Consider the following 57,900-nt stretch of genomic DNA (forward strand, 5'->3'; position numbering starts at 1 on the left):
CATGTATATACGGAGGGAAAGAAATAAGGGATTACAGCAACATTAACAGGAAAGAAAAGTTTAAAGTTTGTTTTGTTTAATGACACCACTAGAGCACACTGATTTATTAATCGTCGGCTATTGGATGTCAAACATTTGGCAATTTTGACATAATCTTAAGAGATGTAACCCGCTACATTTAAAGCAAGAGATCTTTTATATGCACCATCCCACAGCTTTTGACCAGTTGTGGTACATTGGTTGGAACAAGATAAAAAAAACCAATCAGTTGAATGGATCCACCGACGTGGTTCAATCCTGCGATGCAAGCACTTCAAGCGAGCACTCAACCGACAGAGCTAAATCCCGCCCTAACAGGAAAGAGTGATTGCAACTAAAACCTTCATCTGATTAAAATTACCTCTACTGGGTCTATGAGTAGATCTAACAGCATTGCGTGAACTCCCATGTACAGGTGAAATTTCAGCTATAAATAACAATTTTAATATCGACCAATTACACTTCGCTTTCTATAGCATTATTCGGGAGCATACAAATTCTAAAAATATTGGGCGACACTATTTATGCAATAGGCGAACTTGTTGGTCTATTTCAACATAAACTCTGGATTGTATACTAGTATAAACAAATTTTATGGCTATACCATCACGGGTTATATAAAATTTTATATTGCAATTAGTTTCCGGCATACTTTGTAATTCACCCAAATCATTTGGTATACACTCGGTTATAATCCCGAATGTTTTCAAATTCTTTTCAAATCACTGGCACGATTTTGCAAGTATGGTTTTGTTTGGTCGAATGAAGGTCAACTGGACATGAGCTCCAACGGGCTGCTGTTAGATCCACATGTAATAGTGGAGCTAATTCTAATTAGATTGCTAAAACCTTTATCCATAGTGTCAGAAGTTAACTATACCACATTATTGATACTCAATTCCACATTACATCTTTGTATCTTACCAACTAATTAGTGACTGAGATATTATGGTCTACATGTTATTTTTTACTCTCAATATATCTACATAACACTTGAAAAAAAGTTTAAAATGTCATGATCATATAACTGGAGGAAAAAAAAGTCAAACTGGTGGCAATAAAATTATAACGAGCTATCAGATAATTATTTATATTTCATCTACATTAATAACATTTTATTCAGGGATGAGATAGCAGTTGAAAATAAAAGATGAAATGATCTCTGAAATGCTATGCCATTTTTAAATAAAGGTTATTTTCCAGCATTTTAAATCAAATCCAGTCGAAACAAACACACCCAAAAAACCCTGATATCAAATAAAAAGCTGAAAAAATCACAGCACTGTTTATTATTACACATTAGTAAAACTGAAGAAAACTGAATGTTTTCTGTTTTATGAATACTTGACCTGACCTCTAACTAAAGGCATTTCCTCTTATTCTAATAGACTGGTCTGAATATCCTAACTGCCAATGGCTAAAATCTTAGAATATGTCTTGGGCTACCTGTTTCTTGTCACATAATTTCCTCTTTCTTCTTCAAAACTAATCTGTATGTCTTTTCTTTTTTTTTTTTTTTTACACATACTATCTACGTTTTGGTTTCTTTTATGTTATTAGAATAGGAGAAAATGCTATTAATTATAGGTCAAGTTATGTTGAAAAGAAATGAATAATACAAATAACTAAAGAAATTACAGATATGATAAACTTAGATTTTTGAAATAACACAGATAAAAGTTTAGTACATACATGTATATCTTTGTTCAATACAACACAATATATATATTTGCATAGATTTATAAAAATATAATCACAAACTTCCTATTATCATACAATACACTTGATTTTATATCATTAAAAAAACTGAATGTTATCCTTTGGAAAAAATAAATAAAATTATGTCAATATGGAAAATTATTACAGAAAATGGATCACAAATAAGTCTGAAAGAAATGGATTTGTCTGTATTTAGAATATTTCTTAGTTGTATTATTTGTAATTATAAAAATTGATGAAAACAAATTCTGGAAGTTATTGATATATTAGTTACAAATTTAATATAAAATTGATTCAACATGCTCAATAGAGGATAATAAACAAGTTACCAGTTGGAGGGTCCACGGGAATAACCTATGATGTCCAAACAGATGGTCAGTATTATGACGGTCGTGTATATCAAGGTCACAATGACACACTAAATTAAAAACCTATAATTATGGTAGGCCATTAAAAGTAGTTAATAAATTATGCTTTCTTAGATAAAAATATTCCACGAGTGCAGAGTTGTAATTGTTAAAATTCTAAAATACCACCTTACTTAAATGTGATATTACGGGTTATTCCTGTGGACCCTACAGTTATTATCAAATTTAGGTCTCAAGCTTCAGCAGAATATTTCTCACTGCACCATCTTAAACAATAGTATCTATCAAATAGCTGACTAGATTTTTAAAATACATGTTAATGGCACTGAACACATAAAAAGAAACATCATTGTTTGGCGCTTAGCACGTGTAAGTCTTTTACTGTCCCAAGGAATCTAAACCACATGTTGTGTATCACAAACATACAAAGTTATTATTTAAACTTGATAATTCTACTGCTCACCAGTTCAATCAGACAAACTAGTTTAACTTTAATGACCAAGTTGACATAATGTCGAGTAAACTTCTCCAAACTCTTAAACCTGCAAAAGTATCTGGTAATCCAGGTGAATATTCAATGTGCACCATTATACATGTATAACTGTTTTATAAGCCAATGACAATGCTATTCATCATTACTAAACTACACTGGAGAACCCTAGGCAATTGCCTACTCTGCCTGAGATATCACCTTCCATGTTGAACTTTCTGAAAATTAAAGCTGCAATCTCAGTAATGTTTAACTATTTAAACATGGAATAGATCTTCCCATGACAGGGCATTCTTATTTAAATTGGTGAAAAGTGTGTTTCGTTTAATGACACCAATAGGGCACACTGATTAATTAATCATCAGCAATTGCATGTCAAGTAGGGTCTCCATGAGTACTTGAGTACTCGGACACGGGTTGAGTCTAGCAAGACTAAGTCTGTTCACAGGACTAGAGTACCCGTACCAGGTGGAATACAATTTATCAACTATAATACACTGGACAATGTAGGACAATAATTTCAGCAAATGATAATCAACGATATAAGTTACACAATAATTATTTGATGATCGTGCTCTAGTTTCTCTTTTCAAACTGGCCGTCCATTCATCACAACACTGAACATTTTCTAAAAGGTTTCTAACTGCAATACAATGGCATGATTTGGCATCCTGTTCAGCGGTAGAATTAAGATGCATAATGCTATTTTACTTTATTCCTTAATCTCATCATCATCTAGAGTAACTGTCGGGTACTCGGGTCTGGGTCGAGTTTGACCCTCGATTACTCGAGTCCCATACTTAGGACTCGTGGAGGCCCTAATGTCAAATATTATAATGATTCTGACACACAGTCTTCCAGGAAACCCCTACATTTTTCATCAGCAGCGAAGAATTGCTTTTATACACTTTCTCCCAGACATGACAGCACATACCACAGTCTTTGATATACTAGTTGTGGGGCATTGATTGACAGGGTCAAAAAAAACCCAATGGATCTGCTGAAATTTTCCATTATTAAAAACCTGCGAGTGTGCTGCTTCCGAGCTCTTTAAATGTAATATATTATGTACTACAAATGGAAATAATACTTGTGGCCAAATGTTGCAGAGGTAGATGATAAATCCATTTGAAGCCAGAATAAATGGCTTTATTAAAACTGTAATAACATTAGTGTTTTGCATTATAAAATAATGTTCCAGCATGGGACAAGAAGATAGCAGAGCTCTTTCAGGGACCGTCTCAAAATTTCATCACTTTTGCCTAAACGAATAACCCACGGAAGTGGGGGAGGGGGTAAAAAAACCCATGAGGTTAAAAGTTGAAAATGGAAGTGTCGTAAATTTTGAAACCACAGTTAACAAAGAATTTCATTAACTACACATGAACAGTATAATTATTATTCGTGGCAATTATGGTTTGACAAGTCAGAAATTTCCTGTTTCCGAGCACATCCGAACACAGCATAAGACAAAAAAAAATTCACAAACAACTTATACGATCATCTGTATGAACAGTTACTCATAAACTGCTTGTATGAACAAGAGAATAGCCATTAACACACCAGTGGAGCTAGCAAGGTATACATAGTAATGCCTCAACAACCATCATAATTCATCGGAATGTTTGATTTTCATTTCAGCCTTTCGTTTGCGTGCGATGATTTTCTTTGCCTGCAGGTGAGCCAGTTCCTTGTACTGAGGATTGTGGGTAAACCAGAGAGCGAGAGCACACCGATGACCTCTCCGAAGTGCCTTCACGCCGTGAAACTCACCAGCATTGAATCCGACCACTCTTCCACATTTCGGTTTTATTGACATCTGCAATACAGAGTTAAAGTTTAAAAAAAAAAAAAAAAAAATGTTTTGTTTAATGACATGACACCACTAAATCACATTGATTTATTAATTATCTGCTATTGGATGTCAAACATATGTCATTTTGACACAGTCATAAAGAGTAAAAAACGCTACATTTTTTCATTAGTAGCAAGAGATCTTTTTTATGCACCATCCCACAGACAGGATAGCACATACCATGGCCTTTTATATACCAGTCGTGGTGAGAGTTAAAGTTAAAGTTTGTTTAATGACACCACTGTTGTGCAGTGGGAATCAATCTCTGCTACTGACATTTTAATCTAGAAGCAAATGTTAGAAAGTGAGAAGCTGTTCTCGACCACTTGTATTGTTGTAAACTTTACTCTCATTTTATGTAAATTTAAACCATTCAGTTATTCTTTTCTTTTTATCTAATTTAATATATACATTCCTACAGACACAGACACACACACACACACACACACACACGCATATATATAGGTGTATATATAATGTCAGCTTTGTTAGAACAAAATTAATAATTTGAATAATTGTACAATGCTTTAAGATGGAAAGCAACAGCTGCTTGTAATAATTCATTATCAGAAAACATATTGTGTATGTTGAGTATGCCTCTTGCTTCCTGTCAACTTTAAGGCATGCACTGACTCTATTGTGCACCCACATTTACATATTAAAAAGGAAATGTGTATAGATTGAAACAGTGTTCTCGTTGCTCCATTTAAACGGGGCGGCCCACCCTACTATTGCATTCTGCTGCCATCCTTTCACGTTCTCCGCCCTTCTTTATTTTTCTGCACCCCTCTTTATTTTCCAGCACCTATCGCCACTATTTCCAAATGCACACTTTTTTTCCACACATAAAAAACCACAACGATCAGTCTGCATACTGGACATCAAAGGAAACAAGCCGTGTTGTGTACAAAATAGCAATTGAAGAAACATTAAATTTTAAGAGTTTACCGTAACGTAATTTAACAGTATTTTTAACAGCCTCTATTTTGTCCAATACCTGTATCCATTTGTATGTTTAATACACACAATAAAAGTTATACTTTTTTTGAACAATGAAAACATTTTTATTTTTTACGGATTCGATTCATTCGATGAAGATGGAAATAACAAAAAATGTATCCGACATTAGGGGATCACTTTACAAACATCTTTATTGTTTTTCGTATATCTTGAAATCTTTATTAAAATAATATTAAAACTTTGATCGGTTCAGCAAAACCGGAACTGCCCGTGAATGTCAGACCGATAACATGTTCGGTTCAATCAAAAGACGAGTCTGCTTGTATTTCGTATAAACTTTTGTGCACTTTTTTGTAGGCAAAATAAGGAGTATGTCGTTCCACAAAGTCTACCAACACACAACAATATGGTAACCAACCCCACCCCCCTTTTTTTTCTTTTTCTTTTTTTTTTTTTTTTAAGGGTGTGGTGCCGCACGACCGCCCTCCTTTAAATTTCACCCAGCGAGAACACTGGATTGAAAGGTATTTATTTTGTCTAGTTTTGTTTTAAAATACTTTTGATGCAATATGACCAAAAAACACATTTTGAAAATTACACAGACTTACCTGTTCTGTTTTGTTAGAAAAGGCAAAGAAAAACTCCCCTCCATCAATATCACCATTCAAATAAAGAAGTGCACTGAAAAATAGAAAAGAGAAGAGTTTTCTGGGAACTTACTGCATTATTAAAATTATTACATTCTATATGTATAAAGCAACAGAAGCACAAGTACCATCACTCTAGTCTATTTATAATTTGAGCATCAAATAAAAAGAAAGAAAGAAAGAAATGTTTTATTTAACAACGCACTCAACACATTTTATGTACAGTTATATGGCATGAGGCATATGGTTAAGGACCACACAGATATTGAGAGAGGAAACCCGCTGTCGCCACTTCATGAGTTACTCTTTTCAATTAGCAGCAAGGGATCTTTTATATGCACCATCCCACAGACAGGGTAGTACATACCAGCGGGGATCGATCCCAGACCGACCGCACATCGAGCGAGCGCTTTAACACTGGGCTACGTCCCGCCCCCGAGTATCAAATACGGTTTCAACACTACTGGTGGAAAGTTAAGTTGACTGTGCTATGTATTTGTAACAGTGCTATTCTTCAAAACAAGGTGAATGGCTTAGCATGATGCATGGTAGTCGGAAACATATCCTGGACACAACATTTTCGCTGTTCGCTTGCTGGTCATGCAACTTTAAAATCATGAGAACTGACAATCAGTTATGTGGCGATTGTTATGTTCTAAGCTTAAAAGTAGCAAACAATTCTAGGAAGTTGGACATTAAAATATGCAGTATCGTACCGTCACACGTTTTCGATCGACACTCGTTTCTGATCGCTCATTTGTAATTGCAATAGTGCGAGAATGCGCGAGCATTGACGTCACCACAAGAACGAAAACGAACACGGAAGTCACTGCTTTTGTTCCGAGAGAAAAATGCTGCGTGTCAAGTTTCCAATGGTAAGTTTTAACTCAAATATCTACAACCATAGTATATTTTATCAGTTTTCACTAATGTACATATTTGGTATGAAGAAAATGCTTTACGGAGCAATAGCTAGTTGTCAAAAAATGTTGTAAACTTGTCAGCTGCTACACTGACGTCACATCTGTCAAAAGTCACGTGATACACCACGTGATACTCATGCAACCATAAAAATATATGGAAGACAATTTGGGGGAAATCTTATGTTGTTTTTGACGTTACCTTGTTTTGGACATATTTTAATTAAGGGTTTTTCTCATAAGCTAAAATTTGCCACAGTTATGGGCAAATTTAGAATTGATATTCAATAAATTATGATGTATTTTATATAATTATAAATAAATTTTATATTTAATTTTAAAAAAAAGAGAAGATATTTTTTTTTTTTTTTTTTAAAGGCCGTGATCAACCGACCAGATGTAAATTACAGACAATACAATTACCAGTCTTTAGAAAATGCATATGAGGCTAGGATTTGTTCAGTGCCATACTCCACCTTGCACGACCGTCTAAGTGGAAAAACGGACATCGATTGTGTTAAGTCAGGACCAGACCCATTGTTGTCTCAAGAAGAGGAGCAAACTTTAGTGACACATGTTGAGTTTATGTCATCTGTGGGCTTTGGGTATACCCGCACTGAAGTCCTTAATATTGCCACAGACCTTGCTGTTCATCTTGGCAAAAGAGAAAAGGGTGAAAAACCATTTTCCCTGCAATGGTTTTATGGGTTTATGAAGCGATGGCCCGAGCTTAGAGTTCAAAAACCACGATCACTTGAAATCATGCGTGCCAAAGCAACATCAAAAGATACCATCAACAAATACTTTGATAGCCTGGAAAAGATTTTAGACAAGTATGATTTACGAAACAGTCCAGAGTCCATCTACAACATTGATGAAAAAGGCATCGTAGAAAATCACAAACCCCCATCTATTGTTGCATCACGTTCCAATGTCCCAGTTGCTGTAACAACGAGCAGGTCCAACACTACTACGGTTATTGGGTGTGGAAATGCCCTTGGTGTTGCCATACCACCGTATTTTGTTTTCAAGGGAAAGCGCATGCGGGAGGAATTATTAGCAGGTTGTACGGCAGGCACAGCAGGAACCGTTAGTGAAACGGGTTGGTCGAATTCTGATATTTTTCAAAAGTATCTTAAAGAACATTTTTCAAAGTATGTTCCAGCAGCATCTTCTGACAAGCCTGTCTTAATTCTTTATGATGGTCACACGTCACACATAAATGTTTCCCTGATCCAGTGGGCACGAGAGAGGCACATAATATTATTTGTATTACCTGCTCACACATCGCATGTTCTTCAGCCAATGGATGTGGGATGTTTCGGCCCGTTCGAACGCATTTACAATGGCATGAGACATACCTACATACGTGAACATGCAACATCGGGCATTGACAGACATTCCCTTTGTGAGACTGTCTGCAAAGCTTACTGTGCAGCACTCACACCCGCCAACCTGCAGTCATCGTTCAGAAAGACAGGGATTTATCCATTTGATAGAGATGTCATACAGCCTTCAACATTCCTGCCTTCAGCTGTTTTAAGCAACAACATGGAGTCAGAAAATGAATCAGAAACCAGGGCAACTGTCAACTGTGAAGACAATTAATCAAAATGCAAGACGTTTTTCACAACTGCAGAAGAAGTGATCACAAGAAAACCAAAACCTACTAAGAAGAGGAAAGTACTCAGTGCTGTGGTCAGTGGTAAAGCCATCATGGAAGATTTGGTTTTGGAAGATATCGGGGAACATCAAAAGAACAAACAAAACAAGGAAGGATTGCAGAAAAGAAAATGTACAAAATCAAAGAAAACTGAAGATTCAAAACCAAGTACGTCAGGAATTTTTCTCCCACCCAGTGCTAACACAAAACAGCAGCTTGAAGATGAAGACGATACATCGGAGGAATCTGACGACCCTAGCGATCTTTGCTGCAAGTGCAAGAAGAGCCAACCAGACGAATACAAACACTGTATTTCACTTTGCTTCGTTTCGTGGGCACAATGCACCTATCCGGCATGTCAGCATTGGGTACATTTAAAATTTTGCACTCCAGTTAAGGTGGTACGGAGACATTCTGAATTTTGGTGTCCTTGCCATAATGAAATGGAAGAGTAATAATCACTGGAGTAAAAAAACCCTGAAAAAAATTATGTAAAATATGTTAAACGTTTAGCCTAAATTTTTCTTTATTCTGAAAGTTAAGTAACATTGATTGAAAGTTACACACATTTTTAAATCAGTTATATAACGTGGAATTAAGTGTAAAATATGACATCAATAGTGCTCCATACAACGCAACAGCGACCGAGAAAATAGCCGACCAACGAAACGATCGAAAACATGCGACGTTACTAAAATACAGAGGAAATTCCTTTACGACAAAGCAAGACGTTTTCTCCAAGGATATTATGGAATTCATTGCGGATTACTGGTGTTTTATGTGGTAAACTATTGTGGCAACAGGTAGGTAAATTATTAAATACTTACAATTTTTTATTTATATTTTATTCATATATTTCGCTTAAACGATCGAAAACGCGTGACGCCAGGATACATCAGTAGTTAAATAGAAACTACTATCTCATTGAAAAATTAGTGAATTTAAAATACATCTGGAATGATACTGTAATACAGAATAGTTATACAACTTGTTAATTTAAAATACATCTGGAATGATACTGTAATACAGAATAGTTATACAACTTGTTTGTTAGACTTAGGCAATTTACTGGGTAGACACAATAATTCAACTAAATGAACACCCATTATCTAGGTAACAAGATAAAATATGCAATACCTGTATTTCATCTTTTTACTTCACATAAAGGCAATACAAAAATCAAACTTCCTGTTATTTAAAATATATCAGATTTGTATTTTTCCAAATGTTTTTATTATTATATTGCAAAAAAAAATGGAGGATGAAAACAAAAGAATTATGGCTGAAAAAAGTAAATTGAGGCGATTTTGATGGTCTACATTGACACATTTGGTCAATTGTCTGGGTCTGGTAAATTCAAAGAGTAAATACCTGTAGTCTCTGTGGATATAGGCTGGGTATGCTTTAGAACAAGTTCCATTTGGCAGTAGATTACAGTTATCAGAATGTACAGGATGGCTCAGATCCGTTCTCTCTGCCGTTTCTACAAGTAAAAAACATTGATACAAATACTGAACATCTGGTCACAAAAGTAAATCATACTTTATTGGGGGTTTTGTGTAATTTTAAACAATATTAACTAATCTAAATGTAAAAATTCGAAAAATCAATGAAACTAACATTTATTCTTTTAGATATGAAGATTATTTCATGTATTTTATAAACATTTTAAGTGAAAATATGTGAGAAAATATTATAAACATGTCAATTAACCACTTGTCTAAAGGAAAAATTAATATTTATTGTTATCTATTATTAATTCTATTTATCTCACCATCTAAGGCTGTTCTGCATACGAGGTGAGTGTAGTCAAAGTAGAGAGGTCGGGACAGATTGAAGTATTTTTCCACATACAGTCGAACCTTTTCACTGAGATCCAGAAACAACTGAACTGATGTAGCAGGTACAAGCTCAGAAAAGGCAAGCTGTAACATAAAGGTGTCAAAAATTCAGTATTGCATTTCTTATTATTAAAACATTAAATTTGCATACATTATTGATTAGAAATAAAAGTTATCCAAGTTTGTCTTAAAAAATTAAATTTTATTTAAATAATAGCAGCAATGATGCTGGTAATTGCAAGTAACAGCAATTTTGTATGTGGAATATTCAAATACATGTACCCTGACAGTTATTTGGAGTTACATATTTTTATTTGTAATAAATTTATGAATTTTACACAAAGACACATACATGTATTCACTAGATGATAAACTATGGTCATATTGTGAGATTTGAAATTATTTCTGTTATGATTAGCTGATTAATTCAGCAAAAATTACATGGTACTCAAGTACAAAAATGTTCTTAATCCTCATCACATAAAAGTCTGCCAAACATAATTAATATTTCTAAATAAATGACTCTGTACCAATTATTGGTCCATTTTACATTTTAACACAAAACACAAGACAGAAATTTCAATACTGGTCTCTTTTTTTAATGCAACCTCTAGACAAAGTAAATAAAAAGACTGTTTTTATTGTATGTTTATTCTGTTTTCAAGTTTTTGTGAAAATGTGTCCACACTGCCATCACGTAGTATTAGTTAAGATTAATATTAAATTAAATATATGAATAAATATATAAACTCCAGTCAGTTTCTAACTACAAATACATTAGACAGATTACTGTAAATCATGAAATTAATGCGAGCAAGTAATTAATGCGAAAAATGTGGCGAACACATCGACGCAATAATAACTTGACGTATTTTGTTTAGTCTCATTCCCAATACAAAAAAATTTGCAGGATTTTACTATAATACTTCTAAATAAAATAAAACTTTTATAATATAAAGATGAAACAAAATACAAATTTTTTTTTTTTGTTAAATGTCGTTTTGTGAATACATCAAGAATCTTTCTTTCGTTTCGATGTTGCCATTCTATTTTCACTTTCCTGGAATAACATAGCGGTTATATAATACAGTGATGTTCCAAATGTTTTGTTTTTAAAAAGTTCATTTTGCGATGTGAGTATTTTTCAAATGTTCTTACACTTCTGGATTACTGTATACATTTAAACTGTTTTGAACATTTGTGAAATTATCATCAGCAAATTTTATTACTAAATATATTCCTTCAAAAATGAAACAGTAGAAAATTATATAACCGCAACCAACAATCCGTGCATATTTCTTCAAACCATTTGGCTCGACTCTATACATGGCATTTTAAGTTAGACTGGTCGCAAGTTGTCACTGTTGCAATATATCGCATTTGTTAACGTCTATTCCTGTGCTGCGCATCAAGTGTATAAAATCAGTCTAAAACATTTGTTAGAATAATACGTCTGTGTTCGCGTCAAAATATTGTGCCCTGCAATAGCGACCCGTTTACCTTTTATTCCTACTGGTGGATTAATTAGAAGCAATCACCACACAAAAGTGTGAGGCATAACCTTAACAATAAGGTGTAGTTATACTAATTACACTACTTTAAGTAATTAGGGCTTCCTGGTCGACCCACCATGCGATTAGCTTCAGATTATGTAGTAGCTGTCAAAACAACTACTGACTTCTTTTAACATGAAAGATGAAGCCCAAACAATATAATAAGAACACAACTGTGGTTTTTATGTGCTGTGGACTTTTGCCCGACACATTAATAAAAATACGCATTTTTGTTCACTCATGTACGGACGCAATAATATCATGACGCATTAATTTCATGATTTACAGTATATTATAACTGGAAAGAAAATTAGTAAAAATGATGTCAGATATATTTTGATTTAGATACAAGTTATAGAAGTATAATTAGGCTTAGAATTCAAAGTTTAGTAATAATCTTAGTCCAATCTTAGCAATGATCTGGTAACATGCTGCACACACAATGGCTGCATGATAAAACATAACTGTCCTTTCACAGGTACTGGTATTTAAAAATAAGTATAAATATGTAATGACTCAATAACCAAAACAAATCAAATACAGTTATATAAAATAAATATTCCTCTAAGGAAGTAGCCTAGGTATATATACACAAAAAATAAGCACTCTTAATTTAAAAATTTCAGTCACATGGCCTTTCTCAATAAATGGTGTTAGCAAATCTCACTGATGTTACATAAAGGCAATCGTTGACATATTTCATTCATATGATGCAACATAGTGATTACAGTAACATAATAACAATCTTATTTGTATTTCCTTAAAAGTTTTCAATGTTCATGAATCAGCTATGGATATCTTACATGTAGCTTGGGTAGCTAATGCCATTTTTTATTCATGAAAGGCTATGTGATGGAAAATTAAAAATATCTTAATTTATTTATATATATATATATAAAAATACAGTTAGACTGAAATAAAATCCCACAAGACCCTATCCTGAAGTTTATTAACTGTAATTGATTTCTTCTTAACTCTGGTACTGATCACACGATGTACAAACCTTGGCTGCCCGGTATATTGTCAGTCCTTGAAACATTTCGAAAGCTGATATGGGAGTCATAAGTGAGGGTTTGCCTTTGAGAGTATCATAACCATCACCAACCAAAGCGCCACTCTACAAGCAACAAAAAGCAGGCCACTGTACCACATGTGTACAGAAACACACAGCAATGGATCCTTCAAACAACACAACAGTTTTATTATGAACAATGACCAATGAAAAGGTTATTTCAAACCTGTCTGAAAAAGGCAGCCCTAGGAAAGTAAAACTTGTGGCTGTGATAGTCTGTAAATAAATAGATCATTACAGGGCTAGATTGGGAAATCACTAAATTTAGCAACTGCAAATTTTAAAAACAATTGGCAAATTTTGTTTTAATTTAGCAACATAATTTGATATAATAATTGATATTTTGTTAAAAAATAACTAGGTTTAAAAAAAAAAAAAATTATGCTCACCCAAAGGCAACTTTCCAACAACAACGTAATCTGTGACCTGACCTGACCAACTTAAATACATTTACCAAGTCATAATTTCTTGTTGGGGGTGGGTGGTGATTTTTTCCATTTTATATAAAAACTTTACCAACCAGCCCATTTTTAAATGATCTGCCAGGTGTTACAGGAAACTTATCTGTTATCATGATGGTCAGTATCATGATGGTCAGTATCATGATGATCAGTATTATTTGTAAAGGGGAAGCCAGGTTTGAATATAAATATATATATGATGGTTGCACAAATTAAAAGAATGTTTTTTTCCACTAAAAAGTTGTGCAAGTGTTTTGAGCTTAATTTAAAAAAAATATTTTAAAATGCACCATTATTGAAGTATTACATATGATTAAATCACATTTACTTAGTCTGGAAAGCAACATTTATATATAACGAGTGGTGAAGTATAACAATTGCATATCCCAGTTATGAACTGGGAATTTAACAACTCTTTACATACTAAATAGACATTTCATGTGTATAAACATATAGGGACTAAATTTACGAAGCCTGTTTTTCTTAGACACAAGTATTAAGCATAGTACATGTATGTAGTTATATGTGTGTAAGTCTAAAACAGACTTTATAAATTCATCCCATAATATTTTGCAACCTTTTCAATTTGTGCAGGACTGAAATGCAATATAAGAACAAAAGTTTATGCACTAACAACACTATGCCTAAATTGCTTGAAATGCAGAGACCCAACACCAAGCAGATATAATTCAGGTTATCATATTGGGATACCTTCTGGGCATTTTCTATTGTCAGCCCATGGAAGCCCTCGTGAGCTGAAAGGGGCCTTAATTCCCCTTTATACCCACTTCCTGCTTCACCAAATTCCTGCAAAAAAGTCTTCTCCTCTTTAGAGAAATTAACTCATCTACAAAATGGTATACAGTTTTCAGCGAACTGCAAACAATAATAGGAAAATGTAGTAAATAAGTACGGGCTGTTGCAGATATTACAGAATGGAAGGAATGTGATTTATGAACCCTCCCATTTATATAATTAGGTTAAATACTTAGTATTTGTCATTATCTGCACTGATACCATTTCTCAGTGAGCCCAACACCTATAAAACAAAATATGCAACAAAACAGTTTAGCAATTTAGGAAATGTGCTTTAAAAAACATAGGGCTCACACTGGAAAGATCATAAGCCTATGAGACGGAAGGGGGGGGGGGGAGAGAGAGACTGCCCTAGCTCATGTGCTGGAGCAAAATCTCATTCGGGCAAAATGATAGAGAAATTCAAGCAAAATGTGCTAACCCGAGACCTTTTTAACCATGCATTTCCATCATTCTACCCTCAAAATTAGTTGTAATCCATGTAAAAATGCGCAGATTCATTTGCAACCCTATATAGCTGTTTGGTAGTAATGCTAATATGAATAAATGTTGCTATGCAGATTCGGGCATTTTTGTTTAATTCAGGGCAAAAGCCCAACAAAATTGAGAGCCCGTATGCTTATGGCAAAGATTTTTGTTTTAGCCAATTTTCAGACCTATGTAAAGTATTTCATTGAAACTTATTGGAAAGTGGCTAAATTTAATAATATTGTATTAGCCAATTGTTAAATGTTTGGGCCACTTAGTATAAAAATCAGCATTTGGCTAATTTAGCCATAGGCAGGGAGAGTCCTGCAAAGAAAAGTCATGACTTTCAAAGTAAAATCAGATACGGGATTGAATTGAAGCATCATTTGTCAGTCTAAAGTTTTTTTGCTTTGTTTTTTAATGACACCACTGGAGCACATTGATTTATTAATCATCAGCTATTGAATGTCAAACATTTGGTAATTTTGACAAATTGTTTTAGAAAGGAAACCCACTACTTTTTTCCATTAGTAACAAGGGATCTTTTATATGTACCATTCCACAGACAGAATAGCACATACCACGGCCTTTGATATACCAGTCATGGTGCACTGGCTGTGACGAAAAACAGGGCTCAATGGGCTCGCCGACGGGGGTCGACCCAGATCGACCACACATCAGGCATGCACTTTACCACTGGGCTATGTCCCACCCTTTGTCAGTGTAAGTAACAGGAAATGTTCAATACAAAATGAAATTTATCACTGAATGTAGATTGTGGGTTAAAGTACAATGCAGTAATACCAAATTGCTAAACTTTTTTTTGTTTTAGTATACTATATGCATTGTCAGTATTAGAAAGTAGGAATGCAGAGTAATGGAGAAAACTAATGGTATGTCACAAAGCAACTTCTCACCAGGACTAAATTTTCCAGTGTATCACATTCCTCCTGGGTAGCCAGATTGTCGACGACGAACCTCTCCCCATTCAGTTCCGAACTGTTTTTAATGACCTTCACACCTGTCAAACATTAATGTAAAACAGAAGCATTACACCATTACTAAAGTTTGCTTTGTTTAACGACACCATTAGAGCACATTGATTTATTAATCATCAGCTAGTGGATGTCAAACATTTGGTAATTCTGACATTTTTCCATTAACAGCAAGGTATCTTTTATATGCACCATCCCACAGACAGAATAGCACATACCATACAGTCGTGGTGTACTGGCTGGAACGAGAAATAGCCCAATAACCTAGGGATTGACCCTAGAGTAACCGCGCATCAGACCTCCCACCCCCTGCACCATTACTATTAAAATTGGATACATTTATTGTTCCGATTTTTCATCTGAATATACCAGAACAAAAAGCAAACTGAAAAAGTAAACGTCTGACATAAATTTTGGGAAAGACGTTTTGATTAGTAAATATTTGTTGATAAATTCATACTTATTGAAGTATTACATATGATAAAATCACATTTACTTAATCCGGAAAGCAACATTTTATCGAAGAAAACTATATATCAAGTGGTGAAGTATAACAATTGCATATCCCAGTTATGAAAACAACTCTTAATTTCTTTTCTCAATTGTTCTAGAATTTTCAAGAGACAAACATAATAATAAAACTGCCTATAATTTGTATACTGTAGGTGGTTAATAAAAACCAACCTCTCTTTTAGAATGTTTTTATCATCAATTATTTGGTCAATTGTTTTCTGCTAGTCTCAATTGTTCTAGAATTTCCAAGAGACAAACATAATAAAACTGCCAATAATTTGTATATTCTAGTTGAGTAATAAAAACCAACCTCTCTTCTCAAACTCTTCTAGAATGTTTTTATTATCGTCAAATATTTGTTAAATTTTATTCTACTTTTCTTAAATGTTCTACAAGTTTTAGCAGACAAACTGTCATTAATTTGTAATACTTAAAACTGCCAATAATTTGTATATTCTAGTTGAGTAATAAAAACCAACCTCTCTTCTAGAACGTTTTTATTATCATCAAATATTTGGTCAATTTTATCCCACTCTTTCTCAATTGTTCTAGAATTTCCAGCAGACAACCATAATAAAACTGCCAATAATTTGTATATTCTAGGTGGGTAATAAAGACCAACCTCTCTTCTAAAATATTTTTATTATCATCAATTATTCGATCAATTTTATTCTGCTTTTTTTCAAAAGACCTATTTCACATTCCTATTTGCACATGTGCGTGTTAATAGCAACTCATAGTCAGTTTCACATATCCAATGAAGCTACTCACAATGCCCATGTTAACGGACGGACGGACAACTCATTTTACGTGCCCCTATCCACAAGGGTTCAGGCACGCCCACCACGGATTTAGCCTCTGACTTCGCCAGTAAGTTTGAGGTGGGCGGAATTTGGAAAAAAGCCATTTAGTAAGGTCAACGCGAGCGCGGACCAAATAGCAGACACTTCGCAAACTTGAAGTAGACCGAGTGGGAGCCGTGCTCTGATTGGCTGAATTTCGATTCCTCGGTGAAGCCTGTATAAGTATAAGTATAAGTCTACAAAGAGTAACTGCATCCAAATACATGTCTGGACTCTAAAATTTAACCCAAAATAGTTAAGACTGCTCAGCCAAAAGGTTTTTAAGGTGATTTTGAGCAATTGAACGGGTGCCAAAGTAAAATGCGTTAGACTACTTATAAAAAAAATAAACATAAGAATTTTGAACTGCTTCCAAAACGTTTAAAGTCTAACTAGCCCAAAAAAAAGAGGTTGATACCTGTCCTAGGAAAGGTTGGCGCAGCAGGACTCATGGCGAGTTGATGGTCGGTTCAGGTTTGAAATGGGGAAGGTTGGTGTGTAACAACTCGAGATTTCTTTTGAGGGCTCCCTTGTAAATTCCTCGGAGTACGATCTTAAGGATGCGATGAATCGTAGAGTTGGGCATCTCTCGGGTCAGGTAGCCTTGCCTGTAGAGACCGTCCTGTTGCGCAATCACAATTAGGTCTTTGCTGTATTCGTTCATGCCATATTGCAGTTGGTATTTGCCTTGTCCCGTGGGTAGATGACGCCAGTGATCATCTGACCAACATTGCGACATCAGGAGTGAGGTGTCAGAGAAATCTCCGATGACCGCCCCCCGGTACTTGGCTGGTAGCTGGTTGCAGACGAGCGACCACTTAGAGGAGTCTGACGGTTCCGGAACCGGTTCGGGCGCCGACGAAACCTTTCTCCTCTTAAGTTCAGGTCGCCTGGTCGCTGTAGCAACAACAACGGTCGGAGGTGCTGGTGGACTGGCAGGGGGCTCAGTGATAATCACGTGTCCTGTGTCCATATCCACCGATGGGTTGACAGGAGGAATCGCCACTGTCAGTTGAGCTGACAGCTTTGACTCCCCCTGGTCCGCTCCTGGCGAGTGTTTGGGCTGTTGTACAGAATGATCCACCCCCGGTGGTTTAGCCACCGGGTTTGGGTCACCCTGAGTCGCTCCTGCTGGTCTCGTCCGCTGTTTCGAAACAGGAGGGACTGCCCCTGGCGGTTGAGCCACCAAGTTAGGTCCCCCCTGAGACGTCTTCGGTCGCCGCCTCCTTGGTCTTCCATACGCTGTGGGTGAAGTAGCTCCGTAACATAGTGTTACCGTAGCGTTGTCCCCATTGTGTTCGATGCGGTATTTGGCTAGTGAGCCAAATTCACGCAGTACAGCTCCCAGGGGGTGGGGGGGAGAGAAAAATCACCACCTTCTCGCAGAACAACTTCATTGTTCGAAAGTCAGCTTGGGTATATGCAAGAATCAAATGCCCATGTTAACTGTCGTTCATGTTGCTCAAGCTGTTAAATAGACTGGATACAGTCTAATTTGGCAAGGGACATTACTCTTAGTGTGCATGCACAATAGGAATGTGAATAAGGTCTATTGTTCTAGAATTTCCAGCAGACAAACATAATACTAAAACTGCACAATAATTTGTATATTCTAGATGAATAATAAAAACCAACCTCTCTTCTCGAACTCTTCTAGAATGTTTTTATTATCATCAAATATCTGGTCAATTTTATCCTGCTCCAGCTGGTGTAGAAACTTCAGAGTTTCCACGTAGGCCACCTCGTCTTTCGAAGGATCGGTGGTGAAGACGATTACGAGACCACACCTCTTCTCATTGTTGGGAACCTCAATGTAGTGCCGGTCACCATTCTGAAATCCTGCAAGGCGGCCACATTGAACATCTAATGAGCTCTACATTAGAAAAAGAACATAGAAAAACAAATAAAATAAAAATAACAAGTACCAGTAACGTAATAAAACTTTTAGTTGAAAATGCTTTATAAAACCCGTAGATTATGAAGAAAGGGTCTAAAAGAATAAGAATTATGGTGAAAAAACTAAAACAAATTGGAATTATTTTGGTAGAAAAATTATTAGCTTACTTTCTGATTATTTGTTTTTGATGATGTGGATTGGAAATTTGTTTAAAAGCATAAAAGAATTATTGCTTGCCTGTAATGTTTTTTGTGGATCCAGGAAATTGAGTTCACCACCTTCTTCTACATCAGACAGGTACAAGGTAACCCTGAAAAAAAAAAATGATGTTCTTTAAAGGTTGTTCAACAATAAACAGAATTTCCATTGAAAACTTTCCTATCCATACACAATTGACCTCGTATCTGTTTATCATCAAAAGTATTAAATATGCTTGCAAGTATAATACAGTCAACAGACAGGTAATATTTCAGATGTGATAAAACTAATAACAATTGCACACCTTGCTGTGAAAAGAATTGTGGGCAGAGATTAATAATTCCTCTTAATTTAGATTATGGGAATCCATTTAAAATATTATTAACCTCAGCACTAATATTTATGCCTTTTGTAGTAGTTTTACTGGGTCTCCTTGAATTAGTCTCAGGGGATTGATAGGGAGAGTAATAGCTCCCTTTAAATAGGCAGTAATATCTCCCTTTAAATAGGGAGAGTAATATCTCCCTTTAAATAGGGAGAGTAATATCTCCCTTTAAATAGGGAGAGTAATAGCTCCATTTAAATAGGGAGCAATAGCTCCCTTTAAATAGGGGAGCAACAGCTCCCTTTAAATAGGGAGTAATATATCCTTTTAAATAGGGAGAGTAATTGCTCCCTTTAAATAGGGGAGTAATAGCTCCCTTTAAATAGGGAGAGTAATGGCTCCCTTTAAATAGGGAGAGTAATAGCTCCCTTTAAATAGGGAGAGTAATAGCTCCCTTTAAATAGGGAGTAATATCTCCCTTTAAATAGGGAGAGTAATAGCTCCCTTTAAATAGGGAGTGATAACTCCCTTTAAATAGGGAGTAATATATCCTTTTAAATAGGGAGTAATTGCTCCCTTTAAATAGGGAGTGATAGCTCCCTTTAAATAGGGGAGTAATAGCTCCCTTTAAATAGGGAGTAATATATCCTTTTAAATAGGGAGTAATAGCTCTATTTGAATAGGGAGAGTAATTGCTCCCTTTAAATAGGGAGAGTAATAGTTCCCTTTAAATAGGGAGAGTAATAGCTCCATTTAAAAAGTGAAGTCTGCAACAGCTAGTGTAATATTTCAGATGAGATAAAGCTAACATTTCTTCTCACATATATTCCTCCTCGCCAATGACGGACTGAAACTCCTGGACACAAGACCCATCTTCTTGGCGAAAACAATTATGGTCAGTTTTATCTAAAACAAAAGTAAAAAAGAGTTATTAAAATCCATATACATGTAATATGATGACTGTTAAAGGCAAACTTATAAACTGTTACTAGCAGAATATGACTTGCCTGAGTATTTTGGACTAGATTTTCAATTTAGTTTTTAATGTTGTTTGTCTTACAAATGTTCATGTCTTACAAGAAATGACATACTGAATCTTCTTTGATGTCAAACTGCAAAACGTTTACTTCAGTAGACTGATTATACAACATATGTGTATGAAGAATTAGGAACTAATATGACTACTGGGTTTTTTTTTCTGACAGTCTGTAAGATAAAAAAAAAAAAAGGCAAATAATGTACGTTATTAGTTTTATCTGTTTAGGATGAATGGGAATTTTGCTCGGAAAGCCTCAGACTTCCTTGTTATTACCATCACAAGATAAAATTAATAACCGTAACCTTGTTACACACACACACTCTCTCTCTGGGTCTGTGTGTGTGTGTGTGTGTGTGTGTGTGTGTGTGTGTGTGTGTCTGTCAGTCTGTCTCTGTCTGTCTGTCTCTGTCTCTCTGTCTGTCTGTCTGTCTGTGTGTGTGTCTCTCTCTCTCTCTCTCTCTCTCTCTCTCTCTCTCTCTCTCTCTCTCTCTCTCTCTCTCTCTCTCTCTCTCTCTCTATATATATATATATATATATATATAAATTACTGCCAGCCTTTGAACAATAACTGAACATAACTGGGAACTTATTCAAAACTGCATCAAAGACAATGGAACCAGAAGGGAAGTAACTCCATTTTATGATTAGCATTACACAATCATGAAATCTTGTACTTATTAAACAGATGAACTTGATTAATTGTAACATCACAAGGAGAAACCAGTTTCACGTTTTATCCGAGAGGGAGATAATAAATAAATATCTACCTTCTGTGTGCGTCCAGCACACGATGGCCGATTGTTTAAAGAACAGTCTCGTCAGATTGTAATAACGCATGGAGTAGTGACGCATCGTCTCAGAGATACGTAGAAATAGGCGCACCGCAATCTCATGTTCATCACCAAAGTTCTCCATTTTCTACAAAAATGCAAAACCATATACAGTTTTTAGTTAGCCTTATTAAACATGACTAACATGATATGGCGAAGTAAAATGGTGGTTTTTGGAACAGTTAAGGATGAATTCACGATGTTCTATTGGAGTAGGGTGGGGGCACAACATATATATAGTTTTAAAAATATAACAGTATCCAAAACAAATGACCACAAAATCAGGGTTCACAGAAGCATTTTCCATGACTTTTTAAAGAATTTTCAACGTGGCATAAAAATAGGCTAAAAACATCACATATCTTTATTAATGATCAACCAATTCTCATTTTTCATAACTTTCCATCACTAAAAATTTCACGACTTTTCTCAGATTTCAAAGACCTGCATGGACGGTGAAAAATCTGAAGACAGGTGTGTCTTCTTAACTCACCTCTCTCGCATCCTTTACTCCTACTATTACTGCACCCTTGTCGTCAGGCGATATATCCTAGAAACGAAGGAAGGAAATATTTTATTTAACGACAAACTCAACACATTTTATTTTCGGTTATATGGCATCAGACATATGGTTAAGAACCACACAGATATTGAGAGAGGAAACACGCTGTCGCCACTTCATGGACTACTCTTTTCGATTAGCAGCAAGGAATCTATATATATATATATGCACCATCCCACAGACAGGGTAGTACATACCACGGCCTAGAAAACAGATAATAACATTAACAGACAACCGTCTAACATTTAACTTGAGTCCAGGGCATGGTTACTTTATAACAGTTGCTTTGAACAACCATAATAAAATATCCTGTTCTGTCAAGTAAAAAAGGAAATATTTTATTTAACAATGCACTCAACACATTTGATTTACGGTTATATGGCATAGGACATATGGTTATGGACCACACAGATATTGAGAGGAAACCCACTGTTGCCACTTCATGGGCTACTCTTTTCGATTAGCAGCAAGGAATCTATATATATATATGCACCATCCCACAGACAGGGTAGTACATACCATGGCCTAGAAAACAAACAGATAATAACATTAACAGACAACCGTCTAACATTTAACTTGAGTCCAGGGCATGGTTACTTTATAACAGTTGCTTTGAACAACCATAATAAAATATCCTGTTCTGTCAAGTAAAAAAGGAAATATTTTATTTAACAATGCACTCAACACATTTTATTTACGGTTATATGGCATAGGACATATGGTTATGGACCACACAGATATTGAGAGGAAACCCACTGTTGCCACTTCATGGGCTACTCGTTCCGATTAGCAGCAAGGGATATTATATATGCACCATCCCACATAGGATAGCACATACCACGGCCTTTGATATACCAGTCGTAGTGCACTGACTGGAGTGAGAAATAGCCCGATGGGGATCAATCCTAGACCGACCACGCATCAAGCGAACGCTTTACCACTGGGCTACATCTTGCCCCCGTTTTGTCAAGTAGGTCTTTACAACCACTTTTGCTTATTTTAAAAACAAATGGCACACAGAGAACTTTCCATTTCAAACTTGCTTAGGCAGACAGGCATATTCTATTTATAATGAAGAGTAATAGATAGAACAACTCAAACTGACAAAATTAATATTTTTGAAAGGAAACAAGAAATGTGTTTATGGGACTAACTGTTGCTAAGTACTTTGTGCAATGGAGTGATAAGCTTCTGATGGAGATGAATTTAAGAATAAAGGGACATAACTCAAATAGCATATCACAACATTTATGTGGTAAAATGAGAAGTATACCTTAAAGGGAACCTTAAAACATGGTATCTGATGTGTTTTATCATTTTAACAGTTATAGGTATCCTAAACAGACTATATAATGGTACACACTATTTTATAACTATTGGGACTCATCAAATGCAATCATATCATCACTGAGTTATCAAGGAAACACCAAAAAATTACAGATATACATATACAAAAAATTACAGATATAAATCTCATGTAATCAACATAAACAGTCACAGTATATCCTTATTATTTGATTTAAATAGCTGAAATTGTATGATGTTATAAGTTATGTACCATTAAAGTGCTGTGCCAGATGTATGATGTATTGAGCTATATCAATCAAGATATTATTTAATATGATTAGAAAATTAAAAAAAAAAATGTCAAAAAATTATATACCGGTATATTTTCCATTTAAAAATATTCCCCTGAAAAACAGAACCAGCTGAATTCATTTCGGGAATTTCTGTAAGATTTGATCCGTGATGTCACGAAGGGAACAGCACCATTGTTCATTGCTTCTTTTGTGTTTATTATGGTTAAACGGCGTGTTGTTGGCGGCTGTAGCAATACAAAAGCCGATAAATTTAGTCTTCACGTATTTCCTAGTAATGTTGCTGTGAGAAAGCTGTGTGTGAATTTGATTAAAACAACGTGGAAATACTAGACAGGAAGAAAATGCCGGAGACCGTTGCGACAGCAGACACTTTAGTTTTGATTCGTCCGAACTGGCTTGTTGGCTTAAGCAAGATATGGGAATACCATGTGTTATGGCTTTTAAAAAAAGATGCCGTACCAACAATTTTTCTGCGACACAAAACAAATGACAAGCCGACGCCATCCACATCGAAACGACCTTGGGGTGTATATCGTCAATGTCCCAAATCGCGTTATGCTTTCAACTCCGGTCAGTTTGTTTTCTCATGTACGGTTCGTGCAATCATCGAGATCCGATTTGTTGTCGTTTGCATCTCGTTCATTTGTGAGATTTTTCTTTACAGTTCGAGAACATTAAAACAATAAAGTACAGACAAGTAAGTATCTATAGCCTAGTCTGTCCCATCCTACAAAAATGTAGGTTTTTTTTGTAAAAAAAAGAAGAAAAAAAAGAAGCTAATTTTGTATGCATCTTAGAAAACAATCGGCTCAGAAATAAATGATTTGTAAATTCCATAGTATGAAAAAAGGCGTTCCCTGTAAAACAGACTATAAATACATTAAATTAATTTTACTATACCTCCCACAGAGAAAACCTTTTTTCATACTATGGAATGTGCTATAAGTTATTTATTTCTGAGCAGACTGTTTTCACAACTGCACACAAAAAAATAGTATTGTTTTGTTATTTCCAAAACACTTTTACTTTTTTTTTTTACGTCAAACTAAACTGAAATTATTCACACAAAAAAAAACATCTTCATAGATAGATGGGATGGACTAAAAGTCGTTTTTGTTTATTTTTTAAAATTAAAATAAGTTATTTATTTCTGAGCAGACTGTTTTCACAACTGCACACAAAAAAATATTATAGTCTTGTTATTTCCAAAACACTTTTACTTTTTTCTTAAAATTACCGATATCGGGTCCACTTGACTCGTAGAATTCAAGAGTTATTTATCGTCTTTTCTACTACATCATAAGTATTAGAACATACAGTGTAGCAAAATAATTCGCACGAAAAGCTAAAGAACAAAACAAGAATAAAAGTTGTAAATTAGTGGTAAGCTGTCTCCACGACCATTATCATCGTCATCTGTCAGGCTGGTGGTTCGTCGGAAGATGTTCCAGGTTCAACCTGATAAGGCATTATTTGTTGTGTTGCACAGATATTAGTCCAGTCGTCATTACTACACTATTCATCATCGAAAGAAGAATCGCATGATCAAGTTTGGCAGTCGCTGTCGGTCCCACTTTCGCTTGTGCTGGAAGTCATCTTGTGGTAGGTTTCTGTGAAGCGCGCTCCCTTCGTGACGTCACAGCTATTTACAGGCATATGTTTTTACTGAGAATTTTACTCGGTCGTTTCCGGCAGTGTTCTACGGGAGTGATGTTTTAATACTTTTATGAGGCATTTTCGTAATTATTGATTTACATATCGGTGTAAAATATTATTGCAATGAATTAAGAAAGCATTTAATTGTGGAATTTGAAATTTTAGTGTTGGTCTGGTACAGCACTTTAAATGTTATTGTGAAGCTTAATTGAAAAACATTTGCATAACAAGAGTTATTGCCCTTGCTAAAGTTCAATTTTATGATTTTAAGCGTTCAAATCCATACTGGCTGTGGCATGGACCTACTCAAAATCTAATGCTCATATTGAGTTTTAAATCGACAAGAAACATTGTTCTTAATAGAAATGTTAATAAAATACATTAAATATGAAGTTTTGAAGTAAAAACAAAGTTTGGTTGATTACATGAGATTTCATTTCCCCAAAATTCCAGGAGGGGGTACCACAAATAAAGGTCAATATCTCAGTCCGCACTAAATTGCTGCAATGTCATCAATGGTTTTCATAATCTACAGACTCAGATGAACATTTTGATATATAATAACAAATGTTGTAACGCTGGTTGCACCCCTTTCAAAAATATCGGTTTCAGCTGCTCTACTATACATGTATATTCAGTCATGCACCATTTGGTGGTCATACCATAAAATAGCTTCCAACTGAGCCATTTTTGGGGGGGGGTTCATGATTTTGAAATTTGAATTGATGTGGTATAATACCCTAGTGTCAGTTGGGTAATGACAATTAAAATTTTAAAACCATTTTAACTACCAACTCACATCAGTCAGACTTATAAGTTCTGAACACTGTTCCTCTTTGATGAATCCGTCTGTAGCAAATCTGAGTGGCCCTTTCAGTTTCTCTGCCATGGCAACAATTTTGAGTCCTATTCTCTCGTAAGGCTTCATATAGTGTTCGTAGGTATTCTCCTCCTCATCATGGACCTAATTACAAACAATATGATCCAGAACATCAAGTCAACAAGAAACAAACTAAATAAATTTTTGTTTGTCCTATTATATAACATTATAGACTCCTATCAAAACGTTCCCGTGCACCAAATAAATTGGTCCTAAACCTAACAGCAAAGTTTGCAAATAGATGAAATGATGGTGATGATGAGATCAGGGTGAGCAAAATGTTTGGCTAAATTGTCTATTAAACTTAAAAAATTGCAGAAATAGCCAGTTACTTTGTAAAAAAAAATTCAATTTTTACATGAAATTATTTTGCCAAATTAAAATAAAATCCGCCAACTACTTTCAAAATTCGCAATTGGCGAATTTGGCGAGTGCCAGAGCCCTGTGAGATGATGGCATTAACATAATTGTGCGACTTGTCTCATATTTATGAATGACCAATAAATAATATCTTGAAAATTATTTGATTTTCCATTCATGACCATTAAATAAATACCGTGTGCAATACATACACAGGAAGGAAGGAAATATTTTATTTAATGACACACTTAACACATTTTATTTACGGTTATATGGCGTCACTTTATGAGCTACTCTTTTCGATTAGCAGCAAGGGATCTTTTATATGCACCATCCCACAGCCAGGATGCTACATACCACAGCCTTTGCTATACCAGTTGTGAAGCACTGGCTGGAATAAGAAATAGCCCAAAGGGCCCACCAAAGGGAATCGATCCTAGATCGATCGCACATCAGGTGAGCACTTTACCACTGAGCTATATACACAGGAAATTTTTTTCCCATGAGTGAATAAACTAAAATAATATGCTTGTGACCCCCTTCCCTACAATGAAGTGCCTGCACACCCCCACCATTTCACCTATCATTTCTACAGGTCTGGGGTCTAATTCACAAAGCTGATCCGTAAATAAAAACTACCAGTTTTATAGAAGAAAGAAATGAAGAAGAAATTAGAGATGAAAAAGTTGTCAAAACTTACCGCAGTAATGAACTTGAGCTTTACATTAACAGAAAGAGTATATTAGCTGTATATATCACTACAGAAAGTGAAACACCTACATCCTTCTCTCGTTCGTCCCTCATGTAGTTCTCCTTGACAAAATTCAACAATCTCTCAATCTGTTCTCGACGTTCAATGTATTCAACAATATTCTGTGAAAAGAAAATGAGAATTTAATTATTAAGTAAAATCAGTAGTTAATACTTTCATCTTTTCTTCATTTTTCTAAATTAAGAACTTATATTGGAAAAAAAAATGTTTCAGACAATTTTCAGGAAAACTATTTTTAAATCTGTCATTGTTTCACTAAATATCTTCACAAAGATTCGTTTTTCCCACACCAAAATACTATTTTGTAACTCATTGTTCATACAATCTTTTATTCTAAATATGCATATTTTATAAATGTTGACACATTCTTTAAAATTAGCAGAAACATTTAGATTGGACCCCATTATTGTAATCATGGGTGTTGGGCACAAAAACCAGTTATCCTTCTTGAATCGACATGGTCATAAATGTGTAATTTGTTTTTAACTTTAACTTTGAATAATTTCTTAATAATACATTAATAAATTTGACCTTCTGAACAGTGTGTTAAAATAACAAACTGTCTTCACCATTTGTTATTTTAGAAACGCATTCTCTTTCAAAGTTAGTTTGTTTGTTTTGTTTGCCGACACCATTAGAGCACACTGATTTATTAATTATCGGCTATCAAAACAATTGACAATTTTCACTAGTAGTCTAAATTTTTCCATTAGAAGCAAGGGATCTTTTATATGCATCATCCCACAGACAGGATAGCACATAGCACAATCTTTAATATACCAGTCGTGGTGCACTGGTTGGAACGAGAAATAGCGCACTGATGGGGATGGATCCTAAACCGACAGTGTATCACACATACACACATTTACATCATATATTTTAATACAAAAAATTATTTGTAATTTCAGGTGGTACGCAGCTGTGTACCTGCATATATGGAAGCTAGGCCCTTGTACTTGGTTCACATCCCGGTACCAGCTCTCACCCAGAGCAAGAATCAACAGCTTATTGTAAATGTTTAACGCCACAACACCATTAATCACTCTCCAACTAATAACCACTAGCCCCTGTCCTGGACAGGCAGCTCAGATAGTATGCTTTAATCTTAATTACATATAAGGCCTCCCAACCTGAAAAAAAAGAGTGAAGTCTCTGGTCAGACCAAAGTTCCAGAATTGATGTGGGGATGGGTTTTTTATTCTTTTCTTTCCATGGATTGTACAAAAAAAGTGGGTATACAGTGGACTCTGTCTAAACCGGACTCTGTCTAAACCGGATTCTGTGTAATCCGGATCTCTGCGTAAACCAGTCCATTTCTACAGCCCCGTCCAGCTACCGTTTATGTCTTAGGTATAAATCTCTGTCTACTCCGGACTCCGGATCAAAAATCAAGAACCGTTCATGCATTAATTACCTCTGTCTACACCGGATTGGAATTTGACTGACCGACGGGCTGCTTAATTAGTTGAACAATGATCGTCACTTTCCGAGTAATTAGGACGCCGTCGCAAGATCAAATACAAAATGTAATCGCACTTGTGTGAAGTTTACTCTTATTGCGGTAGGCCGTTATATCTGGAGTTTGTATTCAAATAATTTCGTCCTTTCGAATAAATAATGTTTTAGGAAATAAAACAAAATTTAACCTAGTACAAATATTAGAACGACCAGAAAGACGTTTAATGTGCAGCCACTAATATTTTATACAGAAAAATATATTTGATATGTAATTACAATCATTCAAAAGTCTCTGTTAGTGGATAACATCTTAGAAATTGCAGCACACTCAGGAAAGTCCCTTTAGGTATATTTTTTATGTCTGTGAAATAATCGATTGCAAGTATGGCTTGTATGACTGTGTTTCCCAACCATCCATGGGTTCAAATGTCAAATGTCATTGTTGATCGCGAGTTGTCGATAATTCAAGAACCATAACTCTGGATGAACTCTGTCTAAACCGGTCCTCTATGTAAACCGGACTATTTTGACGGTACGAAGTGAGTCCGGTTTAGACAGAGTCCACTGTATATATATATATATATATATATATATATATATTTTTTTTTTTTTTTTTTTTTACATCCTCCTCACCTGCTTTTGTCCATCTTCAATGGCCTTGGTACCTTAAATATTTTCTGCTACATTTTCTATATAGCCAAGGCAATTTTCATTACTTCGACTTTGGCCGCAAATATTTTTAAAACAAGCCATGCTACTCTTCAGAACAACAGGACCTGTTTTAGAGAGATATTAAAGAAAGCTAATGGCCCAAGCCAGCATATAGACCATTTTAGCTCCAAATGTGGTTATATGTCGACATCAAACTGCGGGAAATAAAAAATAAAAATGTTGGCCTAAGTAAGAAAATAAAATGAAATGCAATGAACTGTGGTTTACCGGTCGTGGTTTGAACATTGTCTTATCAAAGCCCCTGTTGATGTAGTACGCCTTATTGTTAAGCATCATGTCATCTTGTGGGTTCAACCGGATAAACGTATCCACAGCTTCCGCTACTTTTGCTTTGTTATTCACTGAAACAGAAGGTAATGTAGGATATTCTAAATTTAATACATACAGTAAACTTCATTATTTCATAGAAAAGTACTTTAACAGAAAACATTGATTTAAAACATTAATCAAGCTAAAAAAAACAACCATTCTATAAAAATATATCAGTTTATTTATCTTTAAAACCCCCACTGATTTAAAACATTAATCAAGCTGAAAAAAACATTCTTAAAATAAATATTAGTTTGTCTATCTTTTTTTCAAAATTGATGTACCGTTTCTCTCAATTTATTTTAAACTAAACAACAACAAAACATCAGGACATATATGTATAAATTATTTGTGTCTGGCACATCACAATACTATAAAACTGTTCATTTTATTAGGTTAAATATTAAAGGGACATACCCTAGTTTTTAAACACTAAGTTTATAATACCACATAATGCATTTTTCATATTTTTAAAAACGCACCTGCGTCTGAGAAGTAATGATTATTGAATCGCGTTTTAGTCTATTTTTAAATGTAAATTACCCAAACTTAGTGTCCATTGTTATGGGTTGAAACTAGGGTTTAGGTGAAAAATATGACTTAGTGTTTAAAAACTAGGGTCTGTCCCTTTAACAAAAACAAAAAGATTTGAATATTTTAAAATTGACTAGAAACACAAATGCAAGGGTAATTAATATTAGCCGATTAACAGTTTAAACTTTAATCAAGTAAAATAGTGGATCAATGAAACTTTTAAATAAATAAAAACATAGCAATATTTTTTTCAATGACACTCAACAACATTTTCAACTACATCTATTTGGTGCCTAACACACAGTTACTTTGACACTTTGTCTAATCATTAAATAATGAAGGAATCAAGTGTGTGGATGTCTTACATTTGAAGTATGTAAACTGAAGATAGTGGAAGAGATCTGCAACGAAGAAGTCAATCTTATCTGTGAAGACGACACTCAGCTGATCTTCACACTTAAACTGACATTTCAGCACTGATATGTAGTGATCTGAAACATGGGAAAAAATTATCAGTTATCTGTGAAGACGACACTCAGCTGATCTTCACACTTAAACCGAAACTCCGGCACTGATATGTAGTAATTAGCAGTTAAAATACAACCATTTTAATAGTAATATACTAATAAATAAAAATGTATTGACAGATTTTTACAGTTGCCATATAAATACATCAAATTACATATGTATAATGTAGCCTTCTGTTTCCTGTGTTACAAATTGTAATATTTTAGATATCATTTTATATATGATATATAATGAGTACTGGTAAGAAAGTAAAAATTTAATATAAGAGAAAAAACTTGATACTTAAAAGCTTTTCAATAGCCCATTTATTACCAAAAATGTGACTCAGTGAAATTACTATATGTATAATGAATGGAAATTTACAACATGCATGTTCAAATCTAAGGATATTTACCGTACTGTATGATGTTATGACCTACTCTGATGATACATCAATCTAATTAAAATTACCTCCACTATTACATGTGGATCTAAAGACAGCCAGTTGGAGCTCATGTCCACCAATCAAAACCTTACTTGCAGAATCCTGCCAGTGATTTAAAAATAATTTGAAAACATTCCAAATTATCCTGAGGGTATACGACATGTTTCGTGTGAATTACGAATGCCTTAAAACATGTTTTATTTTATAAAATAAATAATTTGTAATGTAAAACTGAAGACTGATTTAGTTTTTTTTAATTTTATAAATAAATAAATAATTTTTAATGTAAAATTGAAGACTGATAACCCACCCCGTACGTATTGGTATGGTTCGCTGTACTGTGGCCACTAAAATAGACTCGCCTGATATTTTTAGAATTTGTATGCTCCCAAATAATGTTATAAAAGATGAAGTGTGATTGGTCAATATTTAAATTATTATTTACAGACGAAATGTTACCTGGACATTGGGGACTACGCAGTGTTGTTAGTTTTAAATCAGTGGCAGGATTCTGCAAGTAAGATTTTGATTGGTGGACATGAGCTCCAACTGGCTGTCTTTAGATCCACATGTAATAGTGGAGCTAATTTTAATTAGATTGATGATACATATACCTCATTGGTGTTAAAGAAAAAGTTTGTTTTGTTTAATGACAACACCAGAGCACATTGATTTTGTATTACTCAATGGCTATGTAACAGATAAAAATCAACCTCCACTGAGGGGATTAGAACCACAGACTCTCTGTACAAGAGTCCAGTGCTCTACCAACTGAGCTAATAGGGAAATTTCCACTAGCTATTGCCAGTAGGAGCACTTTATACCTACACTACTACATACTCCCCCCTCAAGTGAAGCTACGTCCTGGAGCTGTGGGCCACGGGCAGTTGACCTGTTACGGGTCCTGACTGGGTTATAATTGTATTCTTGTGTTAAGAACACAACCAGTCCCTACATCGGCTCCAAATGTAACAGATAAAAATCAACCTCCACTGAGGGGATTCGAACCACAGATTCTCTGTATAAGAGTCCAGTGCTCTACCAACTGAGCTAATAGGGAAATTCCCACTAGATACTGTCAGTAGGAGCACTTTATACCAACACTACTACAGCTATTGGATGTTAAACATTTGGTAATTTTTTACACAAACTCTGAGAAAACCCACTACATTTTTCCATTACCAGCAAGAGATCTTTTATATATGCATTTTTCTACATATAGAACTACAGCATTTGATATACCAGTCATGGGGCACTAGTTGGGATGGGGAAAAAACAATCAGAGGTGCTTAAATCACGTGACGCAAACACCTCACGCAATCGCTCTACAGACTCCACTAGATCCCACCCATAACTCTTTAGTGGAACATATTGTTTTAAAATATAAACCAACATATGAAATGTATCGGTAATGACATACATGTACATTATGTATAGTAGATCAATGTATTCTGCAAATGATTATAACATACACATGTCAGTGGTGGTAAAAAACATGATAAACTTCCAAACATTTAAAACTATTAAAGAAAATACCGAAATGTTTATTCAAAAATACACACCACCCTCCCTGAATCTATCTACACCAGAATGAATTTTTACACCAGTAAATAAAAACCTGTCCAACCTGCAACAGCGTTGACAAACTCCTGTGGCCCAACGTGGTCATAAGTAGACTCGCAGTCGGCCCGACATCTCTCCTCATCCTCCAAATACTGGCTGACAGCCTTCTCCATGAGGTCTCGCACTCTCTCCCACGACTCTTGGTTGTACTCCATTATTCCACGTATATACGACTCCTGAAACACACAACCACACAAAGAAGAAGGAAATGTTTTATTTAACGACTCACTCAACACATTTTATTTACAGTTATATGGCATCAGGCATATGGTTAAGGATCACACAGATATTGAGAGAGGAAACCCGCTGTCGCTACTTCATGGGCTACTCTTTTCAATTAGCAGCAATGGATCTTTTATATGCACCATCCCACAGATAGGATAGTACATACCACAGCCTTTGTTACACTAGTTGTGGAGCACTGGCTGGAAAGAGAAATAGCCCAATGGGTCCACCAACGGGGATTGATCCAAGACCGACTGCGCATCAAGCGAATGCTTTACCACTGGGCACCACACAAAGAACACTAAGTAACTATATGTTAAAATATATACACTGACTGAAATAAATAGCCGCATAATTATAGGATATTAAACAAGCTTCCATTTCATATCATGTTTTTGTCCTGAATGAAATAATTTTCCATTGTCAATTCAATTTTCAATCTGCCAACAGTAATTTTAAATTAGTAACTTTAGCAACAAATAAACACAAAATTAAAAAAAAATTAAAATAATTTCTTCAACTGATGACAATAATATTTATTCAGTGGCAGAAACCCTGCCATCAGTAAAGCCCCTGACCTATGGCAGTTTACATCACATCTACGGCAATTGCCATCAGTGTCATTGTTAAGTTCCAGTCCTGACATTTGATCTACAGTATCATGTCTTTCCATATTTCTTTCCATCAGTATATACATAAATAGAGCTACAATTGTAGATAACAGGGCACAAAGCATACTGAAAAACTAATCCATCCATGGACATTCAGGAGCCTAAGAGACCTTTGTGAATGCTAGACAACAAAGCATCCTCTTTGCAAGTCTTTTTGCATTGCATTGTGATATCGCAAAGTTGCAAGAGTTTAATGAATTAGGTCCCTGGTTTATATTTAGTAAAGTAACTAATAATATAATGTTTTGTACAAAACACGTTTCTCAAATGAACACGTAGCCAGGCTTTAAATAAACGAGTGGGATATAGTCCAGTCAATAAACAGGCCTTTTTAAATAATTAATTCCAAAATTGCCTTTATAAAACACTCAGAAAATTTACTTTTAATTAATAAAATATACCTGTATATGTATTTTGCCATTCATTTATCAAAGCAAGTACATGAATTACATTTATTTTTATTTCAATTAAAAAAAATTCTTTAATAAAAAAAAAAAATGCCCTGAAAATTGTCCAAAATGCCCTCAAAGTGTTTAGTCTACCTTACTTTGCCAAATTTCTCTTGGGAAAACATTATACAGTATGCTTCTATGAATGACTGCCAGGTGCTTTATCTACAGGGCAGCCATTACTTACTTTAGGAAGACTGCCACTTCCAAAATAGCTTCAAACGACCAAGTGTTGAAATGAGTTACCATATTACAGACAAAATGAGTTACCATATGACAGACATCAAATACATGGATCTGTAGTTTAAGACGTGTTGTGGTGTCAGTAAACACACATTTTATTCTTTCTCTTACGTAAAAGATCACGGAACAAAGAATGGGTCAAGAACAATACTATTAAAGGCTCGGTATCAAAGAAAACATTTCTCTCATGTAAGCATACATTAACTGCATGTATTAAGTCCATTGTTTAGCCAACAGCATGCATACAAACACAGTGACCAGTGTTGAGATAAAACACCAGCTGCATCATGGTAAAAGGTTATGGAACAATTACTGCCTCAAAGTACTGGCAGATGTAGGATTCTGTGCAAACACAGCCCTTTATGTTGCGACCAATTTGGTCAATTGGTTGCATACACATGTATGTTTGCGTCCTTTTTTGTTTTCATTTGGCGACTAAAACATTTTATACTATCTATATATTAAAAAAATAGAAGTAAACACCACCTGGCTCCAAGACAGAAAAGTAGCAGGGCTTCAAGAATTTCTATAAAATCCACTACCCATGGGATCAATGGTTTTTAAAATTTACTAGCCATGATTAAAAATTCACTAGACCTACTTCTCTTTAAGTTAATAAATTTTGACTATTAATAGTAATAACCAAGTATGTCACTTAAACAGGAAGATAGAGCTTAAAAACACTAACACTGGGGGGGGGTTGGGGGGGGGGGGGCAGAATATTCATATTTACAAAATAGACTTAAATGCAACATTTGACCCAACATATTCACTAGCCATCGGGCATGGCAACAGTAGTTATTTACTAGCCCAACATTGAATATCACTAGCCATGGGAGTGGGGCTACCATAATCTAGAAGCTCTGAAAGTAGATGGCTATAAACAGTCTGGCACCATCTTACAATATTTATTATTGTATGTTGCTAAAACATTATGAATGTGACACCAATCTCATATTTATAACTATTTTTAACATCTAATCTAACTGACAAGTGAAAACTACTTTATGCACACACAAAAAACTAAAATCTGATAAAAAGGTGAAAATAATTGGCTAGACAAATGAAGATTTACTGACAAGTACAAGTATGCCAAGACTGAGAACAACAATAAATTCTGAATCTTTGAATGTACTCTAGCATACTGGAAAGGAGTGGAATATATATGTCTCAGCTCATTTTAAATTACATATATTTAGTGTACATGTACGTTTAACATAGCATCATTTCAACATTTGGTTCAGCCTGAGAGAAGAAGTCTGCTGCTGCCACATATACTATTTCTATTGATAAAGCAGCAGCAATCTTTTATATATGAACTTTTCCAGACAGAACAGTACATACCATAGCCTTCAGGGGCGTAACTAGACTTTTGAAATGTGTACTCAAGAAAATAACGAAACCACTCAAAATCATGCCATTCAGTCACTAGTAATTCCAATCTGTAAAACTTATTTTCTTACAAATGCTTGGATTGGTCAAATTCGTATGACGTCATTACGACTGTCATATCTTCATGAAACCCAAGTTTTGAATGACATTGGGGATTCCCCTAAAGTGGAGCGGCGTTAATACGTAACGTTGAGAATTTAGTGTGATTGTTGAAAAAAAGTACTCAAATAGCTAAATTGTGTATACTATAAGCAGAAATTTTTTGTACTAAAATGAGTACACTGCGTACACGTAGTTACACCCCTGGCCTTTAATGTACTAGTGGTGGAGCACTGGAAATATGGATTCCATCATGGGTGATCATTCCTGCAACCCATCAAACATCCCACCTGCCCCGTCCACCAACATACTGCAAAAGCAGTGCTTTCAAAATACAGCCATGTTCATGTTCATGAACACATTGGTACATGAACTTGGATCCACACCCACATGTATAGCAGGGGTTTTAAAGTAAATACCAGTATCTAAAAACATTATTAAAAGCATCTAAGAAATTGCATTTACATACATGTACATGTACTTTCAAGAGCATGATCATAATGAACAACATAAGCAGACATACACACAATCATAGAGAAAACAAACAAAAGAAACATCAGTTTTGCCTATTAAAAACAAATATACAAACATGAACACAAGTGTTATCAAGAAAATATTTAAAAAAAATTAATTCATGTTTTGAATTTGTCATATATGTTCTTTGAAATTAATAGCATGTATTAAAGAAAAAAAGTTTCTTTTAACACTGACCTTGTATGGCCTCATCTCGAGGTCGAGAAAGTCAGACTCTTTGACTCCTAGTGTGTCCTTGAAGTAGCGGACATTCCTGATCATGTCGTTATGGTGTGGGTTCGCCAGGTAGAACGTGTATGCTGCTGAAGCTGCCTTCTCCATCTTTCCCACCTGAAACATTGGCATCAACACAATACAAGCAGGGTCAGTGAAAACAACCTGAGAGAAGACAGGCCTACAATATGAAAATGAAGCCCTCAGTGCAGATACATACATATACATGGTTCAGGTGTTATCCCAAAACTCTAGGGCATTAGCCCTCAAAGTTTGAGATGGCAGTCATCAACGCCTCTGCAAAAAGCTGAACATTGTAAAACATAATTTGCAATTTCAGCCTTTCTATCATAGTACTGCTATCTTCTTTGTTTTTATTGTTATTAAATTGTCACTGCAATATGATCTTAAGTTCGAAGGCTGGGGTTTAAGTGTTTTTTAGAGTATTCTCAATTCTTTTGAAGCACTCATTTACATGCTGATACAGTCATTTCAGGGCTTGAACTTAAGAATTTGTCTTCAACGGTGAAATGGCCCACAGATGGCAATTTTGAGTCTGCCTATGGCAAGATTTCTTAAAAGTAACATTTACAGTAAATAAACATGACTGAAAGGCTGTTTTGCTATATGTAGACATATCAAATGAGCAACTGTTAAATATTGGCAATTAATGTACACCAGGTGGATACATTTTGCCATTGTTGAGGAGCTTTACCGATGGCACAAAAATGCCATCGGTGATGTTCTCTGCCTATGGCAATTAATATCTCAACGACAGCAAGATAAGTTCGAGCCCTGCATTTTTGCCATCTCAATGACTACAGGTAAAATGTGTTTCTATGGGAGAATGGCATCCAAAAGGGTATAAATGACTGATGGTCAAAGGATGCGTCAGAGGCCAAGATACAAATTTTAAATTCTTAACTTGTATGAAAAGTTTGAACGACCCTAACATGGTTTCCTGGAATCCAAAGAATATACATGTATGTATGTACACATGTAGGTACAATGAAGGCTACTGCTTCAAGACTTGACAACAAAAAGTATGGTACATGTTTCCATTGCAGGGTTGTACCCTGATCAAAATCCTAGGGGGGAGGGCACTACTTTTTATAAACAAATGAAACACTATACATATTAAACCCTGAGATGTGTATGCTATTTTCTGTAGAAAAAAAAAGGAAAAAAGTGAGATTCTCAGGGGGGCAACCCGGAGGGTACGGCCTTGCATTAATTTAAAATAGAAATAGTGGTCCGACTTAAGCCACACAGGCTCCATTGTTCTTCACAAATACAAAGTACATACATTACAGAAATGTAACATCATAAAAACATTGATAAAAATTAAATGTTTGTTACCATGGTCCCAGAATGCATGTCAACATTTGGGGGAGGGCATAACACAGGGAATGGAAACTTGAAAGCTCAAACCAGTTAGTTAGTTAGAATTTTAGGTGTTCAGATATGGCGTAATTCCCAGCTTCTGAGCACAATAACAGGGAAAGGGGGATCCTGGTTACAACGGCTTGTAAGTGATCCCATAAAGTCCATAGCAACTACATGTAACATATCAAACAAATGTTTCGTAGGGTCTTTATATAAATTTCTGCATTTAAATCAGTCAAGACTTTGCATTTACATTCTGTGTGAATATCATGCAAACTGTGCAATTTTAGGGCTTCTAGATTATGGTAGCCCCACTCCCATAGCTAGTGATATTCAATGGTGGGCTAGTAAGTAACTACTATTGTCATGCCCGATGGCTAGTGAAAAAGAAAGAAGTTAAATGTTGCAGTTTAAAAGTCTATTTTGTAAATATCAATATTCTGCCCCACTCCAATCCCCCAATGTTAGTGTTTTTAAGCGCCATCTCCTTCTTTAGGTGACATATTTGATTATTACTATTATTTAGTAAAATTGTATTAACTTAAAGTAAAGTAGGATAGTAAATTTTTAAAATCACTGATCCCATGGCTAGTGGATATTATAAAAATTCAAGAAGCCCTGAATGTTCAAAAAGTTTGACAGATACATGTTATGTAGAAAGCTCTCTAAAATAACGTGCAATTTGTACATGTACTGAAAGCAGGGCTTCTAGATTATGGTAGCCCCACTCCCATGGCTAGTGATAAAAATATCTTGTCAAATGATGCATTTAAGTCTTATTTTGTAAATATGAATAGCCTGCCCACCCCCGATATAATGGTTTTTAAGCTCTATCTCCCTCTTCAGGTGATATATCTGATTATTACTACATGTAACTAGTAACACTGTATTTATTTAAAGTAGGGCTAGTGAATTTTTAATCATGGCTAGTATATTTTTAAAATCACTGATCCCACGGCTAGTGGATTTTTATAAAATTATAGAAGCTCTGCTGAAAGGTAAAATTAATACGCAGTAAAAGACCAGATGAGCTAACAGCAATGAAGAACTCTACTGTATATTTTCCGAATTGCATTTCCCTGCTTATTAAAGTTGGTTTACTCTAACTACAGTTGACATCTGGTTCTGCTTCCTGACTTCCGCCAAGCTATACAGTCACAAACATTAGCTGGTTTGTGGCTGTGTTTGCTTTGAACACACATGTATGTGTTATGTATAAAATCGACAAAAGCAGTGTTACACAACACCTAACTTTCATCACAAGCCAAGCAATTGTACAGTAGCTTATAGGAACATGAGTGCATATATGTGGGCGAATAACAAAACCACACCAGTGACACATCAGATGCTTTAGTCATGAAGTGTCTGTGATTAAGAGTAAGATAATACTATATTGTAAAATAAATCCTAGATCTTCATTACCACTCTACTCGAGGATAAAGAAAGAAAGAAATGTTTTATTTAACGACGCACTCAACACATTTTATTTACGGTTATATGGCGTCAGACATATGATTAAGGACCACACAGATTTTGAGAGGAAACCCGCTGTCGCCAATACATGGGCTACTCTTCCGATTAGCAGCAAGGGATCTTTTATTTGCGCTTCCCACAGGCAGGATAGCACAAACCATGGCCTTTGTTGAACCAGTTATGGATCACTGGTCGGTGCAAGTGGTTTACACCTACCCATTGAGCCTTGCGGAGCACTCACTCAGGGTTTGGAGTCGGTATCTGGATTAAAAATCCCATGCCTCGACTGGGATACGAACCCAGTACCTACCAGCCTGTAGACCGATGGCCTACCACAACCCCACCGAGGCCGGTCTACTCGAGGATAAAGGCCTACATCTGCGGTTTTTTGCATATAAAGGATCCCTTGCTGCTAATGGAAAAATGTAGCGGGTTTCCTCTGATGACGTGTCAAAATTATTAAATGTTTGACATCCAACAGCCGATGATTAATTAAATCAATGTGCTCTAGTGGTGTCGTTAAACAAAACAAATTTTAACTATAAACAGAATCCCCTTTAAAATGTGATTTTTTACTTGGTCCTGTGTGAATGTGTGTGTGTGCATTTAGAGGGGTTTTACTGAACATTACAATCTGTATCAATCAGGTCTTGTATTTGGCAAATAAGAAGGCAAAGCCATTTGGCCTAGACCAATGGGAAATTTAGGGGGGGGGGGGGGGGGCAGTAAGACTGTTTAATTTTTTAGGATACTGGGGCAAATGACTAAGGTGTTGCGACAACTTGCTGTCGTTGAATTAGAGCGCTGCTGTACACATACATGTATATAGTTTTGCTCGATGTGCTGTATTTCCAACACGTCTTGAAATATGAAATAAAATTTCACCTCTTCCCATTTTTAAATAATTGATAATCAAGCATTTAACATATAATGGTCCAACTGTGTTTGCCGAAAACGGATGACTTTCAATAAATTAACAAAAACAGGGATCATTTTGTTTTCCAAAATTTGATTCTAAAGAGACACTATACGGTATACTACTAAATTAAAAATTAATTGAGCAACTACATAAATGTACATCTTAACATTTTCAAATTGTGTAGCAATTTCTGAAACTTGCAGACATGTTGCTGAACAAACTGTTCCATGATTAACAAAGTGTTGGAAAATGGAACATGATAGGATCTGGCAGCACTTAAAGTGACTTATATTATTTAATTTACTTACACACCCATTGGTGAGAACATCATTAGTTAATTTTAATAACCTATATACTAATAACACACATATGTGTGATAACAATTTAAAAACAAATGACTGGCTGCTCCTAATTAAGTGATGACCAGGTTGCCACTGCCAGACCATTCAATGTGAAAAAAGCATGATTGATATTAATTGCTCTGTGACACAGATACAAGTTAATCTGAAATTGATTTGTGCGTGATGCATGCATGTACATGTATGTAAAGCCTACTGCAGACGAGAGCTATCAGCTGAGCAAAAAGTAAGGCTTTTTGCTCAGCTGATAGTGCATAACAATTTCATCACACATGAGCTACGTGCTGAGCTAGTTTGCTTAATATTGTCATAATGACGTTACGCTGACACAATTTTCGTGTTTCATGGTCAGTTGGCAAATTCAGCTCAGCTGATAGCCCACGTAGCATGCACAGTGAGAATTTTGCCAAAAATATCAAACATAACAGAGAGGGCTTCTAGAATTTTTACAAAATTCACTAACCATGGGATCAGTGATTTTAAAAATTTACTAGCCATGATTAAAAATTCACTAGCCTTACTTTACTTAATACAATTTTACTAACAGTAGTAATCAGATACGTTGCCTAAAGAGAGAGATATCAATTAAAAACACAAAGACTGGTGGGCTTGGGGGTAGGATATTCATATTTACAAAACAAGACTTAAATGCAGCATTTGACCTTTTGTTTTTTATTAGCTGTCGGGCCCAACATTGAATATCACTAGCAATGGGAGTGGGGCTGCTATAATCTAGAACCTCTGATAGATATTTGCCCAACACAAGAGCTATCAGTATCAGCTGAGCAAGAAACACCTGGTATCACCACCGTTATGATGGTGTGTCATGAGTGCAAGTCATCACAGCTGTACTTATTCCAATGAGCTTTGTCTGGTACTGGTTTTCATTAAGTCAGTTAGTCCATAAATGTCAGTCCTCTGACAGTGCAAGGATGAAATCACCAAACCATTAGATAGAGATTCACATAATCAACTACTATTTTGCCAAATGCCCATTTGACTCTGATCACATATTATGGTTTTGTTGTTCAGATTACATGCACTTTCTAACATCTGGATCAAACGTTACAGCACATACCACAGCCAGTCGTGGTGCACTGGTTGGGACAGGAAAAAAACCTAATCAGAGATGCAAGCACCCCAAGGTGAGCGATCCATCCACTTAATAAGATTCTCCCCCCACCCCCTACAAGTAGGTATTTCAAACTCATACATAGGAAACAGAGCCAGACAGCACATACCTTATTTTGTATGGTCATCTATTTAAATACAACTTTTAAAAAAACCCATGAAACTGTACACACGTCTTTATTTTTAATGGGTGCTGTTGTGAAACTAACACACTTGAAGTTTTCCTTGTTACTCTGCCTTCTGGCTGCAATACCAAAACAATATCATCATCGTCCTAGACCAAATGCCTTTAATTTGCCAAATTCAAAATCATAGATTGTGTCCCCACCCCCATGATACCATTCCTATGGGCTTAGAATTTTAAAGTTACACACATCTTAATCCAAAGTTGCATTTTCCACTGACCTATATGTACATACATGTGCAATGTGTACAAATCTTGCAATTAAATAAATTTCCATGCACATACTCCATATTGTCAACGTTCCTAAAGTGCTGTTATGCTTAAACTCTGTTCGGTTCGTTTTCTCATGCATAATTTGTGCAATCAACATCTGATTTGTGGTCGTCTGCTTGTGTTCGTTTATAAGAATTTTTTTTTCACAGTTTGAGAACATTTCCATTGACCATAAAGTTTAAACAAGTAGCTAAATACAAAACTTTACAAACCCTTAATTTTACTAAGTTGATTTTGTTTATTCCTTAAAATGACCGACATTGGGTTCAACTGATTCGTAGAAATTGAGTTAAAATGGAGAAACATGAATTAACATTTGGTTTGTGTCAACTGACTTCACACATACCAGATCAACAAGGCCAAATCATTTAATTTTTATGAATTTCATGCCCCATTATCTGATTTGTTTTTCAGTTGTTATGTTCAATTTGCAAAAGGTATGCTGCATTTTTGTGCCCCTACTGCAGTGAATAGTTGATAATCATAATAGTCCATTCAGAACAATTGTAAATACTTTGTGTATAATTTGCCTTAAAGGTAGACTAAACTCCAACAAGAGCCTTATGTGTTGGAAAGATGCATACCAGACCACCAACACATACTGACACTTTAACAAATGAAAAACGCGTAATTTTAGAATTAATAAAAAACCGTGATTATTCCTGCTAACTTGGGGGCAGCCATTTTGTTTCATTTTTGTGACGACCGGTTGGTATAGCTTGGGGCGAAGTGACGTCAGCTCAGGTCCAACTTCTCTATTATGCACAGTGTAAACAAATGCTCTAATTTACAACAAGGCGCTTCGCTTTCATCAACCTGACTTATAAAACAACATAAATGACTTGATAGTATAATAAACTATTTAACTAAATATATTTCAGTTTGCATCAAATGATCAATATAACGAAATGGAGTTATAGTATTTTTTTCTTTTAAAAAATCCAAAGAAAAAATGCATATTTTTGGGCCTATTGGTAGGATACGTTCGAGCAAAAACGACCTCTCACGATACCCAAGTGATAATTTTCTTTTCTCTGGGACTACGTAATTGGTCGTTTTGTGATTTAAGATGGGAAAGTCTACTTAATCAAGGGTTTTACAGAATTACTTACAGTAATAAAGCTGGTAAAGTCCATTACGATTTGAGGTTATCACACAATACCCTGTGATCTTAATAAAAGAGGCACGTCTTTTAAGTATGTCTAGACACAGTGTCTAGGGACCGTCTAAATATACACCTGCCAATCAAGAGCCACAGTGCAGGGCGGTCCCTCCTCTCCCCTCCCCCCACCTTTCCTGTCATAGACGGAGGAGCCGGCCATGGCTGGCTCTTGTGTCCACGACAGGCGTGCGCTACAACAGCTTGTTATGAATGTGCACGTAAAACCTTATGACATGACATCAAGAGCCACAGGTACAGGCCACAGAAAGAAAAGACCAATTAAACAAAAAAAACACTGACTATTATTTCAGTACGTGGGTTAATTTATATACAAAATACAATACAGTTATTTCAACACTTTGACAATGGTGGTTTATTTTGTATTGAAAAATAAACCACATATACACGTTGCTGTGTTACTGGGATAGATATTATTACAGAACACTGCGTTGCATCCGCAAAAGTCAGGTATGTTTTGTTTCTTCAGTTCGAAGACTAATTCCTGACGTGACACGTTAGGTATTAGTAACCACCAGCTCGCCAGAGGGCATATTCACTGGGATGGTACAAAATGGCTGCGCCCGTTACATATAATAGCCGTCACATTTAACCGTTTTATTAATTAACTATGCGATTATACTTGTTGATATTAAGCAATAATGTGCATGATGTAACATTGGATATGCACACCAGTCCAAAAGCCTTGCTTTAGTATTCCTTTAATTAAGAATCAATTCATTAGAATTTTGTTAATTTACAAACTATTCACTGATATTTAGTAAAATTATATTTCTTGCTCTTTCTTTTAAAAGTATTATCACATTAAAAAATTTAACTACAGATGATTTTATTTATTTATTTTATTTCAGATATTTTAACCAGTGGTCCAGGTAGCCTAAAGATATTTGTTTTAATTAAAACTGGCAGAAAATATCAAACTTTGATACATGTAGTTATCTACCAGCGTTATATTACTGGTTATATTACATCCATCATGTCATCTCATATAATATATATGTAATATATTGTATAATAAACGAATGACGTCATGTTTTAAATGTAAACGTCATAAGATTAGTCTTTTCTTCTTCTTTTTTAAAGACTGTTCTTTAATAAATTACAGCATTTATTTAAAGAGTAAAATTCGTTTTACCTGATACCAACAAAACTGAAGATATTCATAAGGTTTTCGTGTCCGAAATGTTTCGAAGATCACGCTTGATGGATGCGGAAACTTTTTGTCTCCCAAAATGTTCTGTTTGCATCGTCTTACGCAATCGGAATTTTCTATAAACTTTTCAAAAACTGAAAACTCGATCATTTCTGGCGTCAGTTCTCTGATGGACGTATTTTTCTTGCACTGCAGACGACAATCAATGATCGTCTGCTTATAAAACTTGTAGTCCGACAGAGCATCCACCATTTGAAGTTCACACTGGTACCAATCTTCTTCATCGTACGCTTGCACGCCCGCTTCGTACAGTTCTGCAAAATTTTCATCGCGTATTTTAACATGATTTTTCTCTGCAAGTGTGGAAATAAATATATTGATTAAAACGAACACTCGATCGCACATCCGCATCGTTCTTTTTCACCACGCATGTAGCCGGCAGCAAACCACTTGCAAACTGATGAAGGAACTGGGTCAAAACTTTTCTTTCCGAAGTCTCAAGTTTCTCGGTGTCGAGTCAAATAGTTCGTTGTGAAAGAAAATACGGGCAATTCACATTACAAGTAATTTAATTAATACCTGAGCAACGAAAAAAGAAAAAGAACGAAATATTTCATTTAAAGACGCACCCAATACATTTTATTTAGACTACTGTATGGCGTCGGGATATGGTTATGGGTAATATATATCATCTTGAGACGAAAACCGCTGCCGCCACAGTTTAGGGAGTCGAACGCTCATTGCTTACTTGTAAATTGTTCTTCAAAAATATCATTTATAAAATTATTTTCTAGTAGACATTTGGAGGCTATATCTACTAAGTACAATGCATCACTGACCAAAATGATGGCTGATGCTATTCCATATTTTGTTCTTGTGCATGATACTGTTACATCTCTTTGGTGAAACTCTTGCACATTTATTATTATTTTATCATTTTAAACGAAGTGACAGACTTGACAGCTGTGGTGGCAGTACCCATCGGTGGGGCAGGATATACTACGTTTCGTGAACACCTGATATTATCACTGTTATGACAGTGATTCACCGCAGCTGTACTTATTCTAATGAGCACTGTCCTGTGCTAGTTTTGATCTAGTAAACTATATAGTTTGGGTGTGGCTGTCCTCGTATAGACGAGGCACTAGACAGAGATGCATATGGCATTAAGCACTATTTTGCCAAATACCATTTCGACTTTGCATTGTGCAGAGATTCGGTCCTGGGCCCGTGCTTATAAAACTTAAAGTCTAGACTTTAATAAAGTCCAGACTTTAACGTAATGCTATTTGAATGGCGTTGCTATGATTAAAGTCTAGACTTTAAGGTTTATAAGCACGGGGCCAGATCATGTTTTACGCTTTTGTCATTAAAATTCTTTAAATTCTAGAAATAAAAACGAAAGAAATGTAGGATAGGGGTAATGTTAACGGTATGTAGAAAGAAAGAAGTGTTTTATTTAACGACGCACTCAACACATTTTATTTACGGTTATATAGCGTCAGACATGTGGTTAAGGACCACACATATTTTTTAAGAGGAAACCCGCTGTCGACACATAGGCTACTCTTTTACGACAGGCAGCAAGGGATCTTTTATTTGCACTTCCCACAGGCAGGATAGCACAAACCATTGCCTTTGTTGAACCAGTTATGGGTCACTGGTCGGTGCAAGTGGTTTACACCTACACATTGAGCCTTGCGGAGCACTCACTCAGGGTTTGGAGTCGGTATCTGGATTAAAAATCCCATGCCTCGACTGGGATCCGAACCCAGTACCTACCAGCCTGTAGACCGATGGCCTAACCACTACGCCACCGAGGCCGGTCCGGTATGTAGACTACACGCTGCATTTAAGTCTGTTGTGGAGGCGGGACGTAGCCTGATGCGCGATCGGTCTATGATCGATCCCCGCTGGTGGGCCCATCGAGCTATTTCTCATTCCAGCCAGTGCAAAACGACTGGTATATCAAAGGCCGTGGTATGTGCTATCCTGTCTGTGGGACGGTGCATATAAAAGATCCCCTGCTACTAATGGAAAAATGTGGCGGGTTTCCTCTCTATGACTGTGTCAAAATTACCATATGTTTGACATGTAATAGCCGATGATTAATAAATCAATGTGCTCTAGTGGTATCATTAAACAAAACAAACTTTATTTTTTAAGTCTGTTGTATTTTACCATGTCTTCGCAGTATAGTTATTACACTATACTAATTTTGTTGCATGTTCAGAGATTTTTTATTTAAATCGAAAATATTTGATTTGATTTCATATTCCCGCGCTCCTGTCCGGTTCTGTTTAGATACCCAGAATCTTTGTTACACGGAATATAATGTAATGGACACCGTCTGTGTTCATGTTTCGCTGCACGAAGTCGTCTGACAAGAATGTTCAGGAAAGCGACTTCCTATCTGAGGCGGATCCAAACGAGGAATTTTCAGTCCTCTTTTTTTTTTTCTTCTCTTCTTCTTCATTTTTGTCTAATACTCTCTCTCTCTCTCTCTCTCTCTCTCTCTCTCTCTCTCTCTCTCTCTCTCTCTCATCTTTCTCTCGCATTCGCTCGATCGGTTTCTCTGCCTCTCATTATTTTTCTATCTCTCTCATTTTTTCTCGCTCAGCCAATGTCACAGGTACATGTTTTTTTGTAAGTTTGTTTTGTTTAACGACACCACTAGAGCATACAAGCAAAAAGGGCACTTGAACATTTTGAGGGCTCTTGAAAAAATAGGGGGGGGGGGACGCGTCCCCTGGTCCCTCCCTCTTAGATCCGCCTGTGTAATATGGGTGCAATGTACACATTATACTAGTCTAATAAAAAGATATATGTCAAGACATATTTCTGTAATGTATATTATTATTTTGATAATGTAAATCTTTGACAAGAAGTTGTTTTTTGTTTTTTAAAGTATGGAATAACTCTAATAAGCACAAATACATAATATATAGGCCTACTGTTGATTATTTAACTAAACACAAGTTACATAAAACGGTATCACTGATTTTCAAAACAAGATAAGCAAGCACAAGTACATGCACATAATATATAATAGCGAATTATTGAACTAATTCGCGGGTTCTGTGCAGGATCCTGTTGCACATGCAAACATGTCGGGTTAAGGGAATCGAGCTCTGTGATTGGCCGAAATACTTTTCGTGCCATTGGGATTACCAGCAAGGTGCGGAAATGTTTATACATGTACCATTTAAAAAATAAATTATATATATATACTGAACAAAAAAAAAGAAACTTCCGATTTGTACATATAGTATTTGTTGTGTTAAAGAATTCATTGTGTAATGAAATTATATAGGTAGTATTAGCCTTGAGCTGTATATCAGGATTCATGAATTTTATGGATTATTTTTGCACTGTTAATCGTCGACAACGTGAAATTCAATTCGCACGTGCATGCATGGTTCGACATGTCCCGTGTAGTATTCGGTCAATTTGTTTTACTTGTCTTACTGACATTGTTGTCAAGTGAACGAAAACGCTTCAAAATATGTAAAAAAAATTAACGTTTTTTCACATTGTAGCAATTTTAGTATGCAAAGAATACCCAATAATTTACGCGAACGGGCGATTGGCATGCTTGATGCTGGCATGTCGACAGAAGACGTTGCAGGGCATGTTGGGAGTTCTAGTCGAGCGATACGAAATCTTCGCGTAAGATTTCGAACGACAGGAAGCACCAATGACTTGCCACGTCGTGGACGTCCGCGTGTTACAACGCGTGGTCAAGACCGCTATATCATGAACACGCATTTGCGCAATCGATTCCAAACTGCCACTGCTACTGCTGCTAACACACCTAGGCTTCATAATAACCGAATCAGTGGGCAAACTGTTCGTAATCGTCTGCGGGAGAACGGTTTACATGCACGACGTCCTTACGTCGGATGCGTTTTAACGCAACGTCATCGTCTAAATCGTCTTAATTAGGCACGTGTACACACTCGTTGGATACGGCGACGCTGGAATACCGTTCTTTTTTCGGATGAATCCAGATTTTCTTTACAACGTAGGAGAAATGAACGCTATGCCGACTGTTGTGTTCTTGAACGAGATCGTTTCGGGGGTGGGGGTTCTGTCATGGTCTGGGCAGCCATTGCCCATGGTTATCGTTCACCACTAGTCGTCACTGATGGCAATTTAAATGCTCAACGTTACCGCGATGACATTCTCGCTCACCACGTAATTCCTCTGTTCCATAACAACGCCAACATCTCGATTTTTCAGCATGATAATGCCACCTCTCATACAGCTAGAGACACTGTAAATTTTCTTAGGACAAATAACATTGATTTCATTGATGACTGGCACGCTAAAAGTCCTGATCTCAACCCCATCGAACATGTCTGGGATAGTCTGGACAGACGATTGAGGCGTCGTCCCAACCCACCCGCTAACGTCAACGAACTTCGTCAAGCGCTCATTCAGGAATGGAACAATATTCCACAGGCAGAAATCAACACTTTAGTCAATTCTATGCGCCTGCGATGCACTGCAGTGGTCAATTCAAGTGGTGGTCATACCCGTTGTTAAGTGTGTGTGTGTGGGGGGGGGGGGGGGGGGGTAACCCCTACGACACTTGTTCAAAATTTCTCCCAGTTTCTGTTAACCTATGGCCATGATTTTTGCACCAAACGATGCATCATGGAACACTCTTTAAACGCATATATAACAATTATTCACCCGGTTTGTTTTCATTAAGTTATGTTCAAGCAAAGTTAGCGGAAGTTTCTTATTTTGTATATATATATATATATATATATATATATATATATATATATATATATATATATATATATATATATATATATAAGCCAAGTATTTATGTCATATTTTTATTTCAGAAACTGTTTGTGCAGATTCCCAGTGTCCAGCCTGGAAGCAAGTTTCACATTGAGCATCACGGCCATTGTTTTACAGAAGCGAAGGTTTACCGAGTCAGTATGCTGGAAGTCTGAAACAGATACCTGCAGCGTTCATGGTGGTCTAGCTCTCACAAACAAAGATGTTCTTCAGTTATACTTTACTGCTGTAGAATTTGAGAACAGTAATCGGTCAGCTTCTTGCAGAGAAAAGTTACATACTAGTGCTTACAGAATTGTGTGTTACTGGTTGTTTCACTATGCAGGTATTGTGAGAACACCTAAGGCCACAAATGCAAAACTGATAAAACTACAAATGCATTATGTAAAACTCACAAAATCATTTAATGTGCGTACAGCTACAGAACCAACTGCCATACTTGAAACGTTTCTAGATGGTGTATTTAAGTGGCAGTTTGACTACAGAAATGTCACTCTCGTTAGTACTTCACTAGCAAATGATGACATAGCATTAACTGTCCCAGGAGATGGTGTCGGTAACAGTTTGATGACAAGGAATGCCAAGGAACTACTTGTACCAGTAGATACTGTAGATAACAATACGCATATTTCACCAAGAAAGAACAACAGGTAATTAACTTTTTCAGAAGATGGTTGTGACGGAACATGCTCTTAATTTTGTTTTTGCCTGTGGCGATATTAATTGTTTTAGAGGGCCGTGTGCAGTTCCAATATGCACTTAGCCCAGGTGGGCATTTGTTACGTAATACCTTCGCGCGACCGTGCATTCCAATATGCACTTAGTCCAGGTGTGGAGGCCATGTGGCCAGTAGTTACGTAATACCTCCGCGAGTTCGGTACGATCGGGGTATTGCTCGCGGACTGGCGACAGAATGTCTGGTCATCTAAGAAAATATATAGACTCTGGGAGTGGTGGAAATTCAGATGATAAGATTCAGTACCGCGATGTGCCCCCAGGCGATATTCGAATTTTATGATAAATAGCTAGGGTTTTAGAGATATCGGGGAGAAAGATTGGAAGTATCCAGGGGAACGGACGTCGTCCACTGAACGATCTATATTAGTTCAGACGGGACTTTGGTAAATATATTATTTCTGCTCTGTTGTATAACCTTGATGTGATTGATGTGACTTTTAATATTTTAATACTGTATTATACCAATATTATTTAGACGGTGCTGCCGGTCATATGACGCAGTAATCTGTAGGCTCACTGTCTAAATAATTATTAAAGCTTAGCCAGTCATCCTAGAGGACCTAGGTAAACTGTAGGTTATTGTCTTTATTGTGATAGGTACCAGTATTAATTCTGTGTTACAAGGTTACTGAACGAGTAGTAAGGGTTAATTAAAAATTAACCAGTTAGGAATAGAGTTGTAATTCCTTTATTAATTAAGTTCCCCTGGCAGCGTTTCTCAATTATCACACGTTACTGAATGAGTAGTTAAGGGTTAATTAAAAATTAACCAGTTAGGAATATAGTTGTAATTCCTTTATTAATTAAATTCCCCTGGAAGCGTTTCTCAATTATCACACGTTACTGAACGAGTAGTAAGGGTTAATTAAAAATTAACCAGTTAGGAATAGAGTTGTAATTCCTTTATTAATTAAGTTCTCCTGGAAGCGTTTCTCAATTATCACACGTGTGGGTGTTGTGTCACGGTGAAGTGATTACAATATTGTGTAAACTAGACACCTAGAGATTAACTAATTAAGTGATCAGTTCTGGGTTGTTATTATTTGTTGTTGTTAATTAACTACTGCGGCAGTACATTTGTCAGCGTAGGTTAATACAGATTCCAAAGTGTATTGTGTTTTTGTTGTGTTTTCTAGTGAACTAAACGTGCTATATTATACATACTTTATATAAGATCGTATCTCTGATCATACCTAGAGACGAGCCAGCGGGTATAACTGCCTGTTACAGAGAGATCTAATAGATATACAGTTAGGAGAGATATTTGGACAATCGTGTTTCATTCAGTTACGGGTATTATAGGATCCTCGTGACAATGGTTGTCTTCGTAGTGGGATACCACGTCTTGGGTTGACTGAGGTTGAACCTTTAATGAATAACCAGACATTAAATCGCAGTCTGCAACGAGAAAAGCGCAAATCGGACAGGTTAAAAGAAAAAAAAAAGATGAATTATCTGGAATGGTGGGACAAAGAATTAAGCATGTCTTAAAAGAAAATATTAATCTAACAAAGTTAAATTATTGACTGCTAATGTTCGTGGTCTTAAACAAAAACAGAAAGGCATGTTGGAAAGGGGTGTCTATGAGAAGATGTTATCTTGTACACAGGCTGAGAATAAAGAGTTAAAGAAGAACATGTGTATGGTCACTCTAGAGTGTGAGACATTGTTAAATGAGAATGATGAGACGGCAGTGAAACTAGTCATGGCCAAAAAACAAAGCAATAAACAGAGAATGAGAGCAACTAGGAGAACGGAGTTCATGACTAAACTGAAAGAGGAAGTGGCAAATGCCAAAGGTGAATATAGGATGGATAAAGAGGCGACAGAACTGTACCACACTGCTATTGTTGATATTCGTCAACAACGGTGGGTGGGTGGTGAAGCTCAGTGGTACAGCGCTCGCTTGATGCGCGGTCGGTCTGTGATCGTTCCCTGTCGGTGGGCCATTTCTCGTTCCAGCCAGTGCACCACGACTTGTATATCAAAGGCTGTGGTATGTGTTATCCTGTCTGTGGGATGGTGCACATAAAAGATCCCTTGCTGCTAATTGAAAAGAGTAGCGCCCAAGAAGTGGTGACAGTGGGTTTCCTATCTCAATCTCTGTGTGGTCCTTAACCATATGTCTGACGCCATATAACCGTAAAATAAAATGTGTTGAGTGCATCGTTAAATAAATCACTTCCTTAACCAACAGGTGACAGAAGGTGAACAAACACAGGAAGGTTAAAACAAATATCTTGATGAGTTGTCACACCTAAGAGACAAAGTCAAATAGAATATACAAGTCGTCCATTCGGCTCGTGTATTATGATTTATTAACACAAGGGCTTTTGGCAAATACAATTCAAACAGTTGTTAAAATTGTACTTTCTAACACTACACAGTTGGATATCGATTCTCTACTACTGCCACCAAGAACAACTGCCCAGCGAATGGTGTCCGAGGCTGGCGAACTTGTAAAAGGCAGGGCAGCTTATGAACTGGCAATACATGATGGGACATTAGGACACCACGGTGATGGCACAACTAAATCACTTATTCATTGTGGCGCACGTGTTCTCAAGTTTTTAATCAACGGCGAGACTCGAACGTTTACCTTGTGTGTAAGTCCTGTGGAATCGGGGAAATCACTAGACACAGTGCAGTAACTGAAAGATACACTGTTGGATATAAAAGAATTAACAGAAATGCTGAACATAGATTACTCCGAGAATGCCTTTGATTTGAGACGCATCAGCACCAGAATGTCTGATCGTGCTTCTAATGAGCAACGTGTCACCAGGTTGATCCAGAAAAAAAAGCGGGAGCTGTTGGAACAGTCGGTAACATGGGATGAACTCCCTTCAGACGAACGGGATGAGAAAGTCAGAGTGAGACACCGAACCTGTGTAGCACACGAGGTGGGCAATGTCAGCAATGCCATGACCACCGCTTCCCAAGAATTTCTAAACAGCGGTAGTGATAAATAAAAAATTAATGGTGCCAAAAAATTGATCTATGAAACAAACAAATTAATATGTCAACACAGCCATAAAGAATACAGCAAAGGCAAAGAGTCCATGTCATTTGCACTGGAAGATGACACATACCAGGAGTCTGCAACATCCCCGCTGAAACCAATAGTTGGTAACAGATACGTCATTTTGTTTTACTAAACAGCATTCCAACGCCGACAGCCAAGCGAATGATTTTGGTGTATTTGGAATCTCTACGCGATTCTAAAGAAAACGTTGATCTTAATAAACTGGAATCATCCGTAATGCAGGGGTATTTGGATCCAGCAATAGAAGCAGAAACTGACCACTTTTGCCATCATTTTGTTTACCCCATTTGTCATCCCTTACTTGTAAAAGCCACGGGTGCCAGGTCGTCACTCGAGTTGAACTGGTTTTACAAAACTGCAGTTCACAAACTTGGACAGTATGCCGACGATCCATCAAATTTGCTGAATGGAAATGCCCTATTGTGGACAAACAAACAAACAAACAAACAAACAAAATGAATACTCGCCAATGATGTCACACGTATATGAAACGGCTGAAAAACATAACAAAGTAATTGTCTTCATGTTAAAATCGATGGCCGATGCTGGCAAACAGAAATTGCAAGCTCATGCTGCTGAACACTTACCTGGAGGGATGCACAGCCAACCCAGTCCTGCTGACATAGCTGCAGCACACTTACTGAGGACAGCAACAAACGACATAATCGAAAGCTGCTTTGGTCTGTTAGACAGACAATAGATGGTGTGCCCTGTGAGAAATCCGGTCAGTACACCCGCCTCAGTAACAGCGAGAAAGGACAAGCCAACAGAATGTGTCGGAGAACAAGAGGAAGGGCTTAAAGAGTCGATGATAAAAACAGCAAGGACAAGTGTAACAAAAAGAAGGAAGGAGAAAGGAACAAAGACCAAGCAGCTTCTGACTATCTGGAAAAAGGGAAAAGAAGAGAGAGAGAGAGAGAGAGAGAGAGAGAGAGAGAGAGAGAGAGAGAGAGAGAGAGAGAGAGAGAAACGAAAGTTGAGAAAGCAAACGTTTGAGACTGCAGTTACTGATCTGAGAGCTGGGAACCTGGTATTACATGTGATAGATGTACAAGGTCTTAAAGGTGCAGAGCTACTCAAGCAGTTTCAATTGTGGTCAGTTTTACTGGCGTGCACATGGACATGACTGATACGGTGTTAGTAGCCTAACAGTGGCAGAGAAGAAAGAAAAATTGATGGCAGTGATACTAGGCAACCAGCATGTTGATCTTACAAAGCAGACCATTCAGCCCAGCGATTGTGACATATCAGACATGAAAGGAGATGATGTAAATGCTCCTGGGCCTTGCAGTGATGCTGGCGTGTCTTCGTGTGACAAGGAAGTAGATGAGATGTTATCTAACCATCTAGCATTAAGTAAATGTTAGAGTGTAGGTGGGTAGGTTGCTGTAGCATTTGCAGGGGGTGTTTGGTATCCTGGTCAGATAGTTGAAGTAAAGTCAGATGGCCTAGCTATTACTGATTCCATGTACATCCAGTATTCCATATCCAACAGATGCATTATTTAAGAAACCTAAACATGTGGACATCATGGAAACGGATAATGACAGTGTGTTTTTTGTGGGAATTCACCATGGACCCATTGTCGGGCAGCTGTCGACAGTTTAAGTCGTCTGTTGACATATCTTTTATTAACAGAAAATATACAGCTTTTGCTGTGGAATATTATATTGCACAGTGAGTGACTTACAAAACCATGCAGTTTGAATTATTACCACTATTAGGACTATGCAGCTACACCTGGGATAGATCCTATACATTGCTAATTTTACCTTTAATGCTTATTCAATATTTGTGTTGTGTATTTATATTCTTTACACTGTGTTTTAATTTAACTGTTGAATTTTTATATTGATGTTGATCATCACTTTTTTTTCTTTTTTTTTGCATTTACCATAGTTTGACACCAATAGCGGATATATTTTTCGTGCTGGGGTGTTGTTAAACATTCATTCATTCATTCATTCATTCGTGTACTTATGTATGAACATAAACTAGAATATTTTCATCAGGTTCCATCATCTAAACTTTAAGAACAGTTTTATTTAACATTTTCCATGACAATTGATTGTAATATTTTTCCATATGGACATAAACTTGGACAAGAATTTGAGCTGTCTATGATTCGTGTTGGAGCATTTTAATTGGTGTGTCAAATTTTGACATTATTTTATATAATAACTAAGCATGCTTGCTAGGTTATTTGAGGAAGTTTGAATGCAGGAGTATGTTTATAACTAAAATATATTAAATTTATGATTGTTGATTTAGTAATTGTTTTGTTTTGAGGTTTTTTAAATGGCATTTTAAAAATATATATATTTGGGAAAATTAAATTTTTTAAAAGTGCAAATAAATAAATTCTAAGTGTTCTAAGCTTCTAAAATATAGGCAATCTAATTAAAATTAGCTCCACTATTACATGTGGATCTAACAGCAGCCAGTTGGAGCTCATGTCCACCAATCAAAAGCTTACTTGCAGAATCATGCCAGTGATTTGAAAATAATTTGAAAACATTCCGAATTATCCTGAGGGTATACGACATGTTTCATGTGAATTACGAATGCCTTAAAACATGTTTTATTTTATAAAATAAATAATTTGTAATGTAAAACTGAAGACTGATTTAGTTTTTAGTTTTTTTAATAAATAAATAATTTTTAATGTAAAATTGAAGACTGATAACCCATCCCGTACGTATTGGTATGGTTCGCTGTACTGCGGCCACTTAAATAGACTCGCCCGATATTTTTAGAATATAACGTTATAAAAGGCGAAGTGTGATTGGTCAATATTTAAATTATTATTTACAGACGAAATGTTACTTGGACATTGGAGACTACGCAGTGTTGTTAGCAATCTGATTACAATTAGTTCTACTGGTCTAAATAAGGCATTCGTAATTCACACGAAACATGTCGTATACCCTCAGGATAATTCGGAATGTTTTCAAATTATTTTCAAATCACTGGCATGATTCTGCAAGTAAGGTTTTGATTGGTGGACATGAGCTCCAACTGGCTGCTGTTAGATCCACATGTAATAGTGGAGCTAATTTTAATTAAATTGAAAATATAGGTTACAATGGGTTTTTCACTTCAGTGAACAATAATGTTTATTTTTTTAAATTACTTTTGCACACAAGTTCCAGTTTCGCGTATTATTTGGTATAATATATTTAACTAATAAATATATTATTGTTCTTCCATTTATGCATGAAAATGACAATCAGACTTTGCTTTTTTTTTTCTTCATTTTCAAATGGCATAGACCCATCATTCACTGGCGTCTTTTTATTTTTGCTGCAAATATAAGATACATTTTTTTATTTTAAAAACAAAATTTAATATAAATACACATACATGTTCAAACATATCAATAACAGTTTTCTTATATTCAAGATGTTTAAACAGGTCCATAGAAACGATATCGAGGGAGGGGCACAATCTCTAGTAGATGGGTAAAGATTAGTGGGGAGTGGGGGGGGAGAGGCACAAGTCATTTTTTTTTTAATCTCCTTATGTAGAGAAGGAAAAAAAACGTACATTTACGTCCTTTATGTCCTTTACGTACGTGTGTGTGTGTGTGTGTGTGTGTATGTGAGTGTGTGTGTGTTACAGAAGTCTGTGACGTTGAAATGGTGAAATGCCCTTAAAATAGACTAAAACTCGAGTGCATAACCGTTACTTCTCAGACGCACGTGCGTTTTAAATAAAAAAGCATTTTGTGGTATTAGAAACACCAAGATGGCCAGAAACACTTCGGTTCTTCAGAAATGGATAATCTAAGCAATACGATATCAGTAATGTTTTATATCGGTGATCATAAACGGCTCTTATAATGAAAAATATGCCTTAGAGTTTAAAAACTAGGGTCTGTCCCTTTAAGATCGTATTTTTCTATTAAAAATAATGCAGATAAGATAAAGATTTTTTCATATCTTTGTTATTTTTAACCTCTGGGCCTTGAAATGCGAGTATTTTCAATCATTTGCTGACCATAAAAACCTAAAAGGGCATATAGTTAATAGTGAAGTTTAATTGTAAATAATCATTATTATTTTTCTTTCTTTTTGAACCAAATACCCGCTCTAAAATGCGTGAATAATTAACTAATGTGCAATAGCCTCCTATATTATTTTTTTGACAGACGCAAACAAATTAAATAACCTCCCTTCCCCCATTTGAAACGTACAACAATCTAAATTGCCCCCAATATTCAAACAACCCTCTTTCTGTCCCGATCGATACAACCGACATTTGTCGGAGATAGCGATCGGGATGGACATGCCTGAACCTTCAGTGTATATAGGCACGTAAATAGAGTTTTAGTTGGTTGGTTGGATAGAGATTGAAACAAATTCATAACCATACAAATCCGTCTAGCTCTCGAACGGTAGAGTACCCGGGCTAAAGTAATATGAAAAGAATAAGTTCACTGTTCACTATAAACCATTAAAAAAA

At 36.0% G+C, this 57,900-nt stretch overlaps 2 protein-coding genes across 5 annotated transcripts in view; both read right to left on the reverse strand.

Annotated features, from left to right (window-relative positions):
- Positions 1–645: 645 nt before the first annotated feature.
- On the reverse strand, positions 646–45,302 carry LOC121381414 (prolyl 3-hydroxylase 2-like). Of its 4 annotated transcripts, none has more exons than XM_041510719.1 (18): positions 44,817–45,302; positions 36,741–36,893; positions 32,955–33,126; positions 30,741–30,866; positions 29,740–29,873; positions 27,351–27,443; positions 26,130–26,294; positions 22,005–22,061; positions 21,449–21,599; positions 20,464–20,548; positions 19,357–19,429; positions 18,858–19,095; positions 15,790–15,893; positions 13,059–13,172; positions 10,436–10,586; positions 10,033–10,144; positions 6,040–6,112; positions 646–4,435 (listed from the first exon to the last, which is right to left on the reverse strand). In XM_041510719.1, exons 1-18 carry the CDS (start codon positions 45,243–45,245, stop codon positions 4,223–4,225), a joined length of 2,643 nt encoding a protein of 880 aa, XP_041366653.1. In that variant the 5' UTR covers positions 45,246–45,302; the 3' UTR covers positions 646–4,222. The 4 variants fall into 4 exon arrangements, with proteins under 4 accessions (XP_041366653.1, XP_041366654.1, XP_041366655.1 ...); XM_041510720.1 differs by lacking the exon at positions 13,059–13,172 and adding an exon at positions 14,300–14,395; XM_041510721.1 differs by lacking the exon at positions 13,059–13,172.
- Positions 45,303–57,818: 12,516 nt separating this feature from the next.
- LOC121381573 (organic cation transporter protein-like) overlaps positions 57,819–57,900 on the reverse strand; it is a 28,985-nt gene continuing 28,903 nt past the window's right edge. Inside the window, exon 9 of the mRNA XM_041510907.1 lies at positions 57,819–57,846. Within this exon, the coding sequence (XP_041366841.1) occupies positions 57,819–57,846 (28 nt within the window). The remainder of the gene's footprint in view (positions 57,847–57,900) is intronic.

Source organism: Gigantopelta aegis, chromosome 9 (assembly GCF_016097555.1).
Source record: "Gigantopelta aegis isolate Gae_Host chromosome 9, Gae_host_genome, whole genome shotgun sequence".
Classification (NCBI taxonomy): Eukaryota; Metazoa; Mollusca; class Gastropoda; order Neomphalida; family Peltospiridae; genus Gigantopelta; species Gigantopelta aegis.

Bases quoted from the DNA above. Each gene is read 5' to 3' on its own strand.
- LOC121381414 (XM_041510719.1), bottom strand. From the start codon at position 45,245: ATGCGGATGTGCGATCGAGTGTTCGTTTTAATCAATATATTTATTTCC. The intron at 26,295-27,350 runs GTAGGTGTTTCA...GTTTGTAATTAG, and splicing joins GGGACGAACGAGAGAAGGAT to GTCCATGATGAGGAGGAGAA. The intron at 13,173-15,789 runs GTGAGAAGTTGC...TGTTGCTTGTAG, and splicing joins CACTGGAAAATTTAGTCCTG to AGTGGCGCTTTGGTTGGTGA.